Consider the following 69,597-nt stretch of genomic DNA (forward strand, 5'->3'; position numbering starts at 1 on the left):
ACCTCTTCAAACCTCACCAAGCACGGCTGCTCAAGTTTTTCGAACAATACACATGCACATTTACAAATATAGTCCTTTTCTACAGGCACACATTTGCTTCGAAATTCCAGTAGAAACGGGGGAAATTTGTCTGCAGCGAACAGTGACGAAAGCATCTCCACGAGAATATGCAGAGAGGTACTTCCTAGATTCGGGTCATTTTCCCGAGAAGCCGTGCTAGTGGCCAAGGGGTTTTTAACCTAGGCTTCCTAGGCTTTGGCTGTCTGCTATTGTTTTGTTCCCACGGTTCAGGCTTCAGACTGGGTACGGTATCGATCAGAGGCCCCTGCTCCCTGTCCAATACCCATCGCCTTCTTCCGGGTCAGAAACCAAGAAAGATCGTAGCTCTAGGTTTTCGAACGATCTTTTGTGCAAGAGATGACGATGGCCAAACGGACGGAGGCGATTTGTAGGAGTTTATTATCATGTTCTAGCTTCATTTCCATGCCGAAAGTGAAATAGCATGCTTTAGAGCAGCACCAAATGCCAAGTGCTAAAGGTATCTTCGATGATAGTTATTGTCTCTTTGACATTCTTTTCAGTAGTAACACGATAATTTTTCGAATAGCTTGGTTTGCAACCATGATATGCTTGGGAATAGCATGGTGATTAGTTACGGTTTTGTATAATCTATGTGCTATGCCGATGGATTTGGTGAAGAGGGAGAAAAAAATATCAGAATAAAACGGTAAAGCAGAGGTGGAGAAACAAATAAAGTGCCTAATAATTGTTTTATCTTCTATTAAACAATATTCTGTACTGAAACTGAAAAATAGTATATTCTTTGTGCACGGAAAAAAGGCTCTCTAGCATTTACAATTATTTATTTGATTTGCATGCAAAAACCTATGGAAAAACTATGGGTTTAATGCACATTTTGGTTGCAAAAGTATAACTGTGTAACCATAGTACAGGAAATAAAATCACAATATGTGTATATCTCAGTAGAGCAGAACACTTTCTAGTTAAGACAGGAAAACTATAGCAATTTGTGGCAATTGTATGTGGTTTTTGAGACATGCATGGGCTAAAATTACTTATTTCAACAAGTATGTGTTTCAAAATGTAAAACCTACGTGGTACACTTGAATAACATATCCATATGACCTATACTGAGTTAACAATTCAAAGTAGAAGAAAAGAAAAGTCACACCGAATGTCCATCTATTCATGTGGATCTAAAAGTTGACGAATGGTCATGTGTATTTTCCACCGTGCTAACACGACAGTGGTATATTCCAAGATCATCTTACGTGGACCGCATTGTGGACCTACCACGACACGTACTTTTCTCACTGACCAATCTCACTTGACTTGCCCACTTACCAACCCCAACATCAGTGGCCACTTGGGTCTTTCCCCATTCCAACTTCGATCTCTCCCTTGAAAATCCAGACGGCTGCTCCAACGAGTTTCCTTAAAATAATCAAACACACACCCACTGCCACGTGGAATTTCTCACACACACTCGCACGAGAACTCGTGAGAACCACGTGTTCACGAGAAGAGGAACCCAATATCTCGTCAGGTACATCACTGTTTCGACAAGCAAGAACACCCTGTGTTAAAAAGACAGAAGTCAATGTGAGAACAAAACCCAGAGATCTCTCGGCTCAGAGCGTGCCATCTGCCACTTCGAAACGACAGCACAATCACTCGGGAGATCGAGTGATCAGACGAGATAATCTCCGGATCTTCTCATGGAAGCTGCTGTTTTTTTTTTTCCCGTCCTGCTTCTGTTGATAGAGAGAGAAGCTGACAGAGAAGGACCGAGGGCTTTTAAGGCGAGGACAGGGACGCGCAGAGGATCTGGGACATATCCGCTTGGATATTCCACTTCCGGGAAAGAATTATGCCAGGAATCTTCCTTCCATCGCCGCAGCAGGGTGGTCATGCGTGTACTTTCTTGAAGAGGCCGGGAGTAGAATACTTGGAGTGCTGCTTGGATCTTCTGCGCCCTGTCGATTGTGTTCCGCTATGCATATGCTTCTAGCAGGTGGTTTTTTGTTTTCCTCGTTGGCTCGTCCGGCCAACAACGTCGAGCCGCCGCTTCTAAAAAAAAGAATAGGTGACGTTATATTTAATGATGCATTTTAGGAGTATATCGATATCAACGTCATGGTATTCGAATAGGACTGCTGTTGTCGAATATATGGGCATTGAGAATTGTACAATTTTGTTTCTCATTTGGATACTTTTGGAAGAAAGTAATATCGCAGCATTTGTGAAAATGGAATAGATGGGAACAAAATATGCCTAATGATAAGATGGTGACCGCAAAAGAGCACTGTATTAATTCAGGAAAAGAGATCTGTTTTGTCAATTTAATGTTACGCTTCGTTTTAAATGTTTTTAGGGCAGCATTATTGTTTTTAATTATTGCTACTAAAATACATTTATATGGGTAAACTGCAAAACCAATTCAAGAAAGAATTGAAAACCACTAGGTCTTTGATGGGGAAAAAAGGAGAAATAAGTCAGGGCACAGCTCAGTCTTATCATTACACATCACGAGCTTGGTGTGTCAAGGAGGCATGATTATTATTGCTACGAATATTCCTATGGATATCTTACCATACATCATTTGAATAATATTGATGCCCGCAGTTGTTCTCATAATCTTCACCTCACAACTCATATATCCTTCTGCTAAAAATAAGACTGATATATCTTGTTGAATTCAGGTGGTATGGTCCGACCATTTAATAATTAGATAGGACATCTCTCCCTCCCTCCATCCCTCTCCCCAGCTTATAATCATTGCCGTTTCAAACATAGCACCTCTGGGTTAATCCTTTTACACGAAGTGAGGACGAAAGTGTAATAGAAGTGCTATGCGTATGCGGGCTCATTCCACGTGAGGAGTTGGGCCGTAAGTAGATTTTGGAGCTGGGTGTTACACCTCCTCCCCCTCTCCCTCTCCTCATGGTCAGATCGGATAACGCAACTGTAGTTTAGTTTGTTAAGAAATCCTAAAAGTTCAGTAAAGTAGGTGTTTATGCTGAGAAAAATAATATAATGACCAACTATTTCATGTGTTATTTGGAAAAATAATTCAGGCAAATTATTCAAACTTTAATTCCAACATAGAAAGGATATTCTAATGACGACATAAATGTTGGATTTTCAAGATGTCAATAGATGCTAATAACCTTCTCGATGTAGGAAGAGTGGACTTTGGGCATATCAGAACATTATTTGAATCGTGGAGATTATCATGAATGGTCCTTGAAACTACCAATTCTTGCATTCCTAAGCATAGAAATTGTTTGTTGGAAGAGCCATGGAAGAAACGATTATCTATTCTCTCCTCTCTTCTAAGATAGTAGATGCTAGTATTTGTCAATTGCTTGCAACTTTTGTTTTTACCAGTTTGATCAACATCAGATACCCTACTAAAATATAATGCTCCAGAACCAATCGGCTGCTTTTGTTCATCTTCTTTCTTGCTCTTTTTCTCTGGTGCCTGTTTCGGTCTCCAAGTGATGGCATGACATGCTCCACTGTCGATTGCATTGCACCCCATCTTGGGCAGCTCACTTGTCATTGGCCATCATCATTTTTATGTCGCCCACGGTCGCCACCTGTCTCCTTTTCCCTCCCTGAATCCAAAGCAGCTCGCTAGCAGCGATCAAGGTTCGTCACCTAAAATTTTCCGAAATTTCAAAAGCACGTGATTATTCAGGAGGTGTACTCTTTTAAACAAGTTGGGTTTTTTTTATATCCACAAGCAAAACTAAACTTCTCACCACATAAACACAAAACCAAAACACACATTTGTTCTTAAAAACATACAAGTAAATTGCTAACACATGTTTTTATCGGTCCAACAATATTAGACATCCAATTTCAATTTAATAGTCCAGAACCAATCGACTACTTGTATCCTTGTTGGGGAAGCGATTACCATCCCGGACGAGTGCAAGCATCGAGTGCCAGATACCCCTCAGGGTCGCCCCCCTCCCCTCCTCCCTCCCCCTCCAGAGGACCCCTAGCCGTCGGAAGCCCTTCCGGGGAGAAAGATAAGAATCCCGTGTGAGGAAGGGGAAGGGCCAGTGGATAGCACCCCCTCTTCCCACTGGGCGAGACCCGCCACCTTCCCTGGTTTTCCCTTCGAGCCTCTGGCCCATATCCGGAAGGGAGACTAGGCAAGGGAAGGGAGAGTATGGAGGACATGTGGAAAGAAACCGCACCTGTATCAACGATGTGTGAGGGTCCTTAGGAGAAAAGATCAAATTGCCTTTCGAACCCACTATCTCTGTTTGAACCAGGAAAGGGTAACCCAGAAAGGAGTTGAACCCTATGCCTATAAATATGAGGCTACTCGATTCCTACGGACACAGAAAAGTAACCAACTAACCGCTCAATCCCTAGAAGCCACTTGGACATCGTACGGTAGTCGAAAGCAACACCTGTTGATCTTTCCTAACCACCAACAATTCCAATGCCAGCTTGCACCCATCCCCAACAGCTAACCTGATGCTAGCCATCATAGTAATAACTTTTTCTTATCGCTTTGTCGCCACCGGCCATCCTCTGCCACCTATGGACACGCTCCCTCATCCCGCATGCTGGTACCCCATTTGCAGTAGCTCACTTGGCGAACCATTTTATTTTTTGCCGCCTTTATAGTCATCAGCCGTCTTCCGCCACACGTGGACATGCTCCCTCATCCCACCTGCTTGCACCCTGGCTCTAGTAGCTCACCTCACGCTAATAATTGCGATAACGACTTTATTTTTGGTCGCCTTTGTCGCCACCAGCCATCCTCCGCCAGCTATGAACACGCTTCCCACTTCCCGCCTGCTTGCACTCTATCTCCTGCAGCTCACCTGGTGCTAGACATCATAGTAACCACTTTATTTTTGTCGCCTTTGTCATCACCGACCATCCTCTACCACCTGTGGATATACTCCCTTGTCCCACCTGCTTGTACCCTGTCTCCAGTAGCTCACCTAGCGCTAACCATCATATACCTTAACTAGTTTATTTTTTGTCGTCTTTGTCATCGCCGACCAGCCTGGACATGCTCCCTCATCCCTCCTATTTGCACCCCACCTCTAGCAGCCCACCTCACGCTAACAATAGTAGTAACCTCTTTTTTTATTGCTTTATCGCTACCGGCCATCCTCTGCCACCTATGAATAGGCTTCCTCGTCCCGCCTGTTTGCACCCCATCTCCAGCAGCTCACTTGGTGCTAGCCATCATAGTAACACTTTACTTTTGTCACCTTTGTCGTCACTGGCCATCCTCCGCCTCATGTGGATACGCTCCCTTGTCCCGCCTGCTTGCACCCTGTCTCCGGCAGTTCACCTGACGCCAGCCAGTAACCACTTTATTTTTTGTCGCCTTTGTCGTCACTGGCCATCCTCTACCACCTGTGGGTAGCGCGACCCCCCTCCAGCTCTATTTGCTACCGGTCTCCAATCTCCTTCTAAAACCTTCATTCGAAGCCTCCAAAATACAGTTTAACCGTCTCCTCCGAATCTAATGTAACTTCCTTTCTCGAATCCAAATTAGCTCATTGGCGGTGGGTCAAGACCCGTCATCTAAAATTTTCCAAAATTTCAGAAGCAAGTGATTGTTCAAGAGGTGCGCTCTTTTAAACAAGTTGCTTTGTATGTCCACCGGCGAAACTAAATTTCTCGCCGCATAAACACGAAACCAAAAGCATAAAATGTAAATTGCTGACAGCCTAACACCGTGTTAGTAATACGGACTAACACGGATAGATAAGGATGATGACTTGTCACCGATAACATGGAACCGTTACGGCTTGAGACGCGAAAACTCGCGGGTTACCACAACACTCAGCACAAACCACCTACACTAACACTGCCATACGGCAACCCTTCTTCCACGAGACCGCCAGAGTCCACCGTGTTAGCCCACACCCCCGCCCTCTGTTTCGCCGCATAACTCCACGGCGGCACGCCCCCACCGTCACCTCCCACCCCCGTCACCCCGTGTCTTCTCCCGGCCACCTCACCTCGGCGTCTTCCCTCCCATCCACCCTCGAGGTGGCCTTTTCGGCGGCGAGCGAGGGCGAGAGGGAGGAATAAAAAACTCGCGTCGCGCACGCACCGGCACCGCAACAATAATATCCTTCCTCGCGAATATTCGCCGCTTCCCACCTCCCCGCCCCGCATATCCTCCGCCCGCCCCCGTTCCACCCTTTCCCCTCCCTCCCCTTCCCTCTATTTCACCACCCGCATCCGCCCTCCCCCGCGACGATCACCGGGTGCAATCCGTCCACTCTGCCCACCGGAAATCTCCTTTCTTTCCGGCGACTGGGAGGCGGCGGCGATGAAGTTCGGCAAGAGCCTCAGCGGGCAGATCGTGGAGACGCTGCCGGAGTGGCGCGACAAGTTCTTGTCCTACAAGGACCTCAAGAAGCGCCTCAAGCTCATCGGCGCCGGCGCTGGGAGCGGGGCCGAGCGGCAGCCCAAGCGGGCCCGCCGCGAGGACGGCGGGAAGGCCGACGCGTCCTCCGGCGCCCCGGCGGCGGCGGCGGCGGCGGCGGCGATGACGCCCGAGGAGGCGGACTTCATGCAGCTCCTGGAGGCCGAGCTCGACAAGTTCAACTCTTTCTTCGTCGAGAAGGAGGAGGAATACATCATCCGCCAGAAGGTGCCTGCACTATCCGGCCCCGTCCTCCCCTACCTTCCTTCCCCAATGGTTCTGGTGTTCCTTGATCTGATCGGGTTGTTTGGGTTGTCGTTGGCCCCTGCTGGGTGGAACAGGAGCTGCAGGACCGCGTGGCCAGGGCGGCAGGGCAGGACTCCAAGGAGGAGCTCATGCGGGTGCGCAAGGAGATCGTCGACTTCCACGGCGAGATGGTGCTGCTCGAGAACTACAGCGCCCTCAACTACACTGGTGAGTCCTCCGCCGCACGCACCCATCCCGCCGCGTCGCGTTAGGTGTTGCTTTCGTGTCGTCCTGATGCACAATTGATTGAATTTCCAATGATCTGTTGTCTCTGTTGTTGTTTATCTCTTCTTGGAAAGTTTCTTGTCTGTGTATTTTGGGTGGTAGTAAGGAGTAGTAAGTAGCCTGATGAAGCAATTTAGCTCTGAATTGGGGAGGAAGGAAGCCTAGATTCGTGAAGCTAGCTAGCTACTAGTTCTTGTCAACATGGGTCAGTAAAGAGATGACTTGTTGTTTTGCTTGTCAGCAAGGGGGCAATCATGTTGCTGTCGTCTAGTATGGATACCAGTCAGTTGAAACGGCACGCGACGATTTGACGAAACTGTATTTGCTAAAGAAAAGGAGCTACCGCGAGAAATTGTGAGCTGGGATGAATGGATCGATTTCTCGCGAGAAATTAGTTATCTCTGGTTACATGAGTGCAAGTACACTATTTATTTTTGTAACTAGATGTTTTATACCATACAAAAACACATGTTCGACTTGGAGCACGTCGTGGCATAGTAGTTGATACAATATCCAGTTAGTTGATGCTAAATAGTTAGAAAATAAATCAAAGAAAATCAGCTTTTATTTTTGGTAGTCACCATACGTCATGCATCTGACATGTTTTTAAGTTCACATGTGCGGAGCTCTTCGCTCAGATTGGGATTAATTAATGGATGCTTGCCTTGCTCAATTTTTTGTTCGATGTGTAAGGGGGTGTTTGGTTCTTTAGTCTGTACTAAAATTTATGTCACATCGAATATTCGGAAGTTAATTAGGAGGACTAAACATGACCTAATTATAAAACTAATTATATAGATGGAGGCTAATTCACGAGACGAATCTATTAAGGCTAATTAAGCCATCATTAGTACATGCTTACTGTAGCACCATATTATCAAATCATGGACTAATTAGGCTTAATAGATTCGTCTCACAAATTAGTCTCCATCTGTGCAATTGGTTTTATAATTAGTCTATGTTTAATACTCCTAATTAGTATCCAAACATTCGATGTGATAGGAATTTTAGGAGTTCCTAGAGAACCAAACACCCCCTAAGACACAAAGTAGCCCAATGCTATTTTTCTTTATTGTTAAGTACCCTGGTGTCCTCTCTGCCTGTATAATAACTCTATTTAATCTCAGGAAAAACCTTCCTTCTGTAAGTTGACAATGAATTAATGCTTGTGGTTTACTTCAAGATAAAATTTTGTGCACCATCTCAGGTGTCAGTCATAATGGGTTTTGTTTTAGACAGTAAGATCATGCCGTAATTTTCCTTTTCTGTTTGGACTCGTGAAGTCATGCTCCTTTTGTTCATCCTGAACAGTACAAATATACACTCGACAATTTGCATCTTTATGAGATTCTTTCTGCTTGGCTGGGATGCATTGCTACTGTAACATCACCTGCAATGCAATATTGGTTTGCTAGTACTATACTGGTAGGCTACTCAGTACCCACACAAAGTCAAATATTGCGAGCTGTCATGAACTTGAAGGTAGTGAATAGTTGCTCCTGTCATCATGTTCTCGAGCATAATGGCTTCAGTGGATGTGCAGCCACTCACCATAACATCAGCATTTGAGCTTTTGGCTGCTCCTGTTGCCTTTACAGTGGTGCATAGATCTATCGATGTCCAAAAAGTGTGTCACTAACCTCCTTTCCCACTTCCATGCAAATTTTGTCCCTTTCCATTTGCCCGTTTAACTGAAGATTACTTGAATGGAGTGTTCATGCTGTTTCACTGTAAGTGTTCATGCTGTTTCACTGTAGCAAGGAACCATTACCTGGAAAAACAGACTGTGAATCTTAATGTCCGTTCTGACTGCATTCCTATTGTTCTAGTGTCCAAGCGTGCACCCAGAGAGAGTTGCTTGAGTCACTCTATTGTTGGATTTAGTCACTCTATTCTTTATGAGTGACTCATAAAGTTTAATTGACTTTCTGATTGAGTCATTGAGACATGACACTAAAAGCAAACAACTTTTGAAGTTCTTATTGTTGTAAATTAGTTTATTTAATCCTGTAAGCTGTTTAATTTAACCTTATACTTATCAGTTCCTTTCTAATTGTAGGATATCTGAACTGGAGTGCTTTAGTATTTGTGTTCTGTAATTGTGTGACTCATTTCTGTTGCCTTTTTCTTTTACTTGTGTTTTGGTCCATTTGACATGCTTTTGCGAATAGGAATTTGCAAGTGTTTGAGACTTTTGAGCATCAACCCAATATAGTACTGGTCTATTGCATTTGAGTTGACCAATGGTGCCTTTAATGGTATCCTTTACAGAGTGTTATCATGTTTGTCTCCAAGCCATTTCCTGATGAGAATTAAGGTTCGCTAGTGGGGTACATCATTAGGCATCATATGGCTGTGCTGGTTCAGAAGTCATAGCCTGCTAGCCATACGAAGACCATACACCTTTTGGCTGACAAACAGCCAAATAGGAATATTTTCGATGCCATATTCTATAGGTATCAGCCAATAAAAAATAAATTTACTTGCGTTTAGGAGAATTTGTTGTCTGCTGATTTTGTGGTCCATAAGTTTTTTGGCTTCATGAAAGCAGAAACCTGATAATAGTATCTTATTTAAAATTTGAAGCATGGCTGTGTGAGAATTCTGCCTAGATTGATGTTTTTGGAGAGACTGACTACAATCGATTCAGTACAGTAAACATGCTTGTTACATCGTTTTGTTCGAATATATGATCATTGTGTTGGGTTTTTTTCTGTCGGCAACCTTTTAGCTCGTCTGGATCGTTTATGGATTACCGCTTTGATATCTTAGCTAGCTAGACATTCATCACAACAATTCTTATGTCCCATGTTGCCCTTTACAGGACTGGTTAAGATTCTCAAGAAGTATGACAAAAGAACTGGAGCCCTGATCCGTCTGCCCTTCATCCAGAAAGTCCTGCAGCAGCCTTTCTTCACCACTGACCTCCTGTACAAGCTTGTGAAGCAGTGCGAAACCATGCTGGAGCAGCTCCTGCCGACCAGTAAGCCATCTGTATCACGTGAAGATGGAAAAGTAGATAGCAATGACGAAGAAAAGCCAGCAAAGCCCACTTCCTTGGTCAACGGCAGTGGCATTCCGGATTTAGATGAGCTTGAGTACATGGAGGGCATGTACATGAAGAGCACAGTTGCAGCACTTAGGTCGCTGAAGGAGATCCGGAGCAAGAGTTCGACTGTCAGCATGTTCTCGTTGCCACCTCTTCAGGGCAACAATGCGCCTGAAGAGCCGGAGAGGTGGAACAAGATACCTGTGATAGAACAGGCCGCCAAATGACATGGCGAATGTGCGATGTCTATGCCTCAACTGATCACAACTTTAGTCTTGACATTTGCTGGAGACAGGGCCGGGATCCTCCCTGTCGTATATTAAGTAATCTGTATGAGTTCAGGATACCTAACGGCTGTAAAATGGTGGAGATGTCGTTTATATGATGTTAAATCATAGAATCCCAGCATAACCGTCAGACAGAACTGAGCTGATTTTATTCACTATTGTGAATTGATCCGGTAATTTTGCTGATCAACATATTTTGTTTATGGTTTGTTCATTGTTAATTTTGTTCTGGCGACCCCATTGCTCTTCACTGAATCTCACCAAGTCAGCCATGTTCATGGGTTGCCGTTATTCTTGATATATGCTGCATTCCACACGATTGTTTCAAAAACTTTGTGAAGTATGTGGTCAGTGGAAAATAGAAAGAAAAAAAAGACTTCTTATTATTTTTCATGGACAAATAGAGCAATTTTTAGTTTGCTAATTTTTAACAACAATTTAAACGATATAAGGCCTTCGGCTCTCAAAGTTTGGACATGCTAAAATTTGAAACGGCAAGTCTGAACGTATAAATGCTTCCTTCAAAGCATTCGGGTACCAAATTTGAACTTCCCTCCTATACCAAATTTGAACTTCCATCTTACGCTTCTGGTTTTGCCCATATTTTTCATCTTTGGGAGGCTAGGAAGTGAGCTAGCGGAGGGGAGGAGAAGAGAAACTCAAATAGAGAAGGCGACGGCGTGGACTATGCAACGGAGATCGCACGACCTTTTTTTTTTTGTGGGCAGAATGAAAAGTGAAAGCCCTTCACCAATCCAGGGCCCACAGCCACAAACCCCTATTCTATTCCTCCTCCTGAGCTCGCCCACCCCGCGCCGCGTCAGGCCGCCGCCGTCGAATCCGTCACCTGCCTCTCCACCCCCACCTGACGTCGATCCCGGCCTCACCACGGACCCTGAAGCTTATTCCTCCGGCCGCGGCCCCAATCCCGCGCCGCCGACCATCTCGGCCAAGATCCTCTCCCACCTCCAGCCCAGGCAGCGCGAGGTCTACAGGGCCATCTTCGCGGCCGGCAGCAGCGGCATGTCGGTGCAGGACCTCCGTGACGCCACGGGGCTGAGCACCGACACCGGCCACAACCAGGCGCGCTCCCTCGTGAAGCTGCGCGTCCTTAAGGAGGTCCAGGACGTGCACAACCGCAGGAGGAATCTCTACATGGCCATCGAGTTCAGGCCCTCCGACGAGGTGTCCGGCGGGACGTGGTACCACGAAGGTAGGGTCGACGCCGGCGCCATCGCCGCCGCGCGGCGCCGGTGCCTCGCCCTGGTCAAGCGGCTCGGCGCCGCGACCGCGGACATGATCCACGAGGGCGTCAGGAGGGACGATCCCGGGACCGGCGGGGTACACCGTGGAGAAGATCGCGGACATCCTCCGGACCATGGTGCTCGACAAGACGCTGGAGGAGGTCAGCAGCACCGGCGAAGGGGAGTTCGCCGCCGTCAGGAGGGGCGCGATGAGCTACCGGGAGCCTGGGAAGCAGCACCCGGGAGGGATGATGGAGGGGATCCCGTGCGGAGTTTGCCCCATGATCGATGATTGCTCGCCGGAGGGGGTCATCTCGCCGAGCACCTGCGTCTACTACCAGAAGTGGCTGGAGCTGGACTTCTAGCCTGTGAGCTCTCCTGCATTGTGCATTGCGATGGTGTTGATAGGGAAAAAGAAAAATCAGTTTCATGCCGTTGATCAGAAAATTCAGTTTCATGCCGTTGATCAGAAAATTCTGTTTGACAGTTTGGGGCTGTTGGTATACACGATTGGATTGCCAAGAGTTCCATTACCATATCACGATCTTATGATAGGGCAGGGTTAGTGTACCTGATTTTGGTACTTACATAAAAAGTGAATCACATAGTTATTGTTACGTAGGTTTTTTTTATTTTGCTGGCATTTTTATGTACATATTTGCGATTTTGTTTTAAAGTTTGGATAGCTTGATCATCGTACTAATTGATTCCAAATTGTTGGGTTCTTGGCAAACACTACGAATCCTATCATAAGTCAACAAAAGTGTCCCTGGTTGGCAACCATATACTCTGTTCAACTTTGCTGCTGCAACTAAATTCTGTGAAATATAAGAGTTTCTTCTGGTTAAATGTACAGTTGAAAAAACCAATGGCTGCAATGATCAGCAATCACAGTATGCAATATTTCAGTAACTGTGTTGCCTGATTCAGCTTGAAACCATAACTGAGCCAACTTATACTAATCTTCAATGGAGCAATTTAATTGATTGGTAGTTGATCTTGATCATACTGTATTTACAGTTTTTTTTTGTGCTGGTATTTTTTGACCTTTTCTTGTTACTGCCGTGTATCTAGTTTTTCCAACAGTAGTATTTAAAAAGAAAAGTTTTTTCCAACACTGTGTATAGTTGTCCTACTTTGCCCTTTACATGATTTGCTAAAAACTCTGAAGAAGTATGGCAAGAGAACCAAGAATCTTGACCCGTTGCCCATCCAGGAAGTTCTGCAGGCTGGAGCAGAATTTCATCACTGACGTAGTGACGTCATGTACAAGCTTGTGAAGCCCCGATATGCTGAACCATTTTGCTGCCCACTTTCACTTCTTCAGGGCAACAATGCACAAGAAGAACAGGGGAGGTAGCTCCTCGGCCACAGGCCCGCGTGTGCAACTGATTTGCATTTTGCCAAAAAAAAATCTTGACATTTTCTTATCCCGTATATTCAGTATAGTTTGTACGAATTCAGAGTCCTAACAGCTGTAAAACAGGGAAGAACTTCAATATGCGATGCTAATCATAGAATTACATATTCATCAGACAAAAATGAGGCAACTCTATTCACTGTCAATGGATAAAATGCTGCACTTTTATGTTTCCTTTTTTTGCAGATCTACAACTGACATCTATGGATTGCAGAGTTTATTCTGTTCCGGTGAACTCGGCATTGTCTTCTAATGAACGTTGGCATAAACTATGGCTCTTTTATGTGTTCCACCTGAGCTGCTTGTTATGGAAACTGGAGGAGACATTTTGCTCGTTTACTGAAACTGAAATGCATTGGTATAGAAAAATTCGAAATTCAATTCTTCATTGACATACCTGATTTCCAACTCCAATGACAATGCAACATATAATCTGAACTCGAAACTTGGGTTTGTGTTTGGTACAGTAAAATTTACAAAATTAGATTGGCTAAATAACTGCAAAATCATGAGACTTGTCAACTAAAATCTTTTTATCAAGAAATATTTCAACATGTACTTTGCAGAAAAGGTATATCTTTAGATGATTTTGAAATAAAAAAAAACTAGCAAATGCTTTCTATATAGCTTAGGGCCTGTTTGGTTTGAGTTGCTTAAGCAACTTAAAGTTGCTTATTATAAGCAACTTAAACTTGCTTATTTGGAGTTGCTTATTTTTAGTCTAGCTATTTGGATACCCTTGCTTATGAGCATTGAATGAGGTGGACATTGTCATATTTGCCCCTTGTGTTGCTACCCCTCTTTGCCTCCCCGCGCTTCTTCTTTCTCGCACACGCCCGATCCCGGGGGCCGGCGGCGGGTAGGGAGCAGCAGCAGGTGACTGGGGTGGCGGTGGGGCGGGAGCGGCGGGCGGAGGCCGTCCGCCTGCGCGGAGGCCGGCGGCGGCGGCGGGGCGGGAGCGGCGGGCCGGCGCGGAGGAAGGGGATCCGACGACGGGGGAGGGGAGAGAGAGAGGAGTAGAGTGCATTGAATGAGGGCAGGAGGTGTAAAGTGTACCTTTTAGTCCCCATAAGCAACTCTTGTGTTGCTTATGTGCTAAAAATAAGCAGCCCCATAAGCAACCCAATAAGCAAGAGTGATTGGTTTCATAAGCAAATAAGTTGTTTATTTTAAGTTGCTTATGCATAAGCAACTCAAACCAAACAGGGTCTTACTATTCTGCCAATAGATACTTCATCCTTCCCAAATTGTACGTCGTTTTAGCATTTCTAGGTTCATAGTTATTATGCACCTAGATATATATTATGTCTAGATACATAGTAAAAACTATGAATCTAAAAAATGCTAAAACGACATGTAATTTGGAACGGAGGAAGCTTCATCCTTCCCAAATTGTACGTCGTTTTAGCATTTCTAGGTTCATAGTTTTTATTATGCACCTAGATATATATTATGTCTAGATACATAGTAAAAACTATGAATCTAAAAAATGCTAAAACGACATGTAATTTGGAACGGAGGAAGCATACACGAGCAGATCACTAGAAAAAAAAGAGAGGAGGATATCACTATTCACTGGATCAATCAACTCCACACCAAAAGCCCAATGCCCAATAGGCCAGAACCCTCGTCATCTTCCTCGTCCTTCGAAAGTTCTCGTCCTTCCGAACCCCCCTGCGCCGCCGCCTATCCTCATCCCCGCGCCATGCCGCCGCGTAAGCGCCCGGCGCCGCCGCCGGAAGAGCCCCGTCCTTCCTCGAAGCCTGCACCTGATGCCAAGCCCTCCGAACCCACCAAATCTGCCCCCGATTCCGCGACGCCGACCATCTCGGCGGCGGTCCTCACCAAACTCCCGAACATGGAGCGGCAGGTGTACACCTAATCTTCGAGGCGGGAAGCAAGGGCATGTGGATGCTCGACGTGCGCAAGCAGCTGACGATAAGCCCCAACGTCGCCACCAAGGTGGTGCGCACCCTCGTGGGGCATGGGCTCCTCAAGGAGGTCAGCGACGTGCGCCACCGCAGCAGGAAGATCTTCATGGCCACCGATTTCCAGCCCTCTGACGAGATCACCGGCGGCACCTGGTACCACGACGGCCGGCTCGACACCGACGCCGTGTCCGCCGTGCGCCGCCGTTGCCAAGCGCAGGTCGAGAAGCTCGGCGCAGCAACCGTGCAGATGATCCACCACGGCATTTTGAGGGATGACCCCAAGGCCGGGTACACCATCGACGAGGTCAGGGATATCGTGAAGACCATGGTGCTCGACAAGGTGCTCGAGGAGGTCAAGAGCACAGGCGAGGGGGACTTCGCGGCCGTCAGGAGCGGCACGATATGCTACCGTTTGGCTGGGGCTGCTCAGGGAGGGATGATGGAGGGGATCCCGTGCGGGGTTTGCCCAAGAATCGATGAGTGCTCGCCGGATGGGGTCATTTCGCCGAGCACATGCGTCTACTACAAGAAGTGGCTGCAAATGGACTTCTAGGCAGTGACCGGTGAGCCCTCATCTGCTTTGCATCACGGTGGAGTCCATTGGAGAATTCAGTTTCTCATTGTCCAATTGGGGATGTTGGTTCACACTCTGTTATTGGATTGCCACGGTTCCATTCTTTTGGTGGCTTCGGTGTCCAGTATCAGATTTCGGTGCTGATATCAAGAATGAATTCTACAGTTATATCTACTTAGGCCTTTTAGCTTGGTAGTGTTTGATATGTATTTAGTTGCATCAAGTTTGGATCTCTGTTCCATTTTGAAAACCCAAATTCTTTGGGCACGCATTTCAGCTATGATATTCAAGTTATAGGTTGAGAATGCACACCAAAAGTGTCCCTGTATGACAACCAAAAGATCAGCATAGATGCACCCTTTTTTAACGACTAGATGTGCCTTCATTCTATTAATTTTTCTATGACTCTTAAACTTAAATTTACTGAAATTGCAGTATTTAATTAAGTGCTGAAGACCCCCCAATAACTGCAAGGATAAGCAAAAACAATGTTCGGATATAGTATGCGTGCTTCTCAATCGATTAGTTTGATCCTGAAAAATTGGACTGAAATTTAATCGGTCACAACTCATAAGGTTTTCATATATGCTATGATATTCAAGTTATATGTTGAGAATGCACACCCTGTATGATAACCAAAGGATCAATATAGATGCACCCTTTTCTAATGACTAGATGTGCCTTCATTCTATTAAACTTTCCATGACCCTTAAAACTTAAATTAACTGAAATTACAGTATTTAATTGAGCTAAGTGTTGAAGACCCCCTAATAACTGCAAGGATAAGCAACATACAACGTTCGGATATAGTATGCGACTATGCGTGTAACGTGCTTCTCAATCAATTAGTTTGATCCTATAAAAATTGACTGAAATTTAATCTGTTGCAACTCATAAGGTTTCATATATGCCCATGTTATGTGCTATTCCTGTAACCAAGGTGTTGCGTATATGTTAGCAGTTGGCTGCATAATATATATCAGTTTTCTAAACACTACAATGTAGTTCGTGGACCCCACCTAGATTTACCACTTAGATTGGCATTAGACAGGCTTTTGGGTTGTATTTTTTTTTGCCAAATGATCAAGCTGCTGTCGTTTAGTGCCAAATTTGTGGAATTGGGTTGGTCAGGTGCTTATGTGTGTCCTGTAGATATTTATGCTAGTAATGTAAAGGCTTGAGTTTGTAGTGTGACAGCAGGAGTGCTTGGATGGACTGGGGAGGTGAAGTTTCTTGCTTTGGCCAATAATATGGGACCAAGGTATTGATTCCTGAGTAGAATGGCTCCATTACCTCATTTGTATTATACTTGACTTTTGAGACTGTTTATGTGTGCTTACAGGGTTTTAGCTGTTTTATAGTCTGATCTCCTCAGTATTGTACTTGAACTTTAGTTCTGTCTATCACCTCCTGTCTTATGTGCTTCTGCATGATTGCAATGGTATATTTATCTTCAGGCTATAACTTTGAGTTGATACCTGTATCTTATTGTTCCTGTAGGGATGGCTGAGACGCGAGCTTCTGTAGTTTGGACTGTACTATGTTCTGACCATTTCGATTAGTTACAGTTACAGATAATCAGAAATGGAAATACTCCGTTTCACATCACAAATCACTAAAAATTGCTTTTTAACATGTATTATGCAAATTTAAGTATGCCTGTGACTGGTGTCAGCGCAGCACTTTGAAGTAATTCTATCTACAATCACAACTGACAAGGAACGGAGTTACTTACTATGCTATGATGATCTTTTAGTGTGTATCTGTCGTCAGATATGGTATAGCCCATTGTCCTTGCACACAATCTACATGATATCCTGCACATCTGTTCCAATCTGCTGGTAATCTCAGTTTAGTTCCTTTGTGTTTGTTGGTCTGAAATTGACTTGGCTTTTATTTGCTTTGAAGGACCTCAATCTGGTGCCAATGATAATATGGGATGCAGGAATGTGCCAATGATAATATGGGATGCCGGAATCAAACAACCTTAGTTTTCATAATCTAGCTGTGCATGTTCCAATTTATTGTCCTTGTGATTTGTTATATGAGCCTTCACTGTTTCACGGTCTCTTTGGAGAACTGAACAACATTTCTAAGAGGGGGCTGGATACACAAAATGCCTTGCAAAACCTGGATTAATGTGTGCATGTGTTCTGAGAAAAGATAGTCCCATGGGTTTCTAGCCCAAAAGAGTGGTACCTGCATTTTCATTCACATCAAAGCTAATGTAAATTATGATCCATGCTTTCTTTTGCGTATCTCCTCTGCCATAAGGAACTGAAAATGACCGTTCCTCTTATATATTTTATTTGGTGGGGGTGATGGGGACTTCAGGTTAGCCTTGGCCCTTGGTTGAGCTCAAACTCTAAAGATATATGTTTTGAATATATTAAGGCAATTATGCACTATAAAGTCGGTCTGTCCTTCCTTTATATTATATTTTTCTATCATGTTATAGTCAATTTGAGAGAGACAAAGGTGTGTTGGTGCCCGGTGATAAGCCTTATCAACTGCTTTTATAATTTGTTGACTCTTGCTGTTTTTTTGGGTAAATCATAAGGAAATAACTAGCGTTTTTCACACGATTAGACTTTAGGTAATGTTCGGATTGATGTCAACAAATTATATTGTTATATTAATGATGCATATAGTGACATGAGCAATTTCTTATGAAATGCAAGGTGTGGTTGTTTTGTCTGTTGCCTTCATCTCACTAGATTTTTCAATATTTGGTTTGTGCTGTTTGAATATCGTGTGGCAGGTATTAACTACTATGGACTTGTGAGCGAGATGAGCTCCTTTAAAATTAACTATTGACTCCCTCAATCTGCAACTCTGCATCTGTGAAAGAATTATTTTGAGGGCATGGGAGTTGGTCTGGATCTGTGTTTTGTGATTTGTGCCATCCATTTTTCATTTGAGGTGTTTGGTTGCTTTATCCTTTTGTTGCTACAAATGATAAATCTTGAGGACTCTGAGCACTAGAGTTATATGAGGATAAAAACTATAAAGGTTTTCATTTTCAGTGATGAAACTAACACTTTCCATCTTGGTTATACCTTGATTCATTGAAATTAGCTCTGGAATTTCATGGGTCTTGAAAAGTTATTCGCAGTTCCACATTATTATCGATTGCTGGCAATGTAGTGGGTGAAACCTAGCTCAGCTTCCAACCGAGTTCCGTGCTTGATTTCACCTGTAGCTGATGATTGAAACTTGTGATTTAAATACTCAAAACTTTGTAGTGATTTCTTAATATTGTCTTGCTAACTTCTCTCTCGACGCGCAGGATCTTGCGGCCTTTTTTGAAGACCGATTCTTCGGATCGTTGGAGCTTAACTGAAACCGGAAAGGTTGGCACCCCTTGGAAAAGTCTGAATCCCTCCAGAGGGGAGCTGGTATCTTCTCTGAATCCTTCAAGGTGGATTAGAGTAAATTAACACCATGATCCCGCTAACGCCAGCAGCAGCGACCGGGTCTCCCTCCTTCCTCTCGCGATGCACCACGGCGCTTTCCTGCACGGTTCTACGGCGTGCTGGGGGTGGCTGGGCAAGGATTTGAGGGTTGGGTATTCCCAAAAAATCTCCAATGATCCAAAATGCATAAAAGTCTACAGTAGCACATTTTGAAGTACAGATCGTTAAGACTAAAGATGTCTCAATAAAATTATGCTATATCGGGTTCATAGCTTGCTAACCTAGGTGCTGCCATCTTTAAACTCTCATTAGTAGCAAGTCGTAGTGACTCAATATTTCGTGTCTTTTGCAGCTCTCCCTAAAGACTTTCAATCAATCGTTTGCCGCTGCTTCTTCGGTCAAAGATCTATGATGTACAGAAAAATTGAACAAACGCATACGGAGTATGTACTAAATAACATTATGCCAAATAACAACATGATTCGTGCAAGGAAATTAGAATCGGATTTTTGCACAAGACAAGGTGTCACAAACTAGCTCTCGGGGCTAGGCGCGGGTTTAGGCTTGCTACTCGATCACTCCAGCTTTGAGCTCACATCCGGATCCGGCGTGACGTGCATGGCAGTTGGGCACACAAGTGTCGCTTGCTCGCCGATAGTCGGCCGTCGGAGCCATGCTGCATGCCTTTGGGGTAGGTCTAGGGTTAAGTCAATTTTTTGTTCGGAAAAAATGTTGGGTATTCCCGGGAATACCCGGGAATCATGGTAGCTCCGCCCATGTGGCTGGGGCGATCCAACTGCCGAGGAAGAAAAAGAAGCGGTGGTGCTCTGAATCAGGTCGTCACCCATTAGGAAAGCGATGGCGTCTGGGAACGAGGTATCTTCCATCCCACCTGCTGCTGTTGATTAATCAGTAGTTGCAGTAGTGGTGGTAGTATATGATGGGAGAAATGTGCCGGCGGCTGTGCGTGAGGAAGGAAGATGTGCTGTGTTATAGTACTACCTCTGTTCGTGAACTGGAAGCAGGCCTGTCAGAAACGTCATGTAAAGAAAAATGGAGGGAGTACTTTTTTTACCTGCCATCAATGATGTTTCGCAATGAGACTAGTCCGTCCCGGTGGTTAGCGGCAGCGCCCTTTTCTGCTTTGTGTGCTGCGGCGTCGTGTACGTACACATCGAAGCAGGCCGGAACCTGCTGGAAAGCGGCTTTGATAACTTGTTGCTTATCGCGGTAAAGTAAAACCTTTCTGCTCGGTAATGACGCAACGTACGCTACGTTTCAAACCCAACGCAGCAGCGCTTTGCCGCTTTGCCTTGGCAATTCATATTCGAAGACTGCACTGTTGATTAGCTGTGTTGTCGGAGGGGCTCGCGGTTGGGGAGCTGATGCTCAACTCACACATTAATGCGTCAGCGAACGAACGGCGTTTATCAATTGTGATGAGATGGATCCCCCGAGACTACTGTGTGGGAATCCACCGCATGTTTCATGTCGAATTAATGTGAAAATTACCGTGTTCAAAGTTCATGGGTAGAAAATTCGCTTTCAGTCCCAGTTGATAGGTTTCAGTCCTAGTTGATAGGGAGCACGCGCACGTAGCAAGTTACGTGAAATATGCGCGTGTACGGTGCGTGAGATTCGAACCCACTACCTCCAGCCTCACGTGTATCTTCCTTGCCATCCTACCCACATAGCACATCTGACTATATAGGGAATGCAATCCTTTTATACTAACTCGTGGGGGACCATTTTATCCTAGTTGGAAACACCAACTGGGATAAAAGGGTCATTTTATCCCGGTTGGTATTACAAACTGGGATAAAAGGGTTTGAGGGATTTAATCCTCTTTCAGCCACCTCGTGGGAGACCCTTTTATCCTGGTTGGTATTTCAAACCGGGATAAAAGGCCTCTCAGAACTTTTGGTTTCACTAACCTTTGCAACCGGGATAAAAGGTCCCGGTTGATAAGCCCCCCGCCAATGACCACACTTTAGTCCCGATTGGTGAACCTTTTATCCCGAACTAACTTTAAACCGGAATAAAAGGGAACGTATGGAAGGTGAGTTCTGGTCCACGAGCGCAAGTTGTCAAATGTGGCCTCCGGCGCGCGTAACAAACGTGCTAAAAACGCGGGGTCAAGCTCGTAATCGTGCGCTGCCCACCCGCCGTGAATTAATCTGGTCACTCGGTCAGGTCCCGCTCCTCTCTTCGTGGTCAAGGCTCAAGCCGGGGTGCTGCGCGCACAATCCATTGGAGTGTTGTGGTGGTCGGCCCGCGCGTAGTACGACCGCCGGCCGTACGCGCCCGTCCTCGACGAACCCCGGCCCGAACCCCCGTGCCGCGACTTCCGCTCTGATCGCTCGTCCTGTCGTCGGTCCCGCCGGCGGCGCAGGTCACAGGTGGCCCTAAGAAAACGGAGCGGCGGCACGCGCGCGCGTTGATCTATCGCCGGCGATCGAATTGAAGACGCCTCGCGCCAATGCGATAAGCCAGCGCGGCGCAGCGCATCGCGGGGGCTCTCGGCCGCCGTAGTCGCCGCCACGTGGGCACTGACTTCGCGGCGGCCGCGGCCAATGGCGTGAGGTGAGCTAGGCCGTGGCGGCCTCCCCCCGCCTCAGCACGAAGCTGACAGGAAGCATATACAAAAGGCGCGCGAGAGAATGGGTGGCCATTTGCCATTATTCTACTGCTGCTACTAGCTGGGTTTGTGGCGGGGGTTTTCTTGCCAGAGTCTCGCTCTCGTTCGTAGTCGGCCCGATCTTCTTTCTTACCTGCAGCTGCGGGTGGGGCCCCCAAGCGCCGATGTGGTTGGTGTCAAAAAGGGAGGTTGTTGCGTAAGTGTGGCAGGATCCACTGTGGCTGCTCTCAGATGGCACATTAGAATGTAAATTGCAGACTTGCAGTGCTTATACTTGTAGTACTAGGTATCTATGTTGCGAGAACTAACATTACCATGGGGTAAAATGTGAATATTGGGAAATACTCCATGTGTACCAAAAAGAATGCAATTCTAGTTTTGTACTAAGTTAAATTATCACAAGATTTGGTCAAATTTATGAAAATCTGAATCTAGTGATACTTATTTGGTATATGTAAATTTGATCGAATTTAAGATTGTTGGCTTAGCATAAAACTAGAATTGCATTTCTTTTTCAGACGGAGGGAGTATCATCCATTCATAGGGCTATGACCATGTGTATTATTAAGAGAAAAAAAAGGTGTTCTTATAACTTCTCATCTTTGATGCAATGATACGTACCCATTTGCGTATATGCCAGAAAAAATATCTTTGGTATCGTAATATTTAGCCTTTCTTATGAAATTGGAATTGGCAGCAGTCTTGTTGCTCTTAAATTGATATAGGAGGAGAGTACAGTGTTAAACTACGAAAGAATGGCCTAGGCCAAAGAACGCCGCAAAGAAACATATGTCAAAATTACACTTGTTGTATGAGTTGCTTAAATAATTGGTAATTTTTAGCAAATATTGTCCCTACGTGACATTGAATGAAATCGTTAGTGAAGATGTCATTCCTTATGTGAGAAAACCAGCAAACTAGCTATGTACTTGCCTTATATAAAGATGATTCACACACATATCCTTACACTTCGTAATTTTTCTAGGCACATAGTATAGGGAGCAAATTCTATATGTATCAGCCAGTGAATTGTCGATGATGAGAGTGCAGGGGAGAGAATAATGCCGCACATTTGGGGTTACGGACAAATCCGCACATTGGATCGGCTAGGAGGCACGTGCCACTCTCCATTTGCACTGTTGTTACCTTCGATTTTTCCGGGTTGACCAGAGCCTAATAACGCCAAGAGCTAAGACGCCGTCCTTCGCTATATATTCACCGATGGCCCCCCGTACAAAGCCTTAGCTTCTTCCTGTCCGTCAGCCTGTCCCCTTCAAATCTTCCGTGTTCACTTCTACTTGCCTCCATCATCATCCAATAACAATCCGCCCGACCACCGATCGTCGTCGTCTCCTCGATCCCACGCCATGGCCGCCGCGAGCTTCGACGCCGACGTCCCGCGGCACGGCGGGGCGGCGGGGACCGGGCCCCTCGGCGTGCACGCCGCGTCGCGCAAGATCGGCAAGCCGGGCGCCGCCGGGCACGGGCAGCAGGAGCGGAAGCCGGTCATCATCTACATGGTGTCCCCCAAGGTCATCCACGTCGAGGCGCACGAGTTCATGCCGCTCGTGCAGCGGCTCACCGGCCCCGACGCCGGCCGAGGCGACAAGAAGAGCAGGCCGTCGACGTCCGGCGGCGGCGCTGGGTCGGCATCCCCGAGGCGGCAGGAACCGGAGGGCGAGCGCAGCAGGAGCAGGGCGGCGCCGCCGGTGCGCGTGAAGGCGCGCGCCCTGAACCGGCCGGCCGGCCCGGCGGTGTCGGTGTCGGTGACGGCCACGAGGCAGCAGGCCGTCGCCGCCGCTCACTCAGCAGCGGCGTCGTCGGCGGGGCTCATGTTCCACGACCTCAGCCCGCTCCGCGGCGCGGCGCTCAAGGGCGAGCACCACCCCCTGGTGTCCCCCGGATGGCTGCACCACGTTGGCGACCATTTCCTGAGCCCCGGCGCCGCCGCCGCGCTCGGCTCGCCGTCCGCCGGCTTCCTCGACATCTTCGGGCCGCTGTCCTCGTCGCAGCAGCAGTGATCGGATCAACCGGTGAGTGGTGACATGGCATGCATGATGCCAAGATGGCCAGCATGCGCTAGGGTTTCTGGCATGCACCCGTACTTGCATGATGCATGCCCACTACTGACAGGATCGAGGATTATTCGAGGCCAATCTTGCTCGAGCGTTTGATTATTAGGTTGGTTCAGGAACTGTATATAGTGTAGGTTTTTTCAGTTTTCCCTTCGATCCAATCATCCTATCACTTCACAAGATCAAGAGAGACAAGAATTCCAAGCTGCCGCACTTGTCCGATCCAGATATGAAGATTGAAGATAGAATTGGAAGCAATGATCGAGGAGGAGAACAAAAGGGGTAACACTACTACATCATATGTAAATTAATGGAGTTCTTTGATGAGTTCTGTTTGTTGTTTGCCACGGTTAGTAGTTTGTGATGATAGATGTGTGCTTTCTTATACAACGATGACTTGTTTTGATTTTAATTTGGTGCAATGCTAGTTGTAAATTAATAATGTATATATGGTACCATTTGGTACGCTACTCATGGAATTTGATTTATTTATTGATTCGTTTTAGTGGCGTGCAAGTTAATCAGCTGAGAGCTTGCTAGATACTCCCTCCGTTTCAAACTGTAGGTCATTTTGGCATCTTTAGGTGTATAATTTTTACTATGCACCTAGATATAGTCCATGTCTAGATGCATAGTTATATCTATGAACCTAAAAAAAGTTAAAATAACCTATAATTTGGAACGGAGGGAGTAGCTAGCACAATGTATGCAGTGATATCCTGTGAAGGGCCGGCTGCAGCCAGGCGTGAAACCAAAAATATGAGATAGAGGGGGCTGAAACCGAACATTCTAAGCTACCAATAGTCTTCTTCTACCTTGACCTCTTCCTTCCTTCATCTATGGTGTTAAAAATTGGAGTCTTTTGCCGCTGGCTGCATCAGCTGGTTGGTTATGGAATTGGGGAATACTACATGAGAATATCCTGCTGCAGCTGATTTGTGCCTATACCTTGATGCAACTTTTGTTTAATTTACTCCTATAATCTATCTGAAATATGCATCTATCATCATGGCCGGGCACCACTTCTGATCCAAGAGAGATGGCCAGTTTGCAATTATATGGCAGGAGACATATCTCTCTTCATCACTATAGCCTCTGAGCTGGCAACTGATGATATACAGGTAATGTCTTTTAAATCAGGAGGATCGTGCGTGTATGTATGAACTGAGGAGCTGCAAACTGTAAGCGTGTATCTGTTCCTAATATGAAACTGTATAGAATTGAAATTCGAAACCTGCTGAAACATTGCCCATGAAAGCTAGTTACGTTACAGGCTTATTGCCCGTTCAAAGGCAGTATCTTTTTTTTTTTTGCTAGCTCCGGTTTTCCCCTTTGAATTGCAAATTTGCACCGGTGGAACGCTCAAGGGTCTAACATTACTAATTTGGCAGTTTCGATTAGGCTCTCTTAGTTAAGCTCTCAAAAAGAAAAGGCTAGGGCATGTCAGAGAAATTTTGAATTCACAAGAACTTGCGATGTATGTTTGTCTGGAGTAGATCTGAGGATGAACGTATTTCATGAGCTGCCAAGACAATAAAAAAATGTTTTTGCAAGAGCAACATGAGGGGTGAGGCAGCAGTGCCACGCTCAGGCCAGCACAGCTTGCACATATACATGTTAGGCATGCCACACCACATCCACGCACGCCTAGTACGTTCTGTATGCTATCTTACCATCATTAGAGTCGTGCGTGTCACGCACGCACAAGTAACTAGAAAAGGCGAGGGAGAGTACATATTAGCGCGCACTTTAGGTTTGTCTAGAATGTATGAAATCACGTCATCAAATGGGCATTTGGTCTAGTGGTATGATTCTCGCTTAGGGTGCGAGAGGTCCCGAGTTCAATTCTCGGAATGCCCCATATTTTTTAGTTTTATTTTTGTTTTTATTTTGCGCTTATTTAATTTTTAATCAACTTCTGCCAGAACTGCTCTCACCTGCTTAGCAACTAACACCGCCCAGCTGTGACGATATGTATTTAATTTGAAGTTTCAGAACACGGATTGCATTACGTTGACCCGCAGCACATTACGCGAGACGACACAGATCGGACATAGAATGCGGAAGCATTCGATATCTTTCCTTAGAATTATTTTTCACAGGTCAACGGCGTTTTGCTTAACCGGAGAGAAGAGCTCCGCTGCCGCAGCCCGCAGCTGGATCCTCGTCACCGTTGGACTTTGCGAAAAAGAACAAAGGGGGGAAAAAATGCACCACTCAACATTCATGCAATCATGCGGTAATATTCGTCAGTGAAATTTGATGTGAGTATTAGCGTAACCTGAAAACTTTTATTATTACGGCATGCATCTATGGATATTCGTCAGTGAAATTTGATGTGAGTATTCGTTGACAATTCATTAGCAAGTCATCTATGCTTGGAATCAAATGTTCATGGATAGGGTCACGATAGTGCCAGATTTTTTTTTAACCAGAGATAGAGAATGCGAGGCTTTATGGCTACCGGCGCTCCTATCTATATATATTTTGGACGAAGCAAATTAAAGTGATATGTCGCATGGTCTGACCTCGAAAACTGTCGAAAACTATCAAAACTGTCACACGTGCCTGCCGTCATATGGATCATACAAATCTCAACACATCGGCAAATGTAGAAGCATTTTCTTCCGAAAAATGTATAGGAATCTTAGGCTCTATATGTTTTGGTTTGTAGGCAAATAGCCGTTCTTCTCTCTAGCTGGGCTTTTATTAATTGTGATACAAAATATTTACATTCAAAGAAAAGAGGAGGAGAAATAGGGGACTCTTACGTAGCTTGCGGAAGCTGATTAGGCTTCGTAACTTTAAAGTCCATTAGGCTCATATTAGAAGTTTATAACTTTTTAAAGTCCATTAGGCTCATATTAGAAGTTTAAATCAACATTTTCAACGTATTAGATTCAACATTTGTTGAAAGTTGTATCAACATTTAGGGCCTGTTTTCTTCCACCAAGCTAAACTTTAGTTGCTAAAAGTTGCTAAACTTTAGCAAAGCTGTTTGGATACTCTTGCTAAAAGTCATTTAATGAGCTGTAAAAGGACCTATCTACCCTTATTAAAGGTGCGCAGGAGGGGGGAGACAAGCAATAAATGAGGGGTATATATTGTCCAGCCCACCTTTTAGCAAGTTTTAGCAACCAAAAACTTGCTAAAGTGCTAAACTTTAGCAACTCAACTTTAGCAAGTTTTAGCAAGAGTGTTTTGCAGTTTAGCAGCTCAAAGTTGCTAAACTTTAGCATCTAAACTTTAGCATCTGAAATTTAGCAAGATGGAAGAAAACAGACCCAGTCGATTCAATATTTTCTAAAACACAGATCGATCAACATTTTGTAAAAAGAGATACTACATTCAACATTTTTCATACTCTTTTTCAACATTTGAAAATAATGAATTCAACAATTTTATCAACAAAAATCAACATTTCGAAAAATGCATTTTCTGGGTGTTTCTTCGTCGTCTCCGGCAATGGCGCACGCCGGCAGCAGCGGCTCGGGGCCGCCTGGAGGCCGGCGGCGTGCGGGGCCACGGCGCTGAGGAGCGCCTCGCGGGGCCGACAGCGCGCAGGGTCGCAGCAGGAGGCGGCGCGGCCGCTGGGGCCGACCGTGGTCAGCGGGCCGCGGCGCCTCGTGGTTGCCGGTGGCTCGCGGGACTGCGGCGCGCGGGCGACGAGGGTGAGGGAAGCGCGCGGAACCACGAGAACGGCGCGACGGGGCGGCGGCGCGGGGCTGTCGGCGACGGGAGGCGGCGGCGCCCGGGGTCGCGGCGCCTCGCGGTGACCGGTGGCTCGCGGGACTGCGGCGCGCGGGCGACGAGGGCGCGGCGGCGGTGAGGGAAGCGCGCCGGGCCAAGAGAACGGCGCGACGGGGGCGGCGGCGCGGCGGATAGAAGCTAGGTTGGAGGGAGAGGGCGCATCCGACGGATGAGATTTGCTGCACGAATCTCAAATACTGGAAGCCCAATAACAAAGTAGCCACCGGAAGCTACATAGGATCCCCGGGAGAACCAAGCCCAACGTGACGGTGGGCCAAGAGTACAAGCATGATTTGCAAGATTCTCTTATCTCTTCTGGTGCGCTCAGAAGAAGGCCCGCGAGTTTCAGCCCGGGGATTCGAAAAGGCTCAAGTTAGTCAGGCTTAGCCCAAGCAGTGAATTACTGGGCCCATCACACGGACAGCGGCAAGAAGACTTCACGCACCAAGTTGGCCCATTAGAACCAAGGTCCAGAAGGAGAGTACAGATGGGCCGGGGCTAGTCTGGGGTTGTTTGTTGTGATTTTGCCAGAGTGTTTTTTTTGTTTTCTTTTTGTTTTGTAGTTTCTGTTTTTTCTTTGGAAAAATAAATTCCCCATTGAGAACATGTGCTACTCTCGCCAGTTGGAAGGTACATACATAACTCCATTTGACTAAGTAAGGCGTACGTACACGTACGTACGTAACATACGTACATACATACATACGTACGTACGTACCTACGTACCTACGTACATACGCCGCCAATTCAACAGGCTATATAAACAAAATAGCCAACTCAAAAGGCTATATATATAAATAACCATCTCAGCCGGCGATATTTTATAAATAGTTAATTCCAAATGGATATTTCTTTTGGCCACAGTGTCGTCGTCACGTTGGTAGAACCAGGGCCCACAGAAATTGGATCGCCATCGGCCTGGCGAGAAATGGGCTGGTCTCAAAGGATCGCCGCTAGTACGTTTGGGGCCTCAACTGATTCAAATCCAAACTGCTGGGTATAGTCTCAACTGATCATTTTTATAAATAGTCTCACGTTGAAAACAGATGCTCCACCAATCCGAACACGTGCTCTGACCCTCTGTTTTGAGCATGGCTACGTGGGCATGAAAGCTAAAAAGAGAGGTCCACTGTGCAATTTCATTTTATACATGTACTAATTGCACCTGCATATTTTTTATTTTTTAGTAACACCATGTACTCATTGATCGCTTTGTACTTTGTATCGAGCATTTATTTTAAAATTGACTGATTAATTATGTTGGCTCATCTTGAGATTGATAAAATCACAATATATGCTATGACTACGTCGACTACTACTGATAGTAATTACTTGAAAATACGAGCACAAATGCTAAATCAGATACTTGAGCTGAGATGAATAGATTCCACTAAAAGAAACCTACTTAGTTGAGATTGGTTTGTAACTCGGTCTCACTCGTGATCCTTCGGAGAATTTAGGATTCTAGGAATGACTTTTCGCCATGGAAGAACATCCATGTGCAACTTTGTCTAAAATAGCTGAATAGTAGTGATTTTGGCACGCCGCTTTGCAAAGCGACCCTATTGTCGACTTGTGAAGAATTGGTGCGAGCCACATTGTGGTATGCTTGTAACTTGTAAGCCACACATAAGTAACTAATCCCTTCATAAAAGTAGTTAAGTTCTGTCAGTTTTAATTAACAATTAGCTTAATGATATGCAAGCTTAGTGTTAAAAGTTATAATCTGTGTTTCACAGATCTTTTAATAAGATATTGATTTACTTGGTAACAATTAATAATATATTTTGAGATATAATCTAGGCCTTGTTTAGTTGGCCAATTTGGGAGGTGCAAAATTCCTGTTCCAGTACTGTAGCACACTGTAGCATTTCGTTTGTATCTGTAAATTATTGTTCAAATATTGACTAATTAGGCTCAAAAGATTCGTCTCGCAAAGTACAATAAAACTGTGCAATTAGTTTTTAATTTCGTCTACATTTAGTACTACATGCATGTACCGCAAGTTTGATGTGATGGGGAATCTTCTTTTTGCATAGTGTCAAAGTTGGAAGTTGGGAGTAACTAAACATGGCCCTAATAATGGTCAGATTATATCATGAAGACTTTTTGCAATTTTAACACCCTCCGTAAATGACAAGAAACTGACATAAAGTCATCTATTGTAGCTACAAAGCTCGGAAGTGATCAAGAGTCAAGGCTACCTACAGGTAAAATAATTCAGATACATTTTTTAGGGCAAAATAATTCAGATACATTGTAGCTACAAACTAATACTGTTTCTTTTTTTCTTTGGAGGGCAAAAACTAAGACTGTTTCTTACTGTTCTTTAATAGCTTCAGCGCCTCTTTCTGACCGTTACTACTTAATCTTTATTTCTAGAAAGCTGACCATGACCAGTAAATGATAAGCCCATAAGCAACAGCTCCACTGCTTTGAGTGTTTCGTCCTGATGATGTTGCAACAGCTCCACTGCTTTGAGTTTCAGACTAAATCGTTACGCTGGCGTGGTATTAGTTGCAAGTTTGCAACAGCAGGCTGCTATGAGCATATGCTGGATTTTTCTTTTTGGAGGACGGCAAGTGAGTGGATCAGGTCGTGTACTAGTTCAGTTGTATAAGAATCAAACTTGAGAACGTTTGTATAATGTAAAGCAAATTCAGTTGGATTGACGATTGCAGTAAGGTTAGATCTGAATACGAATTGTTCAGTGATGGTATTGCCGCTGACCAGAATCCTTCCATGCGCATTTGTTTGAACGAAGAGCAGCCGTTGCCATTTATCCATATATATTGGAGCAAGTGGAAAAGAATTGTTGTTGAAAAGATATGGAAATAAAGGCCTACTAAGCAGGAAGATAACAAAGATACATCTGTGAATGGTGCTGCACTTCCGTGGCAGTGACAGTGATGACGGGCAATTAGAGAGCGAACTCTCTGAATACTCGAAATAGAGTGAACAACCAAAGGCCAGTGCACAAAAACTGGTAGATACTAGTACGTGAGACGCGCAAAGGATTTTACTTAAGCAGTTAACAGAGCACTTGAAAGAAAACTGACGTACAGTTGTGTTCTGTGGTTTTCAGCCGCATATGTTTCAGTGTTTTGTGCGACTGCTGGTGCGAACCGATGGTCAGATACTCTGATGCCGTTGCTAAGCGGATGTGCCTTCGCAGCCACTCGCGTGAACACTCAAGACATCAAGTTATCCTTAGTTGCTAATTGAGCGTGAATTAGTTGTTTTTTTTTTAAATCTGCTCAGCCAATTTTGAGGTCTCGACTCAATATAGGTGCTTGTAAAAGTATTATTAGACCACATTTATATCAAGAATTAGACATGTGTTGTAACTTTGCTGTTTTTAAGAGCATCTCCAGCAGTCTCCCAATAAATATTTTTCAATAACTAGTTAAAGTATCTCCAACAGTCTCCCAATAAATGTTTTCCAATAACTAGTTAATAGTGATATATCCCAATATGACTTTCATCGTTATTAGTAGAGTTGCTTTTGCAGTCTCCTAATAATTCCATCCCAATCCAACTACCGTATTGGAAGAGTTACAACTCCTTTATTTAGGAAGAGTTGGAAGAGTTGGGATGAATTATTGGGTTGTCCTAATAATTATTAGGAACTATTTTCTTATTAACTCTCCTAATATGGTAGCTGGATTAGGAAACGAAGACCGCTGGAGATGCTCTTGTCGACATTCATAGATATAAGTGAACGCGTTCATTTCTGATTGTTGCACGCGTATCAACTCACTGTTTAAGTGAAAATGCCGGTGCACATTTCGAACTTGGGCTGGCGTCATTCATAGTTACTTTAGTTTCCATTGATAGTAACACACTAAAGAACATACGTAATCATACCCATTACCCAATGGTTAAGAGAAGACGTCTCAGTCACACGCTCTAGTTGGGCTGAATCGTGATGCTCATGTCCGTCCGTACCGAGTACTCTACTAAAGCTTCCTGGAAGAGAGACGAGATCTTGTTTTCCATAGAAAAATGAAGAGAGGACTCTGCTGACATTTAACGTTTTTTTAAATCCAGGGCATCGCCGCAGCGGCAGCTTATGTTCTCACACTGGAGATCCGATGGAGTGGGAAGAAACCCAGTTTCTGACTTTCTGTATGCCCCTGCTGCCTCCGGCCTCAAGTTAAAATTTTCAGTACACATCCAAATGCATACTGTCAACTAGTTGACAAGTTCACCCAATTTGATACATCTGTCAAAAATATCAGCAAGTATTGTTTCGAATATTTGTACGAGTCCGGTTACGAGGGAACTTGAGTTGCATTTAGCAGTATAGGGTAGAGTTCATGTCATAATTTGTAAACCGGACCTCCTCATAAATATGAGAGGGGGCTACTGTTGTAACCATGACGACATAGCGACAGACTCGCAGGGGGAGGTGGCACGATGCTGAGACCCAGAGTGACCAGTGTTGCGGTACTGGGGAGGAGCGCCCGTAGTCATGCTCCGAGGATGTAGGCTTCGACTGAACCTTGTCAACAAAAATCATGTCTCCGTTGTCGTTTGTAATCGTGCAAGTTCATCTCGGTAGATCTGATCGACGCTTCCGCTGGTGGATATTAGCGAGCTGCTCGTCACCGCGAGGGCTAATTTTCTAACAATTGATGGTGGGAGAGATTGTTCGTCCCCGATGTTGTGACGGGGGAGATTGTTTGGTTTAGTCCCACATAAGAAATTGATGGTGGGGGAGCGCAACATATAGGTGGGGGCAGTTCTCACCCATTAGGCTAGTCTTTTGGGTTGAGTTAGACCCAAGGCCTTATTATTGTGGGCTCCGATGGACCTGGGCCTGTTGGGGCACCGGCTCATGGGTATAGCGGGCTGGGCCGGATTCTGCTGCTCACTTTAACAAGTGGTATCAGGCTGATGGTCGGAAAACCTGGAACATCTCCGGAGGGTCACATGGGATTGTTGTGGTTGGAGAGTTGGACTTGGGGGTCTGGGATAACATCTTTCGGGAGATTACATAAGTTGCTTGTGATGGAAGAGTTGGATCCCATACGTGACAGGGGAGATTGTTGGGTGTAGTCCCACATCGAAAATTGATGGTGGGGGAGCACAACATATAAGTGGGGGCAGCTGTCACCCATCAGGCTAGTCTTTTGGGTTGAATTAGGCCCAATAGTTTATTGTTGTGGGCTCCGGTGGACCTAAACCTGGTGAGACGCCGGTTCGTGGGTATAGCAGGCCGCCGAAATCCGCTGCGCACTCTAGCGCACTCTAACAAGTATCATCTCATCACCAGCTTATGTGAGCCTCACGTTGAACGAACAAGCAAAATAAGTTCTTTTGAAGGGGGAAATATGAGGATTTTTTGTTACTATGTTTGACTATTACAAAAATGGGGTTTTGTGTTATAAAAGCCATAAAAGTAGCGCTTTGCGAATTTTGCTGTAGTAATTAAGTTCAAATATACACGGAGTTGAGAAGATTTATCAGTTCCAAGATAAGCGCGCACGTACGTTGCTTGAATCCCAGTCTGGCAAACAATCTAAAGATTGAGGGTCCAACATATTGTACTACATGTAGAACGATCTTCAAAGGAAGCTTTAGGAAAGAATCAAAGAAGATATATAACATGAATGGAGTAATTCTCGTAGAGTTCTTATCTGCCACAAAATAAGTTTATATGCTATCAGTATGTGCTACAAATGTCTTGTATCCGCTTGCTAGAACATCAGAAATGTATAGTAGATGAGTACTCCCTGATCTGTCTTTATGTCCACATGCGTGTAATTTTGAAGGTCTTGTCTCAGACTGTAATTCCAGTATTCTTAGTAGTTTAAGTCAGACTGTAATTTGATCCAATGATGCTGATGACCTGATGCAAATATGACTTGCTGTACGTGCCAAGAAAAGTAAAAGTATTCGTGCCACAGTGCCCGATGAGCGTTTGAGACAGCTCACAGCTCTAAAGCTATGCATGCGTTACACGACCACAAGGGTGTCGCAGTTATTTTGTTGGGCTCCTTGGTTCATGCGCTGCTGATAACACTCCTTGTGCATAGAAAAAAAGAGTAGATCGAAAAGTATAACATGGCTTCATAATTTGCAGCCCTTCAATTAATTTCGCACTGCTAATCTAGTCCTTGCGATATTAAAATGCACAAATTTTAAATACACAACTTAAGGTTCAAATCAATATAATCAGTGCAAACTTAGACCTGTTTGTTTGACCGGTCAAACAAACAGCTAACAAACAACAAATTTTTTATGCACCTTTTGACTTTTTCAAAAACTCAAAAAAGCTGAGTTTATATGAAAAATTGAAAAGCTTAATTTTTTCAACTTTTCGTAACTTTTTGAGTCTACGAAGCTAAACAAATTTTCTAAAAATTAGTATTGGTTTTCTAGAAAGAAAAAAAAGCCAACTACCGCTCATACAATCATTGTATCAGGACCTTAGTCTATCTGACCCATAAACATGGCATCTGATTTGCATAGAGTATATGTATACTTATTGTTGATTATGTTATTTGGATCTTAATTAAGACACGTTTAACAAGTTTATAAACCTGCTAGGTATAATCCCCGTGTTCCCACCTTTTTAGGCCTGGTTTAGTTCTCAATTTAGGAGCGGCAATCCATAAATGCGCAACTGTAGCATTTCGTTTGTATTTGTGAATTATTGTCCAAACATTGACTAATTAAGCTCAAAAGATTCGTCTCGCAAAGTACAATAAAACTGTGCAATTAGTTTTTGATTTCGTCTACATTTAGTATTCCATGCATGTACCGTAAATTTGATGTGATAGGGAATCTTCTTTTTGCATAGTGCTAAAGTTGGAAAATTAGGGTAACTAAACATTGCCTTGATTGATTTGTGGGCTGATCAGTGTTGAGGGCCCCTGTCAATGTAACCACCTCCACCTCCTCGCTCGTCGGTCGCTCCCCTCCTTCCTCCGGCCCTAGATCCAACACGGTTTCCCGCGCCTCCGTTCCCATCCATCTTCTCATCCCGGATTCCAGGCCTCCTCATCTCCCGCGCAGCTGCCGCGCCATCACCTCGCTCCAAGAACACCGCCCACCGGCCGGCACCTCCTCTCCCCAGGCCCATCGCTATAAGAACACCCAGCCCTCACCACCCCATGCCACCCGAAAGCTCTCAGCTCTCTGCTCCCCCGGCCCGCGCCTGAACAAGTGAATAGCTAGCTAGCCTGTGCCTGTCCGATTCGTTCCCTATGGCGCCCGCATGGCTCTCCGTTCCCCATGGCGCCCTCTCCCTCGATCGCGCCCCCTCGATCCACTTCCGCCCTGACCAGCCTGCCAGCCGCGGGGTTCCCGCCGTGCTCCGGCGGCCAGGGACCGTCGCCGTCTCCGTCGCGGCGCTGAGGAGGCCGCTGGTCGCCACCGTGGCCGCGGCCACGAACACGGCCGCCGCCGCAAGCGTGGAGGAGCGGGAGAGGACGTTCATCGAGGAGATGCGGGCGGTGGCCATGCGGCTGCACAGCAGGGACCAGTCGAAGTATGGCGAGAAGGAGGCGCCCATGGAGCCGCCCGTCGCCAAGTGGCGGCCCACCGTCGAGGGGTACCTCCGCTTCCTCGTCGACAGCAAGCTCGTCTTCGAGACGCTCGAGGCCATCGTCGACAGCGCCGCCATCCCCTGGTGTGAGTTACTCTTTTCCTCTGTGGTTTTTTACGTAGTAATAGAGTAATAGTACTAACACATCATCGCAAGATCCTGCATGATGCTTGTTTTTTTTTTTGAAACGAGCTGGCAGGAGAGCTGCCGCTATATTAATAAAGGGGAGTGCCCGAAGGCGAAACAATTTAGAAAAATTACATACTGCGCACTGCGAGCTTAGCTCACTGGCAGAAGGTAAACTGAAAAAACGCCCTTATATACACTCAACTGCGCCTTGCGGCGTCCAAAAACCGGTCGAGGTGCACAGCACCGGCCGACACCCACGTAGTTGCCTCGTCCCTTATGCGAGCTACTAAACGGGGAAAGGATTGCTCCTGTCGATGGAAAACTCGCGCGTTGCGCTCTTTCCAAACTTCCCACAAAACTAAGATGATGAGAGATCTGAATCCTCTTTTGTCAGCGACCTGCGTGCCTGCTAAAGCCGTCCACCAGTCATGCAGAGTGTCATGTGGAGCCCATGATGCTTGTTGACACTGACACTGTAGTTATTGTCTGATTCTTTCAGATGCCGAGTTCCGGAGCACAGGGTTGGAGAGATCAGAGCCTCTGAAGAAGGATTTGGAATGGTTCAGGCAACAAGGTCACAAGATTCCTGAACCATGTGCTCCTGGCATTACATATGCTTCCTTGCTGGAAGAGCTGTCTGTGAAGGAGCCCTATGCATTTGTCTGCCATTTCTACAACGTGTACTTTGCTCATAGCGCTGGGGGCCGAATCATTGGCAAAGAGGTGGCCAGAATACCAGATAGGAATATTTGAATCATTTTTCCCTTTTAACAATCAGGGCAGTTTGTAAATCAGAAATAATTCGGTTGCTGCATTTGATGTTCTTAACAAAGAAACTATGTGCTCTGGTCGTCGATAGGTTGCTGAGAAGATTCATCTCCAGAAAGAGCTGGAGTTCTACGAGTGGGAGGGTGATCTGTCGCAGCTGCAGCAGAATATCCGCGGCAAGCTTAATCAAGTCGCTTCCGTAAGGCCCTGCCTGACACCTGACTTTGTGCTGCCTTTCTTCTTCGGTTCATCAGCTAGCTGCTGAAAATGCATAGGTTCTTAACACAATGACAATTCTCTTTGATCCACTTTCTCTGCAGGGTTGGTCTCGGGCGGAGAAGGACCGTTGCCTAGACGAGATGGAGAAGGCGTTCGCCTGTTCAATAGACCTCCGACGCCATATGTTCTAAGACCGTCTATAAACAAACAAATGACCGCTAAACCCTAATTGTTGGGTATTTCACGAATAAACAATATTGTTAGGGTGATATACAAAATAAAGATTTAGTTATTGTGTTTCCCACAATGTGTAATAGAAGTGACATGAATAGGACATGTGTTTTACAGTGCTTGCAAACTACCATAGTGGGCTTTCATTAGCAGCAATCCAAAACCTTTCACATATAGTTACAAGTACTAGTCGAAAAGGTACTTAATTTGCGAAAAAGGTACAAAGGTACCAACAAAGGAAAACGTTAGATGGGTAATTTCTATATGCCTAGTTTGAGCTTACATCAGCTCTCGTGTTGTTCCCGCAACATCGCATGTAGCCACATGCATATCTTTGTTGTCCTTTTGGTGTAGCTTCTGAATTCACGTTGAGTGAGTACTCAATCAACTCTTTGGGCATCCCCGGCATGTCTGCTGGTTTCCACGTGAAGATGTCTTGGTCGCCCCGAAGGAAGCTGATGAGCGTTCTTTCCTATTTAGGATCCAACCCTGTGCCAATCAGGATTGTCTTCGACTTATCACCAGTCTCAAGGTCACTGGCTTTGACGTCTACTTCACTTGCCGGCTTGACCTTGGTTGCCCCCGATTTCTTTTCTAGGATTTCAAGTTCTAACAGGGACAACTTATTGGATGCAGTGAAAAATTGCATCATCAAATTTGGTACTTATGTAGTTGCCACTAGCTCCACAACTTTTGTGTCGCAGTCATACGACCTCTTCAAGTCTCCGCGCAGGGAGAGTACTCCCTTGGGTCCCGGCATCTTGAGTACTAAGTACATGTAGTGCGGGATGGCCATAAATTTGGTCAAAGCTGGTCTTCCGAAAATGGCATGGTACGATGTTTTGAAGTCCGCTACCTCGAACCGGATTTATTCTATCCAGTAGTGTTCTTTGGTCCCAAAGGTAACTGGCAAAACCACCCGTCCGAGGGGTACAGCCGCGTTGCCCGGGATGATCCCATAGAACAGAATGTTCGTTGGGGGTGAGCATATCGGTGATGTCGAGAACATCTTTTTCAGTGTCTTGGCGAATAGTACGCTGAGACCGCTACCGCCGTCGATGAGTACTTTAGTAAGTCTGGAGCCAATGACAATTGGGTCTAGGACAAGGGGATACCATCATGGGTCTGAGAAACTAGTCCATTGGTCCTTCTTGGAGAAGATAACTGGCACCTCGGACCATTTGAGGAACGTTGGCGTCGCAGATTTAATGGACTTTATCTCTCGAAGGGCGAGCTTCTAGGACCGCTTAGTAGCAGTAACTGGTGTTCCACCGAAGATGACATTGATGGTGTTGGATGGATTCTAGAACTTGCCATTATCACCATCATCTTCGTCTTCCTTGGTATTGCCCTTGTTTTTGGTGCCAGATGGTTCTGGCAGGTCCTTCATGACTCTGCGTTAACTGAAACAGTCTATTGCAGAGTGCTTGTGGTATGGGTGCCAAAGGCACTGTTTCTTCAGGAGCTCGTTGAACGAGGGCCTGTCTTGATTCTTGCCACCACCTTTCTTGGACGACTATGACATTGTCGCGACAGTATTGTCTGGCTTTCGCTTGTGGTTGTGACCTCCCGAGTAGTTATTTTGGTTGTCATTGTTAGGGCGATCGTTGCGGTTCTTCTCATTGCGTTGGCCATTGTTATGATTATTGTTGTTCTGGCCCTTGTTGCGATTGGACTTGAACCTTTCGATCTCCCTATCTTCTTCATCTGCCCACACCTGTACTATAATCTTGAGATATTTGACATCAGCGAGGTATCTTCTGTCAAAGTCCAGGAACATCCGGCGGTCGTGGAGGCCGTTCTGGAAGCAGTCTATAATGTTGCGCTTCATGATGTCCACGATTGTGGCCTTCTTGTTGAAGAAGCGATGTAAGTAGCTCCGTAGGGTCTCGCCTTCTTGTTTTTAACTTGGGATAAGTCGATCCTGTTGCTAGGATGTTGCATTGCCCTGCGTAGTTGTTGGTGAACGCTACCTTGAGGTCCTTCAACGAGTCGATGGAGTTCTTATCCAATGATTTGATCCATATGAGTGGCGCTACTTCCATGCAGATGGGGAAGTAGATGACATTGGTGTTGTCGTCTGCCAGCTGCTTGTACTGATAGTGAGTAGCACCGCAGCCATTGGACTGGATCCTGCTTGCCATCGTACTTGGTGATACCCGGAGGTTTGGATTTTTTTGGGTAGAATTATCCTTCTCACATGTCTTGAGAAGGTGGGAAACCTGTTAGAATCATCTCTCGGGTGTTCGACTTCTTGCTCGTGCTCGTGGTGCCATCCATCGATGATGGTACGGGCCTTGCGGCTGGCGTTGATCTTGTTGCGGCGGTCTTCTGCTGGGTGCTCGGGTTCTGGGTTAGCCTCACCGTGACCACGGCCTCCCGAGGGTCCTGCCCGACTACCCTCTACTCCAGCTTGGCTTGGTCTGGCGCCTCCAAGTTGGCTTGATCTGAACGGAGGGCCTTTATGGCTACTGCCATGTTGACTACGGTGGGATCGGGAACGTTAAACTGACTGTATTAGATTCTGCTGATTGAGTTGTTCGTAAGCGAGTTCCGCCAGTTGAGCCAACTGTCTTGTGTACTTGTTCTGAGGCATCGCGCGAGTGATAAGATCAATAGACGCGACGATAGCTAGAGGAGTATGATGATGATGCGTTTGAATCGCTTCAAAGGCATTATCCAGGTTCTGGATTGGTAAGTTTGCTGCAAGGCGGCGGCAACACTCTGCTCTTGCGGCGTTTCTTGCTCGTCGTCGAATTCTTTTTGTTTCAGTTTCTTCTCCGACAATGTTGGTAGTGAGCTCATCCTGCGAGACGTCATCAGGATGACGCTCATGTCGTGGGTTTCTATCCTGTTGCTCTTCTTCCTCGTTCTCTTATCCAGTAATGAGGGTGAAGAGTTCTCACTCTGAAGAGTAGCTTCCCGAGCTTGAAGTGATGACCTCCACAGTGCCGCCTTCTTCATAGATGGGCGACAGAGGTGTTTCCTCTTGGTATGGGAGGGTGTCGAGGTAGGCGATGAGGCGTGAATCGTCATCCTTGACGAGAGCAGGTGGCTTCATGTTGGGCCAGTAGATGAATCTGCTTTGGAGGGTTGATGTGATTACCAGGCCCTACTGCGGACCTGATAAAGGAGTCTCCTCGTCCGAGTCCAAGTAATAGTCGAGGTTCTAGATTGTATCCATATCGGTTTGTAATCTGGACAGGGTAGCCTGATAATTAGTGGCTGCTTTGCGGAGTCCAAACGGGAATCAACTTAGGTGGTAGTCCGACTCACATGATGGCTTATGCACCAGCTCGTGAAAGTCAATCCGACTAGTGGGAGAAGTCGAGTTGTACTCGAACTCGTCCTTCAGCCCCTGATTAAGTTCGAAATTGAGAATTTGCCGAATTTCTTGACAAGATCCTCCAGAGCTTGGCGCTAGAGCTTCATGGTTTGCTGCTTCTTCTCGAGGGTCAACGCAACGTGGCATTGGAAATTTCCAGCGCCATCTGCGATGCAAACCCAGGAGCCAAAGATGAACATCGTGCCTGCTTCAAACGTGATGATTGGCTTGATGATGACTCATGCCATCGAGTTCGCTAATGGATTCTTGGCGAGCTCCCCTACCTAGTGCGTCAGCTATCGATGTTTTGACCCGGCAACCTACCAAGAGAGGTGCCTGAGGTAGTGTTTTGGTTAGTGAGACTCGTCGAAATCAGGAATTTGAAGGTAAATGTAGACACATGATTTAGACAGGTTCGGGCTGCTGAATAGCATAATACCCTACGTCCTGTGTGTTGGTTAGATTGAATTGCTTTGGAGGGGATCCCTGCCTCACCTTATATTGCTGGGGTAGGGTTACAGGTCAATTGTTTATAAGAATACTAGTCGGATTCGACTAGATGAGTTCTACTCTTATTGCTACGAGTACTTTTCCTAATCCTCGACTAGTTTTGCCATGTAGACTATGCCATCCTGCGCTATAGTCTTCATGTCAGATACATCTTGATGTCCAACCTTGTATTTAAGACTGTCCAAACCTTCTGGTGGATCCGTAGATGTATGTCCAACAGGACCTACCACGGCCAGCCAAGGGGAGGCGCCCGACTGCGTAGTAGACCGGCAACGATTGACGATGTAACCCTCCCCATAAACCGTGTATATAAGGGCATGGGGGGAACGGTAAGGGGATTGACCCAAGTAGAACACACGCATACACACACATACACACCGTTTGTAACCTCCTACTACAGACTTGAGCTCCCAAGCACAGGAATAAAGAATCTGCATCACAAACTGGACGTAGGGCGAGTTGCCTGAACCAATATAAAACCTCCTGTGTCTCGTAAGCTAACCCATCCGAGGATTCATGCGGCAAATCTTCACTAATAAAACGTCGACAAGCAATCCTTGTACAAAGAAAAGAAGGGAAGATACATGCAATTTACTATGCTAGCAAGACTTTAAATGAGACTCAAATAAATTATGCAACTACAGAGAAGGAATTGTTTGCCGTAGGATTCACTTTTGAAAAATTCAGATCCTATATTGTGAATTCTAAAGTGATTGTGTACACCGACCATGCTTCAATTAAATATCTTTTGTCAAGAAAGATGCTAAACCATGACTAATTTGTTGGATATTGCTATTACAAGAGTTTGATGTGAAAATCAGAAATAAAAAGGGATAAGAAAATGTGGTAGCCAACCACTTGTCAAGTATGTATCAACAAGATGATGGAAAAGAGCCTATTGAAGATTGAATGAGATATGGCCATTTATACAGAATACTTGAGAAGGATGATTGGATGCATGATATTATCAAAGTAATAAAAAGAGCACCTTTACATCACTTGGATAGGAATTAAAGAAGAAAACTAATTGCTGAAAGTAAGAAATACTTTTGGTCTACACCTTTTCTATATAGATATGGGGCAGATGGGGTACTGAGAAGATGCATTCCAAGGGAAGAAAGAGAAACGGTGCTTAGAAAATGCCATTCATCAGAATATGGAGAACATTATAAACTCTTCAGAACTCAAGAAAAAGTTTGGGCAAGCAGATTTTATTGGCTAGAAATGCATGAAGACGCAAAAAGGTTTGTTGCTACTTGCCTAGAATGCTAGAGAACAGGAAATATTTCATTCAGAAACTCTATGTCTTTGAACTATAATTTGCAAGTGGATCTATTTGATGTTTGGGGTATAGATTTCATGGGACCATTCTTAAATTCATATGGTTATGAACATATCCTGGTTATGGTTGATTATGTGTCTAAATGAGTAGAAACTATCCCATGTTGGAAGGCATCAACAGAAGAATCAATACATATGGTCAAGACAATAATATTTCCTAGGTATGGAGTGCCCAGAATATTGATAGGTGACAGAGGATCGCACTTCACCGGGAAGGATTTTGGCAAATGTTTGAAGAAATTGGGAATTGACCACAGAGTGTCTACAGCTTATCATCCTCAAACAAATGGCCAGGCAGAAACTTCAAATAAACAGCTTAAGGATATGTTGAAGAAGATGGTAGTCAAAGGAGGGAAGGATTGGTCAAACAAACTAGAGGGAGCACTGTGGGCATACAGAACAGCTCATAAAATACCTATATGTATGACTCCATATCAATTCATCTATGGAAAAATATGTCATCTTCCCATCGAACTAGAACATAAAACTTATTGGGCTATAAAAGAAATGAATCTTGATGTCGATGCCGCAAGAGTAAAGAGAAGAATTCAAATAAGTGAATTGGAAGAGATGAGGCTGAAAGCTTACCATAGTGCAAGCATTTACAAGGAGTGAATCAAGAGATGGTTTGATAAGAGGTTTCACAAGAAAGAATTCAAAGAAGGAGACAAAGTGCTATTATTCAATTCGAGATTTAAAATTTTTGGTAAAAGAAAATTGATGAGCAAATAGGACGGACCATATGTAGTTCATTCCGTGTCACCTACCGGAGCGGTAACAAGCAAGGACGTCAAAGGAGTTCAATATGTTGTGAATGGGTGGTGACTAAAAGTATTTTTGGGTGTGAATGGGTGGTGACTAAAAGTATTTTTGGAACCCAATGTCGTGCCTATCAATTATGTTGACGTCTACATCAGGGAGGAAGAACGACTTTGTCAAGCCTGACGATGATAAAACAGGTACCTTGTACATACTTTATTTCATCATATTATTTTCTTTCAAATTTTTGTGTGGGACTAAAAAAAATAGATTTATTTTTGGACGTACGCGCTGCCACGAAAAAGAGGAGGTTAGAGGGGCTAGAAACCCCATAGGCCGATCGGCCTAGATACCCCTAGGCCGATCGTCCTAGGGTATTCTTGGCTCCGATTCGGTCCCCCCTTCCCTATTTTTGGTAATGACAGTTTATGGAAGTGAATTTTTGTGGGAAGGGGCGAAGAGGTTTTTGGAAATATGTGGATCCTTGGTCAAGACTTCAAAAGTATATAATGGAGGCCAATTGGAGGTCGAATTTCACATCTACCCAAGCATTCGGATCCACCAAAACTAGAAAAAAAAGTGCAATGGAGGCGACCAAGAGCTCGGGAGACGAGAGGGGGGTGCTGGCGGCCAAGGGAGAGGCCACGCCGATCGTCCTGACCTCCCCAGGTAGATCGACCCAGCCCCCACTGGTGGCCATCGGCGTTTCCCTTTGAGTCGAGGTCAAGGGGTGCGACTTTGATCCCAAAACTCCACCAAGAACCTCTCGCAATGCTCGCATCAATGTTGGAGGGAAGGCACCATCTGGAAATCTCGCGAATCGCTATGTGATCATCCTCTTGAGTGAAGACGAAGCACCCAAGAAGAAGAATGAGGTCGTCGTCACTCCCACAAGGCGTTCAACAAGGCTTCTTGGGATCAAGCGCAAGAGCTACATGGAGAAGACACCCAAGTACACGCCGGCTGACTATGGAGGTGATAGCAATTGGGATGATGATAGGAGCCTAGGGTCATGGGGTGCTATAGGTTGTGATGACAGAGAAGATGATGGTACGTACTGGGATTGGGCTGGAGAAAAGCAGGAGAGCAAGGAGCAAGATGGCCACCGTTAAGACATGCCAAAGAAGAAGATCCAGAAGACGATGGCCTGGAACTTGAAGAACATCTACAATCTTGTTGCATCGCTTGCCGTAAGAACATTCAGTACCTCTTCAACGTCGTCGATGACATCATGCAAGCCATGTAGGAGCTGGATCACAAGGTGGACGAGAATGATCGCCACTAGGAGGACGACTTCACATTCTTTGTAGAGGAACATGATGAAGCTCTTCGCAATGTGCGGCAACATGAGGAAGAACAAGCCCCATGGTGAAGGAAGCAGCAGCCGCCCTATGTGCAACCAGTGCGGGCAGCGTCACTAGTGCATTTACAAGCATCTCACCTCTTTGTACTTCATGTGGTTACAATGAGGACGTCGTAAATTTCAAGCTGGAGGGGAGGGGGGCGATCGCCGCTCGTATGGAGTTTTTGGATCTAGTTTGGTCTGAGTCTAGTCGTGTGAGAGTCTTAATTAGTGTTTTTATTTCAATCAAAAGTAGATAAAGTAGTAGTCTTCTTAAGCTTCTGGGAAGACTTAGGCCTAGATCGCTACTTTAGCGTCTTTGTGAGAACAAGTATGAATAAAATTCGAGGATCGTGCGAGTGTTTTTAGTGTCTACCTTGGCTTGCTTGTCTTTTGCTTTAGCTTCACAACTTTGGACCATGAGCCATATCTTGAATTTAAAATCTTTGTTGTGGAGTTTAGTAATTGATTTATCTTTGCAATACCCATGCTTCATGATGATCTAGTACTTTGGCTTTGATTATACTCTATGAGTAAGGTTTAATTTGGAGGTGATTTAATTTTTTTTTATTATCAAAATCCTTTGCAAAAATAAGATTGATCAAGTTCTCTAACCAGGTTGAGAGTTATTGTTTATCCTATCCAAAGCCTAAAAATATTTATTCGTACCACCATAAGCAAAGTTGATCCTTTGAATTGAGTTAGGATCGCTCTCTCTTGGATTGGTTTAATTTTGAGCATTGATCATATCCTTCTATTATCTCTTTTTGCTAGCCTCATCAATATTTAGTAATGAGAGTTTTTCATTGGAAAAATCATATTTTCTACTGAATTTCTAAATCCGAACTAAATATTTTTCAATTTTATTACCTATTCCTTGAACACAACCCATTATTCAAAGATCTATTCCGTTTCTAGTCATGGGATCTTAAAAATTATGAAAGATACTGAATATGGAAGCAACACCAGAAAAACGAGGAAGAGGAGAGGCGAGAGAAGGCCAGGCCGATCGGCCTGGGGCCCCACTACCTCGGTTTGTGAGCGAAAAATTCCTAGAAGGTCTTTGGAATATTCTAAAGCTAATTTTTGTAGTGTGTTGTTCAGAGGAAGTTCGGAGAAAAGAAGAAAAATAAAAAAAAGTAGAAAGAAAGAAGGAAAGAAAGAGAAAAAGAGAAGTGACAGGAAAGAAAGAAATAAAGGAGGAGTTTTTACTGTCATGAAGATCAAGAAAGTGCAAAGAAGAATGACCTTGTTTACAGAACGGATTTTTCATTCCAACCATGTGCAATCCGACGACAAGGACATTACTTGGGCCTCAGAGTCATTATTTTATTTGCCTTTGCACATGTCCACTATTTTGTATCTTCTCATCCTTGAAAACCTCACATTATATGGTTATTCTTATGATCATTGGCTCGGAAGGTAAGCAACCGTTAGAGAGTTTTTTTTAATTCGATAATATAAATATTAATTCTTGCTAAGCCTTGTCCAAGCTCCACCACATAATGAGTGATTTTTTGAGAGATGAGAGCTTGTAAACTAAATAGGATAGCCACATCTAATTTGAGCGACATGATAGTACCTAGAAGAGAATCTTGGTTTTAATTCTTGTTGCAGGGATAATACTTTATGACGAAAGAAAAACCCTCCAAGGCGAACCAGAAAGTAAGCATGATTAACTCTTGAAGTAACTTAGTTCTAATAAAAGCTGTGGAGTACTTCTTATTTTGATAAGTCTTCGAACACCCACACTTTCATTATCTTTGCTGCTCCGCTGATCTTTTGTTTCAAAGGCTAAGTGTTTGACTCGTTTGCTCAAGTTTGGTTCAAGATCTTTGTTCAACCCGTTGGAGGAGTTTATAGTCGCCTGACTTGCTCAAGGATGAGCAAGAGCTAAGCGTGGGGGGATTGTTGATGCTCATTATTTACACACTTTTAGTGTTATTTAACCAGTGTTTTCATTCATATTCTTATACTAACCCGCCACTTGGCACTTAAAATAACTCAACTATTGCATATGTGTTGTATTTTGGAGCATATTATATTTTGGTAGGAAATACGATATAATCAAGGGGGTTTGCATAAAGGGCTTAATGGAAATTTGGACATAGGTCATCAAGGGAAGTCAGCACGAGGAAGGAGAGGATTGGAAGGGTCAGAAAGGGCCTAGGCCGATCGGCTTGGGACCCTCTGGGCCGATCGGCCTAGCCTATTCTTAGGCCCGGTCGACTTCCCGTTTCTTCAACGTGAAGTCTATGACGTTGTCTAGGGTTTTTTCACCGACATCGACCCAGAGTCGTCACCTATGAAGGACTATAAATATCCCCTCATGAACATCGAGAAAGGGGAGTTGGAGAAGAGAGAAAACACCACAAGAACACCATCCACCGCCGCCACAAGAAGGAAAAATGGAGAGAAGATTGGATCTACAGGCGGCCACGCGAAGAGGAGCACCAAGGGAGGTAAAAACTCCCCAAGTCGATCGGCTTGGAGGTGCCTAGGCCGATCATCTTGGGGCTTTCCTATCCCCATTCGTCGCCGTCTTCAGTCCAGTTGATCTATAGGGCATCCTTTACCTCCTTTTACGTCAATATGTGTATGATTATGGGGTAATACCTTTGTTTGTCCTCGGGGTTGATGGAGATCTTGATTTGTAATCACTGAACCTCTGTTTAAGATCTGTTTTATTATCATTCATATCTTGATGATGCTCTTTCATGCAAAGGCTGGCCAGCGCTACTTTGGGTTGCTTTGTTGCTTACCTAGAACGATCATCATGCAGTGTTTTTGTTCCGATAGTTGAGTACCCGTATGTAGTGACAATATTGCGGGAGGGAAAGTATATAGTTCACATCCACTCATGATAACATTTAGATCTAGTTCTTTCATGCATGGTGGTTGCATCTACAAGTGATCCTAGATCCCTAGGACAATCGTTTAATCTATCTTGTTTACACCCTCTATTCTCTGTCTGCTTGATATCGACTACTTAATTCTTTTGTTAGTATAAACATATCTTATACAAAGAGCTTTCAATTACATTGATTAGTACTTAGTTAAGCGTACAAATTCCAAATCCCTTGTTCCGTGGATTGATAAACCTTAAGGAATCTCAAAGGGAAAAACTACAACTGATCCGTGCATTTGCGGTTCACAAATTGACATGCTAATTGCCGTCAACACATGTTCGGCATAAGCCCATAATCCTAATTCAAGGGATATCTTAATAATTAACCCTGCCTATTTGGTGAAAGCACCACAAGTGTATTCAACATTTTGCAAATTTATCAAAATGAATACCTAAAAATTTTGGAAATGCCAGATATATAGAAGTTAGAGAAAACATTTGACGAAATTAATCCACTAATCAAGAGACCCATGGTTTATTTACATTTTGAAAGTGGCATTAGTTAGTCCCAAAATAAATGGTAAACCTGCAATCATGAGGCCGGCCGTCGTTATGGCTCCCAACGCACAATGTTTATTCAGGCTAACTATAATTGTATCATTTCTATTGTGCTATAAAATATACGATGAGAATGTGAGATGCTACCGATCAAAATGAAGTTCCGCTGCTTTGTCCTATGTAAGGGTAAGACACTTCCATACCCGTCAAGACCTGTTTGGATTAAGAAAGTGCATGAGCATATTGGTTCACACTTCGTACGAAAGCGCGAAGAACAAAATCAGTTTAAACCTTTTTTTTGCGAAAAAAATCTGTTTAAACTATAAAACTAAATATATCATTATGAATAAGTACATCGTATCCTACATAATCTCTCGCTCTCGGCGATACCATTGGTTGCCATGACAACGACGTAGCTTTTCTATGATTCTATCACACTCACTGCTGCTGCAGCTTTGCAACGAAGAAGAGCGTTTCGGAGAGAGAGGACGGGCAGTCCTTTTCAACAACGCTTTTCCTATAGATCGAAGAGGATCAGGACGACAATGTTTCATCAGGTTAGCACGCACTGCAACTGCATCCTCCTTTATATGCCCCGGTCACTAGATTGGGCAAACAGTTGCCTTCGCCCCTATCCCCAAGACCCCAACTCATCCCCATGCGCGTCACGATCATCTCTACAGAACATTTTCCACATTTGCACGCAATGATCGAAGCAAACTGATGTGAGTTTAACAAATCGGCACGCACGCCAACCGTGAAAAGAAAAACTCTTTCGCCGGTGCCGTGATCCCACTGCCAAACGTCGCTTTGCTCAAACTGGCTATGGGAATAAAAACTGCTACAGCAGGTACCCTTACGCGAATAAATTAGCACGAATATACTTGGAAGGAATCGGCGAGACTTTGGGATAATCGAGTCGTCTCCGTATGGCGTAGTCAAGGAAATCAGGTAGCATTAGTAAAAAAATAATCCTCCCTCCCAAATTATATATCGTTTTAGCATTCTAAATTCCAAAATTTACTCGCAAACAATTTGCAAAGTACACGCTTCATTCAGCAGCAACTAGTGAAGCACATGGCTGTAACGTGTACGCCGGCCACCGGCCTGATGGACTGACCGCGGGTCAGGGACGCTGGGCGTGTCGGCACCGAAAGCTTGACCCCCTCACACAACCTTCTCCAGTGGAGTGGAAAAAAAAAAGGTCCCAGAGGATGGACTAAACGAGATAACTAAATCAAATCGCACTAGAGAATACGTTTGTCCGGTCGTCCTAGAGGAGCACTCTCATGCGAGAACAGTGGAAAATTTTCCCTTGTTTCCTTGTGGAAGAACGTACTTATCAAATTGATTCGGTTTCTCAAATAATCTCAACAGAGGTTTCGATAGCCAAGTATTTCTCCATTTTAAGTGCAGGTCGTTTTGATTTTTTAAGTTTATAGATATATCATACATATAGATATATACTATATATTTATAAATAAAAAAGTTAAAATGATCTATAATTTATAACGGAGGGAGTACTCCTACCAAATAGTGCGGGGATATGGTACGGAGCCGAGTTACAACCTACAAAATGGTGTGCGCGGGGATACCTATGATTTACGAGGTTCAAAACCAAGTTTTCATGGATACACAGTTACACTCGTGAGTGCTAAGCATATAGTCGGACATGTGTGACTGAGAGAGTTGATGTATATGCATAGTTTGGAGAGTTATTCGGATTTTTCGAGAGAAATAATTGAACTCATTTCATGAATTTTGGAGAATTAAATTATCTCAAGTTTGACCAAATTTATATGATAATATGATAATATAATAATATTTATGATGTCATCTAAGTATCATTAGATTCTTCATCAATTATATTTTCACCTATTTGATGTCATAAATCTTTATAATTTTCTCTATAATTTTGGTCAAACTTGAGATGTTTTGACTCTCCAAAATTCTTGAAATGATTTATAATTTGGGATGGATTTTTGACTCTTCAAAATTCTTGAAATGACTTATAATTGAGGGATGGAGGAAGTATTTCCAAACAGAAGCGAGGGCCTCCAGAAAATTGTGTTTATTGTGTCATGGGCTAGGGGTCCAGCTAAATAAAATACTGCTGAACTTAAACAAAGGATATGGGTGGGGTAGGGTAGCATGGATGTGCGAGCGAGACTGTCCCCCGGCTGTCCAGCCCGGTCGCCGTCACGTGAAGACCCATTGGCCCTCCATAGGCCACGGGGCCCAAAGTCAGACCCCTCCCATGTCCCTCTTCTAACCCACTGACATCCGGACCCACCTCCATCCCGGTCCCACATGTCAACGAAACCGTCGCCTCCCCCTCCCCGCCATCGTCTTCCCCAGCCGGCCGTTCCAATCCGTTCCCCCGGGTTATTCTATTCCCACCCCCCGCCTCCTCGCCGCCTCCCATCGTCGCGCTCACGCTCCCACACCCCCGGCCCCCGCTGCCGCGCCACACCAACACCGCACTCCACCGCCACCATCCCCATCGCTGTCGTTCGTCATCGGCGCCTTTCCTTTCCCCGCACGGAACCCTAGCAGCTCTCCGCGCGCGCTATAAGCCTATAAGGCACCGCCGCGGCCATGGCGCCCGCACCGGCATCGCTCACCGCTTCCCGCGCCCTCTCCCCCCTCCTCGCGCCCGCCAGAGTCTCCTCCGGGAGGTGGAGCAGCCTGTCGGTCTCCGTCGGTGCCCGGCCCGCGACCGTGACGGTGTCCGTCGCGGCGTTGACCGCGCAGAGGAGGCTGGTTGCGGCGGCGGCGGCGACGGAGATGGCGCCCGCGGCGAGCGGGGAGGAGGGGAGCAAGCCTTTCATCGAGGAGATGCGAGCGGTCGCCATGAAGCTGCACACCAAGGACCAGGCCCGGGAGGGGGAGAAGGAGCCCCAGGCGCCGCCCGTCGCCAAGTGGGAGCCGTCCGTCGAGGGTTACCTACGGTTCCTCGTCGACAGCAGGCTCGTCTTCCAGACGCTCGAGGACATCGTCGACCGCGCCACCGTCCCGTGGTGTGAGTGATCCGCTTTGCTTTCTCTTCCTCTGTTTTTTTTTGGTCTTGATCGGTGAAAAAGGTGCGGCTCCTGTGCGATGCTATGCTGGTATGTGGATGGCGTTCATTGCGCTTCGTGTGCCTCTATTGAATCGGTGAAATCTGATTGGCTCCTGGCCACAAAAATGTCTCTAGTACTTTTAATATCGTAGTAAATCAGATTTGCTATGAATGGATCAAGTAAAAAAATTAGAAATGGTTTGTAGATGTGCACAAAAGTGCCTAGAATAATTGGTGAAATTTTAGAATTTTATTGAACTGAAGGTTGAGTGTCTTGTGGGGTACTAGTGGCCGAGGTTGACTCAGGAGAGGATGGAGCTGGATTGTATACGTTACGTGGGTTTATTTCTCCTTTTGGCTGTGAGTTTAGGTTTTATAAAAGGAGTTTGGTTCATCCGTCCAACTATAGGTTGCGTATTCTTGCAAGTAAGAAGTTAGTTATGCTTCAAGTGAACTTTCAGCCTTCTACTTTACCAAAAGTTACTTTCCCATTTTTGTGAAGTTTGTTGCTTCACATAAAAAACTAGCTCTTATATAGCTTACTCAGAAATTGTAATGTTTCTCTTGAATTTCAGTTAGCTCTTCAGTACAAATTTCACACTATCATTGTAACATTAGTAATTCTTGCTAACCTGTGTGGCTCTTTGAGTCATCAAATTGGGTCAATTTATAGATCAAATCACTCAAAAGCATAATGGTCAGATCTGTCCTATTTTTATGGCTTTTAGTATTGTTATAATATTTATGTCTGGACAGCTATCCCTTCTCTTTTGCAGTAACATCAGCAGCGCAACTGTTAGTCATTTTGAAAAATCGTCACTTCAACAGCCTTCTTGTTTGTATATAGAAACTTGAAGTTTTAATATAACCTCTTGAAATTGAAATGTCTGATGTCAAATCACAAGGGCAGGCATCTGCAGATATCTTCTCCCCAGGGCATGCAGAAAAGACCATTTCCTCATATTATTGTCTTAGCATTCAACTCATGATTTAGTTGCATACTGTTACACATTGCCTCAGATATTGGGCTCATGTATAGGATCAACATGGTTAGAAACTCATATAGGAAAACGATTTCTAGCCTGAGGTGTGCCTATAACTTCCTTTCTTCTTATATGTTTTATCTTAAAGTAAGTAAGAGATAATGGTAGTGTGATACAAGTATTCTGGTCCAATTTCACACTGCCCTACCCACCTTCCCTTGTTAGATCCAGAAAACGTAAAAATTTCTATGGGGGATGTCTGTGGAAAATGGCCTACTTTTTTTAAACGGTGAAAAATTCTATATCCATACTTTGTATTTTCAGAAAAAAAATAAATTTGGCACATGATAAGTAATTTGTCATTTTTGTATGAATTAATCTAGAACGAATTTGAAGATCAACTTCTGCGACAAAGTACATCACAAGATGAGCCATGGATGTTCCCAGGTTCAAATCTTTTTGAAACATTAAAGTGCACTTTTGGATGAATTTCCACCATTTTAAAAAAAGTATTCCATTTTCACTGGATATGTCCCCCATTTCTATATGACTGTTCTATTTGCTTGTGTTCTTGTGCTAGCTCTTCTTATAGATTGGCTTGTCAGACACAGCAAATCTCTTTGTTGTTGATTGGTGTTGTATTTAGAAAATAGCAATCTTTACTGAAAGAAGCACAGGTAAAGGGCGCAATCAAATTTTATGCACCTTTAACTGATGCGAATATTGCATTAGTCTATGAATACTTTAATCAACTTTGACCAACAAAGTGGGACTAGAAACCTTTTTCCCCCTACTGAACACGACTTTGACAAACAGAAAATCTCTTTGTTGTTGATTGCTGTTGCATTTATAAAAGAACAATGTTTACTGAAAGAAGCACAGGTAAAGGGCGCAATCAAATGATATGCACCTTTAACTGATGCGAATATTGCATTAGTCTATGAACACTTTAATCAACTTTGACAAACAAAGTGGGACTAGAAACTTTTCCCCCTATTGAACACGACTATTGTAATCTCATACTTAGTACTTAGTAGGCTATTGCTTCCATCAAGATTTGCAAGATGCTGGTTGATAACATTCTAGTGGTGTATGTGTTTCAGATGCGGAGTTCCGGAATACTGGGTTGGAAAGATCAGAGGCACTCAAGAAGGATCTGGAGTGGTTCAAGGAACAGGGCCACACAATTCCAGAACCATCGGATCCTGGCACTACATACTCTTCCCTTCTGGAAGAGTTGTCCGAGAAGGACCCCCAGGCATTTATCTGCCATTTCTATAATGTGTACTTTGCTCATACTGCTGGAGGCCGAATGATTGGCAAAAAGGTGACCCCCTTCATCTTAGAAAATGACAATACCTGACATCATATTTTGGCACATTTAGGATGTTTTCCTTATGACCGATGTCAAAATCCCAAGGCATTTTTCTGTGTTTTATTATGAAATTTGGAATATTAGTTTGGACAATACTACCATGTCAATTTAGGAATATGAATTGTTGTGTTTTTTCTTGCTATTAAGGGTGCTTAAGAAGTGTTATCTACTTTTTACGCCATTAGCTTGTGTGTATATCATTTTAACCGGGTATCATGTGTTCCTGCCTTCCTGGCATATTAGGTTTCGGAGAAGATTCTGAACAAGAAGGAGCTGGAGTTCTACAAGTGGGAGGGCAATCTCACCCAGCTGCTGCAGAACGTCCGTGACAAGCTTAACCAAGTCGCTTCTGTAAGTCCTAGGAACCAAACTTTGCATCTTTTGTCTTCTGCTCTCAAGGCCGATCAAATAGCTTCTAACGAAATGGTAATTTCGGTTCCGTATACATCTTCTGCAGAGCTGGTCCCGGGAGGAGAAGGACCACTGCCTGGAGGAGACGGAGAAGTCATTCACTTACTCCGGACAGCTCCTCCGCCACATATTCACCTGATCTGACATTGCCCTCTGGTCTAAACACAAACGCTGTAAATACATAATCAATGACTTTCAAGACCTTGTTAGTTTTTACTGGGGAGGGGGCATCTCCTCCACCAGGAACGATTTACCTTCAGGTCAAGTTGCCAAGTGTTACTGTTAAATAAACCATGGCCCCATTCTCCCTCCCTATGTGTACAAACTGCAATTCTCAACACTGGCATGAGATAAGTGTACTGGGTATTTGGGTGGCTGGTGACTGGGATGAGATAAGGAATCTGCGTGCGATGTCTCAATGCTCAAGAAAGTGTTTGTTTGGATTCTGGAACGGCGTCGTGTATTCGCTTGCGGTGCCGTCCGCGCATGTAATGCCCAGCCCGTTCGGACGGGCACTGCTTCGGCATATTTATGCGTGGTTCGTTGGAGGGCTCAGAGCAGTGGCAAGGCTAAGCTTTTGAGTTAGTTCCTATTTGTTTTGTTGCAGGTTGTTTGTTGGATTGTGGCAAGCAATCTGGCCTGGTGAATTAATGCAATTACAATTTAGCACTTGTTTGCTTGCTTCGGTTTGCGGATGGTAACAGCGTGCAAGTTATAATCTAACAATCTGCAAGCTAGAACACCAATGTTGAGGCCGAGTGGCGCACTGGTACTCTGGTAGATCATGCGCTTACTCGGTCGTCATCAGAGGAACATACCTCGCTCATCATCATGTGAGACATGGGGTATAAAATTGTCACGATCTACGGCGCGTCCCGCCTCGCTCGGCAGCGCCACATCGTCGCGCAGAGTGCCAAAGTTCCAGGTACCCGTTGAGCACGGGGCAAACCCTCCTGAACAGTGATACCCTTGGGCGCCGCTGTCCAAATTTGCTACACAGGAGAAAGGAGATCACTGGACCGGTAGCGCACACCCCAGACGTCGTCTTCAGAGGAGATTTGCTGATTTTCCACAGACCTCCTTGTTCTTCAGTACCAAAAAATGTAGTGTACTCCGTTTCAGTCTTTCAGGTCAGTACCGTACGAGACAAAGGTGGCACTTGCTCCCATCCCAATTCCCAAATACTATCATCGAAAGTTCAGAAAAACTCCAAGTACTGTATGGCATCGCGCATTAGTTTGGCTCTTGCTATCGTCCTGACACCTAACGATGCATCATCACATTAAACATGACTGTATACGACGTGACAAAACTGGCGGGAGCCGCATCTCCGCCGGACCCCATCCCTCGGCATCTAAGCTCGCCGGCGTCCGTCTTGTCCTGCTCTGCTCTCATTGGATTCAACGCACGCACGGCCCCGTATTTTAGGGGACCCAAACCCAACTCGTCTCGTCTCGTGTTCCACTTGTTCTTGGCTCTTCGGTCTTGCCGAGTATTGCCGTCGCCGTCTATGGAGGTGAGGAACAGGTACGTGGCCATCCGGCGCCACATCGAGGGCGCCCCGGCGGAGGTCGACTTCGAGGTGAGGGAGGAGACGGCGAGGTGGTCCCCGGACTCCGGCGAGGTGCTCGTCAGGAACCTCTACCTCTCCATCGACCCCTACCAGCTCAACCGCATGAAGCGGAGCAGCGCCTCCCACCTCGCCGTCGACGGCATCCTCCCCGGCCAGGTAAGCCGGCCCTCTCAGCCCGCTCTACTCATTACTCAACCATGCACCACCATCACCTGAGACTGATAGAGAGGCTCCTCTATCTCCCCGGCCCAATGTTTGAACGAAGAGGATCGCGGCGTACGCTGCCGGCGAGGTGGTGGCGTCGGCGAGCCCGGAGTACGCGGCGGGGGACGTGGTCGCCGGCGTGCTCGGGTGGGAGGACTACACGCTGTTCACGCCGTCCCCCGCCGTGCTCATGTCCAAGGTCGACGCCTCCGCCTCCGCCTCCGCCGCCGCGGGCGGCTTCCCGCTGTCCCACCACATCAGCGCGCTGGGCACCAGCGGCATGACGGCGTACGGCGGCCTCTTCGAGGTGTGCAGGCCGGCAAAGGGGGACAAGGTGTTCGTGTCGGCGGCGTCGGGCTCCGTCGGCAGCCTCGTCGGCCAGTTCGCCAAGCTCGCCGGATGCTACGTCGTCGGCTGCGCCGGGACCAAAGCCAAGGTGCGCATGGACACGTCGCGTCACGCTTCTTGTTCTCTTTCAGCTACCCGCACGAGTGGCCCTTTGTCGTGACTCGTGACAGCGGCTGATCGACTGACTAAGTGCTGGCAGTTAGCTATGAATTTAACGGCTATGTTTTTGTGGTGCCTTCTGCTACACATTTGGGCCAGTCTGACATGCAAATGGACCAGATTTTATATAAGACCATTTTCTGAAGCACGAATCAGTAGTCCAGTTTTTCATGAGACGCTGAAATTTCTCATGAATCGGTAGTTCAATTTATCATGAAACTCTGAATCGATTCCCAGGTTGATCTGCTCAAAGACAAGCTGGGATTCGACGACGCTTTCAACTACAAAGAAGAGCCCGACCTGAACGCGGCTCTCAAGAGGTCAGTGCTACTGCATCTCGTGCTCTTCACCTGAACCTGAACAATCTGCTCAGTCCGACAGAACATTTTTCATTTTGGTAGGTACTTCCCCGACGGCATCGACATCTACTTCGAGAACGTGGGTGGGGAGATGCTGGAGGCGGCGCTGGCCAACATGAACACGCACGGCCGGGTCGCCGTCTCCGGCGTCATCTCCGAGTACACGGGCGCCGGGCGGCGCGCGGCGCCGGACCTGATGGAGGTGATCTACAAGCGCATCACCATCCGGGGCTTCTTGGCCTGGGACTTCCTGCCCAGGTTCGCCGAGTTCAACGCCATCATCGGCGAGTGGATCCGGGAGGGGAAGGTGCAGGTTGTCGAGGACGTCTCCGACGGGCTCGAGAGCGTCCCGTCCGCCTTCGCCGCGCTGTTCCAAGGCCAGAACGTCGGCAAGAAGCTCGTGAAGCTGGCGTAGAATTGTAGAAACTAGAAGCAGGGAGGGAGGCAGCTAGCAGTGCCGGTAATTCAGCATCCGGAAAAGTTACAGTACATGAAATTTACCAGGGAGTTACAAGTGGTGCAGTTTTGGTCAGCAAACGGATAGTAAACATAAACAGCAGTGCATCCTGGCATCGTTGCGACTAGTTTTAATTACTAAACATAAACAGAAAGGAAATGCCCTTTACTGTGCTGGTCAAGAGAATAATTATCCTTTCGTACCGGTCTCAAACCCCCTTTAGTGCCCGATTGTTCAATCGATACTGCTACGTCGGTACTAAAGGGTAATATGTGCAATTTTCACGCGTTATATGTGCGGTCCGTGCAATTCGAACCCACGATCTAAACTTTGTGTGAACCTTTCTTACCATTCCACCTACACAATACATGTGACGAAGATAGATATGCTTTACTTTTGAAGTAATCCGTAGAGAAATCTTTAGTACCGGATAATGACACCACCCGGTACCAACCCCCGGTACTAAAAGACCTATTAATACCGGGTCATAACACCACCCAATACTAAAGGATACCTTTTAAGTATTATGATCCGGTACTAAAAGATCTCCGCTCATATTTCTAGGTATTTTTTATATACTTTTGGCAATATGACTCGGTACTAAAAGGTTTCCGCTCATATTTCTAGGCATTTTTTATTGTACCTTTGGCAATAGGAAGTCGAAAGCCAAAAACCATGCGTTCAAAGTGGAAAAGAAAGAAGACGTCTAGGCATACTAAACTAAAACAAGTATGTGAAGTGGCGTCGCTGCTACTGAATGAAGCTCACACATTTGGTGCACATGCAAATTAACACGTACTCACTGGAAAAATCGGCGCACATGAATGCATAGCCGAGCAGAAAGAATCTCACCTGATGGCTACTACCATTGTTGACTGAAAGCAGCAACTCAGTTTAAACGATCCAAACTCCAAACAACAATACAAAAACAGGTAATCAAATCTCAACAGCATTTCTAATCCTCTCCCAACCAAAACCGCAAGGGATAAACAGAGACGCACGCGCTTACGAAATGCAGGCAAGACAACAGCACAACCAATTTGCTATACTCATCAAAAAGGAGAAGAAATAAAAGAATACATGTATGCAATCAAATGTATCAGTTTGCCCAGAAATATCTGCTGGTCAATACAACAAAGTCTCACGCGCTACCAGTTGATAAATACCCGGTGCCATGGCTTCCGGACAAGCAATGGACCACCTTGCACAACACGCAGCGCAGAGATGTCAAAATTTCCAAGATTATTGATGGTTGGGGTCTGATATAATCCTCTACCATAACCTAATAAGCTACTAGTTCTGTATATTCTCCGCCTGCTACATCCATGATCTCCTGCTGTACCGTAACTCAACTCAAGCGGTTGTCTATAAGAGCACCTATCTTATCGTTGCATCCACGCGGACATGAGTTATGTGCTGCTTGTTCGCTAGTAGACATTACTAGCAATTGGCTCAATGCCCTCAAACTTGACCGTGTAAATCTACTGCCCTGGAATCATCTTACTGGGAGTTTCACAAGCAATGCTTGTCATCAAAACCTTCTTGGGTGAGCAAGCCTGTGACGAGTTTCTTTAATCTGTCAACACCAGGCCCTGGGCGGAGATCTTGGACATGTTCAACAGTGAAGGGTCCTCCTTTCTCAGTTGTATTCAACAAATCTGTCCATCCACCAGGCACAAATCCATCAGGTTGGCGGCCCAATAGTTCCTGATCAATCTTGTCCAGCACGGGATCTTCTCTTCCAAACTTCCGTGCAAAGGGAGCATTACTGTTAACCATACCATCAAAATCATCGAGTGTGAGATAATGAGGATGTTGCTTTGGTGGGTTGTCCCAAGAAATGAAATGTAGATCATGGTTGACTGTGGTGTTGCGGAACTCCGGGACATTGCAGATGACTGTGTGGAAGTAACCCTCTGGTGAAGAAAGAAAATTGGCATAATACATCAGGACTGTCCTTGGTAGATTGTCCCATCCCCATATGCAGTATTCAATAAACTGATGAGTAAGCATCATCCATGCTGAGCCTGAAATTGCAGACAGCAAGCATTTATATTCCCTAGGTGCAAAGTAAAGAAACAAAGATATGAACAAAATGCCAAACCATATAGTACATTTCCAAGAACATTTCAGAAGTAACCGAACATGTAGCTATTTTCTTGTTTTTAGAGAGCATGAAGTTCTTGGTTGTGCTGTCAGAACAATATCAAAGTGACAGAATTTTCTATAATGTCTGAGGTTTCCAATTAGGTTGCTTATAGGGTAACCAAATGAGAAAGAGGAATGTTTCCAACATCAATGGAAATAAATACTATAACATGGTTCATTCATACAGAGCAACTTCTTCAATATAATGCCTAACACAATGTAACATGATTGACTTCTTTCACTAAGCATAAAATAGAGTCATTTGCTTTGTATTGAATAAATTATGAAATTGGAGGGGATGGAGATTATGATTTTAGATGAAGAAAACAAGAAAAGCTAGAATGTCACTTTCACCAATGCAAGATGGGTGGTTGCCGAGGTGGTAACTGAATGCTATATATAAGCAGCCAATCCAATGTTCCCTCTGCATGATGCCGGTGGCTTAACATGCCAATATGCATCAATAACCTAAACGATTTTCTCTCAAACATTAATGAGACTCTCACTCCCTCTCCATTAAAAGGTTGTGATAGTCAGCCATCCAAAATTCAACGGAATTCAACCTCTTTTAGAGGAAACAATTAAGCTTAGGTGGAGGCATAACTGCCTTGACAATATTAAACGTATAAAAGCAAACAGAACGAGAAGGGTGTGTAACTTCTATTCACAAAGACATATGCATAATCATTTGATTAAAAAATATAAGAGTAAAGGATCTGAAATTTGGTACTTTTAGAATAAGGAGAGGATGAAGAATGGTCAGTTATATTGCACAGCCCCAATGGAGCATATATAATACGAGAGACCTCAAAGGCTCAAACCCTATACTAGAGTACAATAACCATTTTAACCTAAGTAGATACTACCTTTTTCCCTAAATGTTTTGAACTAACCAGCGTCGAACGTTTAGGGACGGAGGTAGTAGCTGGTTGCTGGTCCTTGCTAATACAGAATGAAAAGGCTACATCTGAGCCATATTTGTATCAAAGTTAATCTTTTTTCTTTCATTCAGAAAACTAGAACCAAAAATAACAGAAGATTATGGGCTTCATAGTGTTAAAACAATACTCTTTGTAGCTATAAAGCAAATTTAGTGTCTCATACAAATTGGTGACTAAATTATTTTGTCCATGGAGAGCTAAACTGAAGATATCTAGTGACATCTTAACAATCTGCTTTTAGTTCCTTTCCTTTCTGTGAGATATGGTACTGGAAATGATGTATCACCCATTTTCTAACAACCATTTTATCGAAACAAGAAATTCTGGTAGTGCAGCAATCCATAAATTTCAATCAAGTGACAGTAATTGATGGACCATGACCTGATTCTACTAATTCTTCAACCTGGCACTAAGTCAGCACTGCCAGGCAAACTAGGCAAACACTATCTGCTGACAGAAGTACCAACATCATAGATGATACTCGACAAAAACTAACACACCACGGTCAGCAAGTGAAATATAGTGAACATCTGAGATGATGCGGAACAAGAGAAGAGAGAACTCAAGGTGAGACAGCTCATCTCAGAACATCAGGAAAGAGTGTGTATTTACCAGTAAAGAGCTTGAATGCAGTTGGGACACTCCTTTTCTCTGTAATCCAGAAAACGTCAGACTTCTGCAGGCTGTATAGCCCAGGGTCGATGATCACTGGTTTTGCCCTCTGGTACCTATACAGACAAATTTAGCGACAGCACAGCTCGCTGAAACAGATAACAGAATTTTAAGAGAAACTGCATGCTTACTCCTTCCATCCGATGTCACTTGTGTGCTCGATGAAGTTAAGCTGCCTTGGCAACTCAGAGAGCACATGTAACAGATCTGCCAAAAGGATAGACAAATCAGATAAACAAAGACGCGTGTTGATCACAAGTTCACAACAACATTCCATGAACAGGGCCAGTACAGTGAAACGAAGAAAGAGGCTTCACATGAACCAGGACGCTCCTGAATCGAGTACATCAAATAGTAGAGGCAAAACAAGACTACAATCAAGTGGGGCGGAGCAGAGAAGGTCTCTATTTAAGGAAAAAATACGCCCCAAGATTTGACTTTCCCCAGATACTACCTGGAAGGGGCAAAAGTATTCAAATCTTACCAAATTCCCAGACCAATTGGGAAAAAAAACATGACATAAATTAATCAATCGAAACATCACCCCATTCCCCAACTGGCAACCCGAAGCGTATAAAATCGCATCTTTGCCAAACACTTGCAGGAAGGCACTGTACGGTGAAAAGCCGATTTTCAAATCCCCATTCCCACAGCCACAGGTATTCTCCAGTGAGTGATCCCCCAACTTGGAATCCATTTCGCCCAATCGGCACGCAAAGATCGCGCCTTTGGGGGCACCAGAAAATTCGGATCAAAGGTCGCGTCTTCGCGCGATCGATCGATCGATCCAATCGCGGAACTGGGGCGGAGAGAGACAGATCGCATCTGCGCTTACCGTCCTGGGTGACGAGCGGGTAGTCGGATGCGGAGAGGTTGATGAACCAGTCCCAATCGCCCCCCTCCCGCAGCAAAATGGCCGCCGCGTGCAGCGTGTTGGCCACCATGGTCGGGCCCCGGTAGGTGACGAGGTTCGCGCGTGTGACGACCTTGACGTTGCGGAACCTGGCGTAGACGGGGTCGGACCGGATGGCTGCGGCGAGCTCGGCGCGCTCGGCGGCGGGGGCCTCTAGGTCGAGGTGCACGACGTAGGTGTTGGCCGGGTGGTAGAGCGCCCTGAGCGTCCTTCGCAGCGCGGCGCCGTCCCCGGCGGAGCCGGAGACGAGGTAGGCGATCCTGGGCACGGCTCCCCGCGGCGGGCGGTCCTCGGCCCGCATCTGCTGGCGGAGCTTGGCCTCGACGAAGAGCGGCTCGGCGGAGGCCGCGGAGGGGAGCGGCGAGAAGGAGAGGAGCAGCGCGCGGGATGAGGAGAAGAAGAGCGACGCGGAGATGAGGAGCGAGGAGAGCAGGACCGACGCGAGCAGCGGCGCCGCCCACCGCCGGTGGCCGTGGATGTGCGCCGCCGCCCCGGCCGCGCCGGAGCCCGGCGACGGCGGCTTCGCCTCTAGCATCCCCCCCTGCGCTCCCCCCTTCCTCCTCGGCTCCGGCGGGGCGGCAGCGGACCAGGCGGTGGCCACCGGATCGCTCCGCGGGGGCGGCTTAATTTGGGGCGGGCCGGCGACGGTTGGGGCTCGCACCACGCGATGCGGCGTGGCGTGGTGAGGTTACCGCGGGCGCTGCGGAGGTGGAGGAGGGAGGTGGGGGCGCGGGCAGGAGCGCGTCGCGGCGGGCGAGCGAGCGGGCTTGTGAGTGGGTGGGTGGGTTAACCTTCGCTTTGCGTTGGTGCGCCGCTGCCTGCCTGCCGGTCGCGTCGGGTTGGGCTGGGGTTGGCGTGCGCGCAGCCGTGGCCTCGTGCCACGGACGGGGAAAGGGTGTGGACGTGTGGCTGGTGCCGTGGAGATGGAGCGGATCGGCGAGAGTGAGGTGTTGGTTTTAATTTTTGGCTGCCCGTGGATTTCAAATCGCTTCTTTGATTCGCCAAAGATTAAATTCAAATTGAGTTTAACAGTTTTCCTCTCTTTAAGCGAACTACTTGAATGACAGGTTAGCCAACTGCTACCTAGCTAGCCGGCTTAGCTTGTATTTAGTGATTCCCAACCAACCTAATTTGACGTAGTGGATTGGTCAAGTGAGTTGGGTTAGCAATAGCAAAATTGCTGTTTAGAATAATCCCATACCGAAGGAATAATATACTTTAGCAAGAATACTATGACTCGAACAAGCTATCTTAACAAATAAAACTCACGGTCCTATTTTGTGTGACAAGATTGACAAATCATTGAGCTATACTGGCTGGTTGTAGAGCCTCTACCTACATATTCTTCATGTTTCTCGAAGCATGAGTCGGAGCATATAACCATCAATTCGTACTATAAGTTTATTGCAGGTTTAGATCTTAAAGCCATAACAATTTAACTATTCTTCCTTTGCTAGTTCCAAAAATGTTTATTCTTTGCTAAATACATATTGTTGATGCGGGTTTTCTTGCATGAAAGAGCATGTGCATTTTGCTGAAGCTATATGTGTGCCGGAAGTAATGTTTTGCATAAGAATCTTTCTCGTCATGATCCTTAATTCAACAATGCTATGAGGCTATGAATCATTATCACCATGAGAACAACAAGTCTTTTTTTTGGAACAACAATGTTTTGATGCCATCATGGGACTAAAATGAGCAAAAACACGGAGAGTGAAATGCGTAGAAAATTTATCCTGTACAAAAGGGAAAAAATACAGAAACACAACCTGTTGGACACCAACACGGTGACTTTTAAAATTTTTTTATAAGCTATTGTACTCAAATCTCACTTTACTTGAGTGCCACTAAAAATTGCCATCCCTGGTATGGATGAGGTACACGTGTCCAAGAGTGCGAAAGTGCATCTTCAGCCATCAGAAAAATGTATTTTACGAATAATCTAGCAGCACTATTACCATTCTTTTGCATTACGCAAAAGGTCCCTGAAAGTACTGCTAGTCCCGTTGAAAATCAGGCCCTTGTTTTGTTTGTTTTCTGACGGAACAATTCCTTGTTTCTCTTTCTGCGTTCAGTTGTAGATTATGATAAAATATTCATATTTTTTTAGATACTATTTTCTTGATGGCTTAATAGTTCATTTTAACTGCTCCATCCATCCCAAAATACTATTCGTTTTGATTTTTCTACGTACATGGACCTTGCTATATATTTAGATATATTACATATCTAGATGCATATTAAAAGTCATATTTTTAGGAAAACGTTTGGGGCAGAATGGAAGTAATATACATGTTCACAAAATGTAATGAATAAAGTTTTAGTCGGTGGGATCAGACAAGGCTAGATATTTTTTAAGTTCTGTCATCGCTTACTTTGCAGTGTCAGGATGGGACATTTTGAGAGCAGTGCGGGTATAGTTTTTTTTTCCCTCAAAGGTATTACTATATTGTACACTATAAATTTCTATGGTCAATTAGAATACATATTTGTATACCGGAGTTTTTACACTGTATCATCCAACAGTGAAGAGCAACCTCTTTTGGATTCTTAAGACCAACACATATGGCCTACTTGGATCTCTTAAAATAGCAATTGTGACCAGCTGTTCTCGCTTAGCTTTTGCAGTGCCATGTTATTTTTAGGCAAAACAAACGAATATAACACAAAACCATACAAAATGAATAGTGGCGCATCCATGAAAAAACTAAGAAAATTTCTTATAATTCAAAACCAGAGTACACTGCAATTTGACATGTCGCAAATCTTTTTTCCAGGTTATTTAAGAAATGACCCCACCACTAACCATGACACATCAACCAGTGAGACCTCTGACTATGGAGTGGCTTGGCAGGCCAATGGCTCATTATATTTCTGCCAACGAAGGTTAGGTGAGTTTATTCTTCTAAATATTATTGTAAAAGGGATTAGATCCATGCAGTTTTTCTTGTATATATAAATTTTTGAAAGAAGTATTCTCGTATATACGAGCCTGCACATGATAAAGAGTTGTTAGCATCTACCATCTGGAGTGGAATATAGTGATCAACAGCAACACTACTGAAAAACTAAGCATTTGTCCCGAGGCTCAGTACTGGTTGCATTTTGATCTGGTACTAACGTAAGCATTAGTATCGAGCCTAACGGCTAGTCCCGACGAGGCCTCATGAACCCCTTTAGTACTGGGTGGAGGCTTCACCCGATACTAAAGGTTGCCCATTAGTACCGGGTGAAGCCTCCACCCACCCGGTACTAATTGGTGGGTGGGGATCCGAAATTTGGACTTCACTGGATTGAAATCCACCGCACGCATCCGCTCCTCACCGTCTTATCCGCTCGTGACTCTCCCTCTCTCTCCCGAACGGCCCTCCTCTCTCTCTTCTCCCCCCACGGCGGCCAGCAGTGCCCGGTCGCTTTGCTTCCTCCCATTCCAGGCGCGCCCCTTCCCTCCCCTCTCCCTTCCGCGCGCCCCTCACTGCGACGCCAGTGAGGAGCGGTGGCGGGGCGAGGTGAGGCGATAGCACGACGGTGGGGGAGCGTAGAGTCGGAGTGGCGGTCGACGGCATGGGGAGCTGCAGCGGGCGACGACGCGTGGAGCAACGAGATCTACAGCGTGGCGCGGATCTGCACCGCCGCGGTGGGAGAGCGTGGAGGTGCAGCAGGGGCAGCGGGATCTAAGGGGCGGCGGCATGGCAGGACGAGATGCGTGGCCTCACCTCTCTCTCTCTCTCTCTCTGGGTGAGGGTGGCCGACGGCACGAGGGGGCTAGCGGAGCACGTCGCGAGGGCGGTCGGGCGAGCGAGGGGGTCACGGGGAGGCAAGGCAGCGGGGACAAGGGTCGGGACCAGGCTCGGTCGACAAGGAGGAAGGTTGGCCGATGGTGACGAGGAGGAAGGGCAGCCAGCCGAGCGAGGGGGGCGGCAGGGGGTCGCGGGGGAGGTGAGGCAGCAAGGATGAGGGCAGGGACTAGGCTCGACCGATGAGGAGGAAGAGCGGCCGGCGGTGATGAGGAGGAATGGCGATCAGGTGGGGTCCCTAAATTAGTACCGGTTGTTTGTATAACCGGTACTAAAAGCCCCTTTAGTATCGGCTATTTGACATGGTACTAAAGGTCCCTTTTAGTACCGAAATAGTAATACCGGTTGCACAACCAGTATTGAGGGGTTTGGACCCGGTATTGAATGCCCATTCTCCTCATCAGTGCAACCGGACAGTATGCGTATTTCTGCTTCGAAAGAGCTTGGACTTAGCGGAGCTCTCAACCTGCCCCTAACAGTTGACAAATGGTGGTCTCCGCTTTACTCCAAGCTTTACAAAATTATTCCTAGAATCTTGTGACATTTGCAGTAACGTATGCAGGGACTCCCTGATCGTTTGAGATTGCTTGCCATGTGGTACCTGTTGGTCCACTCTATACCGCTAATACGTACTAGTGTGGTTCCAGTGCGGTTGTTGATTAGTAAAGATGGGAAAGAAAAGTAATGAGCTCGCAATGATGGGCTCTGAATATAAGATAGAGAAATTTTCAGCCAATATAGATGTGTGAATTAGCATGTGCCATGACACCCTGCAGCTACACCTAACAACATCCATGAACAACTATGTGATTTGGGCTTGAGAAACAATTTGTGTGGATTACAACTTACACAGTTAAGGTCCTCTTTCATAAGTCTGAGTTTTACACTGTATCATCCAACAGTGATACACATATGGCCTACTTGGATCTCTTAAAATAGCAATTGTGACCAGCTGTTCTCGCATAGCTTTTGCAGTGCCATGTTATTTTTAGGCAAAACAAACGAATATAACACAAAACCATACAAAATGAACAGTGGCGCATCCATGAAAAAACCAAGAAAATTTCTTATAATTCAAAACCAGAGTACACTGCAATTTGACATGTCGCAAATCTTTTTTCCAGGTTATTTAAGAAATGACCCCTCCACTAACCATGACATATCAACCAGTGAGACCTCTGACTATGGAGTGGCTTGGCAGGTCAATGGCTCATTATATTTCTGCCAACGAAGGTTAGGTGAGTTTATTCTTCTAAATATTATTGTAAAAGGGATTAGATCCATGCAGATTTTCTTGTATATATAATTTTTTGAAAGAAGCATTCTTGTATATACGAGCCTCCACGTGATAAGAGTTGTTGCTTAGCATCTGCCATCTGGACTGGATATAGTGCTCAACAGCAACATTCGTCCTGAGGCTTAGTACCGATTGTATTTTGGTTGGGTACTAATGTGAGCATTAGTACCGGGTCTAACGGCTAGTACTCGACGAGGCCCCCGTGAACCCCTTTAGTATCGGGTGAAGCCTCCACCCACCCGGTACCTGGTGCAGCCTCCACCCACCCAGTACCGGGTGAAGCCTCCACCCACCGGTACTAATTGGTGGGTAGGGATCCGAAATTTGAACTTCACTGGATTGAAGTCCACCGCACGTGCTTGCTCCTCACCGTCTTATCTGCTTCTGACTTTCCCTCTCTCTCCCGAACGGCTCTCCTCTCTCCCTTCTGCCCCCACGGCAGCCAGTAGTGCACGGTTGCTTTGCTTCCTCCCATTCTAGACGCACCCCTCTCCTTCCCTCTTCCTGCTATGCGCCGCTCACTGCGACGCCGGTGAGGAGCAGCGGCGAGTGAGGTGAGGCGATAGCACGGCGGTGGGGGAGCGCAGATGCGGAGTGGCGGGCGACGGCGCGGTGAGCTGCATCAGGCGACGGCGTGTGGAGTAGCGGGATCTGCAGCGCGGCACAGATATACAGGCCGCCGTGGTAGGAGAGCGTGGAGGCGCGGTGGGGGCAGCGGGTTCTAAGAGGTGGCAACGCGACGGGACGAGTGTGTGGATTATTATTTTTATAGCAAAACGACATGACATTGCACATACTCCGTTCTCGTGTAAGCAAACTTAAGAAAAATAGAAATACGAACGGTATACGTCCGCTAACGCGAAGATCGCACGGTTTCCAATATGAAACGAACGGCTCCGATAGAATCTGTCCCAACACGCGCGAGTAAAACGTCCGTTCCGTCTCGTTCCCCCCTTGTATCAGCAGCATTCATCTCGACGATTTGTACTCTGCTACTCGCCTACTCCCCCCTGATCGTGTCTTGCTCTCCTAGTATCTGGTGGAGTTTGGTTTGTCCGATCCTGCCGGTGCCGGGCCGGGGACGGGACGAAGGCGTGGCCCCCACTGACACGACGGCGGCGCACGGTAATGTTCTGTACGGTGTGCTGCGTAGAGTGCAGAGAGGGTCCGACGTCCATCATTGAGCTTCTGCCGGATTCGAATTTCAAACTGGATCAGGTGGTGTAGCTGTACTACATCGCACGCAGACGCATCCACGAGTCCAGGTCCCTACCGGGCTACATGGTTGCCAATTGGCATCAAACTCTCACGAAACACTCGTGTTAATTAGAATCCACTAGAGATCAATCCATCAAGAGGTATCTGTTGTTGCAGCAGGTCGAGAGGAGATGTTTGGTTCCTTTGCTTATTTTTAGCACATGTCACATCGAATATTTAGATACTAATTAGGAGTATTAAACGTAGATTATTTATAAAATTTATTACACAGATGGAGACTAAACGGCGAGACGAATCTATTAAACCTAATTAGTCCATGATTTAACAATGTGCTGCTATAGTAATCATTTGCTAATGATGGATTAATTAGGCTTAATAGATTCGTCTCGCCGTTTAGCCTGCATCTGTGTGTAAATAGTCTACGTTTAATACTCCTAATTAGCATCTAAATATTGTGACAGGTGCTAAAAATAAGAAAAAAACGCCCCCTAACACGCTGACTGGCTGGCCAGTATACACGTTTCAGCAGGCTCTCCCTGCGGATTCAGAATCGCTGCCGGTGTCGACACGTCCGGTGCACCGTACACTCGTGGCGCGTGGATTTAACATTTGAGCGCTAATGAGTAATGACGCAGCACCTTTTCGTTTTGGTGGCAATGGCATGCAGTCGCTTGCAACAACGCACGGCCGGGTCCGGGCCTGGCGGTGCCTAATCTAGCTAATTAATCGGCAACAGGGCAACCACTGGTCGCGTTTCTTGTTGCCATCGATCGATCAGATTCCAATTCGTTCCCTTGGTGTGTTTCTTTGATTTTTCTGCTTTTGAAGGCCAAGCCATAGATAAAACGCCGCTGAAATGTAATCAATCTTGTCTAACACACCTTTTGTAGAGTACTACAGGTTATTCGTACTGGTAATGGGTAAACGGTAACTGCACGCAAGGAATGGCTTCCGGGCGGCCATCCTTGAACTAGACGCATCCACCTTGTATTCTTGTTCAACACCCTGCCCCGTGCCCCCGTCCTTCAGGCTTCAGCAGCAGCAAAAGTCTGCGGCCTCGTGTAAAAAAAGTTGAGCACACCGACCAGGAGACGACACGACAGGGTGGGTCTTTGTTCTCTCCGCACCACGACCTACGAGACACAATCTCTGACCGCAGCTGGCGCATATCGTATCCGTTCAGTTTCAATGGGGGGGGTTATCACGTACGGTGCTTGACCTCCGGAGTCTCGGTGCCGCGTCCTTCTCCACAGGCCACGCTATAAAAACGTGTCCTCCATCCCAAGCCAAGTCAGGCGACGTGTAGTCTTCGACGACGACGACGACGTAGACTTTGAAGGTTCTACACATCGTTATCGTCGAAAGTACTCATACATATCCTTGAACGCGACCAGGAGGTTCACAATCTATAATGGTTTGCATACCAATCGAATCTACTCATGGATGAAAGTGGTTATCTTTTCAGCCATAAAAGGGATTTGGGGGAGAAAATCCTCCTCATCACATCCTCTTTCCTTTCTCCTTTCCCTCTCTTTTTTTTCTCAATCCCCTTTTCCTCCCTGAGCTCAACTTGTCGGGGCGTCATCCCGGGCATGTGCGACCGTGCAGTAGGAGGGCGCCACTATCCTAGCCCGATGCCACTAGTCAAGCACTGGTGGAGGAGAATGGAGAGAGAAGAGAGAGGGGTAGAGAGGAAGAAGAAAGTGTTTTTTAATCATTCAGCTGAGAAGAAAGGGTAGCACATCCCCTGAACATCTGAAATTTTGAAAATGGATTCCTGTATAGAGTGATAAGGAGAAGGGAGAAGATCAATCTGCTCGAGTAGGAGTGGAATAGAACCTTGATGCCAAGGCTCTGAGCCGAGTTTAACCAATTTTATGCAAAAGTGACGTGACAATCGTTGACGTCAATCTTAACGACCCAGAAGGTGTGTCTGGCAGAGTTTTACCAGAGTATCTTCTAGGTTCTGCCAAACAGTTTCCTCCATAGAAGGATTTCGTGCTGATTCTGTGAAGTAATTTCATGAAATGAACCAAAGAGTTGGGAGCGGAAAAAAAATAGATTCTCCTGATTCACTTTTCGCACAGAAAATTATTTATCCATAAAATTTGTTATGGAGAATCATTAAGATTTATTTTCAGCCACTTAATCATTTTTTAAGTAAATCAACTTCTATATAGAATCAGAATTACGTAGAATCCTACCAAATAGGCTCTTGCATTGCATGTGTTTATAAAGAGCCCGTAAAGATCCTATCTTATCCTGCTTATTTCTTTAGGGAGCCCGTAAAGAGCCCTTCCCAGCCCGCCCGTGTGTACTGGCCGGCCCGTGAGGCCCTTGAGTTGTTATGGCCCATTACCAGGTCTAGTCACGCTACTGGCCGACAGTGCCGGAAACCCGTCCACGCGACGCCACCCACGCCGGCAACAGCGCCGCCCTTCCCACGCCGGCGCTGATGGCGCCGCCGCCTCCACCTTCTGGGACGGTCCTCTTCCTGTACCTCCTCCTCCTCTTCCTCCTTTCGACTGCCGCAGCGGCATCGGCAGCGGCGCCTGAGGAGGAGTTCACGGAGGAGCTGCTCCTGCGGCCGCTCCCTGACCGCAAGGCGCTGGCCCACTTCTACTTCCGCTCCTCTGCGCCCCCAGCTGCCACCGTCGGCCGGCACCACCACCTCTTCCCCAAGGCCATCTCCCAGCTGGTGCGTGCCCCGTGCGCCCCCTTCCACTCAGGAGCAGATCT

The 69,597-nt window shown here is 45.7% G+C and overlaps 8 protein-coding genes, 1 non-coding gene and 1 pseudogene across 9 annotated transcripts in view; 9 read left to right on the forward strand and 1 right to left on the reverse strand.

Annotated features, from left to right (window-relative positions):
- The first annotated feature begins 6,187 nt into the window (after positions 1–6,187).
- On the forward strand, positions 6,188–10,528 carry LOC101762844 (SPX domain-containing protein 1). Its single transcript, XM_004965888.3, has 3 exons — positions 6,188–6,670; positions 6,784–6,916; positions 9,798–10,528. Exons 1-3 carry the CDS (start codon positions 6,347–6,349, stop codon positions 10,247–10,249), a joined length of 909 nt encoding a protein of 302 aa, XP_004965945.1. The 5' UTR covers positions 6,188–6,346; the 3' UTR covers positions 10,250–10,528.
- Positions 10,529–11,038: 510 nt separating this feature from the next.
- LOC101759740 lies at positions 11,039–12,185 on the forward strand (annotated as a pseudogene).
- A 2,427-nt stretch (positions 12,186–14,612) lies between these two features.
- LOC101763257 (DNA-directed RNA polymerase III subunit RPC6-like) lies at positions 14,613–16,801 on the forward strand. The gene is given in 3 exon segments (XM_012845424.2): positions 14,613–14,847; positions 14,850–15,467; positions 16,668–16,801. Coding segments are annotated over 2 exon segments (777 nt in total). The 5' UTR covers positions 14,613–14,678; the 3' UTR covers positions 15,458–15,467; positions 16,668–16,801.
- A 5,995-nt stretch (positions 16,802–22,796) lies between these two features.
- On the forward strand, positions 22,797–24,112 carry LOC101763663 (protein MKS1). Its single transcript, XM_004965889.2, has one exon. It carries the CDS (start codon positions 22,900–22,902, stop codon positions 23,551–23,553), a length of 654 nt encoding a protein of 217 aa, XP_004965946.1. The 5' UTR covers positions 22,797–22,899; the 3' UTR covers positions 23,554–24,112.
- A 1,283-nt stretch (positions 24,113–25,395) lies between these two features.
- On the forward strand, positions 25,396–25,467 carry TRNAP-AGG. The gene has a single exon. It is a non-coding gene; the product is annotated as a tRNA-Pro (tRNA).
- A 9,104-nt stretch (positions 25,468–34,571) lies between these two features.
- Positions 34,572–36,407, forward strand: LOC101760150 (heme oxygenase 1, chloroplastic). Its single transcript, XM_012845308.3, has 4 exons — positions 34,572–34,998; positions 35,541–35,764; positions 35,901–36,008; positions 36,130–36,407. The coding sequence occupies exons 1-4, from the start codon at positions 34,572–34,574 to the stop codon at positions 36,217–36,219; spliced, it is 849 nt and encodes a 282-aa protein (XP_012700762.1). The 3' UTR covers positions 36,220–36,407.
- Positions 36,408–49,331: 12,924 nt separating this feature from the next.
- On the forward strand, positions 49,332–53,218 carry LOC101764063 (heme oxygenase 1, chloroplastic). The gene is made up of 4 exons (XM_004965891.2): positions 49,332–49,964; positions 52,090–52,313; positions 52,605–52,712; positions 52,819–53,218. The coding sequence occupies exons 1-4, from the start codon at positions 49,541–49,543 to the stop codon at positions 52,909–52,911; spliced, it is 849 nt and encodes a 282-aa protein (XP_004965948.1). The 5' UTR covers positions 49,332–49,540; the 3' UTR covers positions 52,912–53,218.
- An 816-nt stretch (positions 53,219–54,034) lies between these two features.
- Positions 54,035–56,085, forward strand: LOC101764737 (NADP-dependent alkenal double bond reductase P2). The gene is made up of 4 exons (XM_004965892.2): positions 54,035–54,501; positions 54,611–54,985; positions 55,294–55,376; positions 55,458–56,085. The coding sequence occupies exons 1-4, from the start codon at positions 54,061–54,063 to the stop codon at positions 55,828–55,830; spliced, it is 1,272 nt and encodes a 423-aa protein (XP_004965949.2). The 5' UTR covers positions 54,035–54,060; the 3' UTR covers positions 55,831–56,085.
- Positions 56,086–56,885: 800 nt separating this feature from the next.
- Positions 56,886–61,379, reverse strand: LOC101765146 (beta-glucuronosyltransferase GlcAT14A). The gene is made up of 4 exons (XM_004965893.4): positions 60,469–61,379; positions 59,765–59,840; positions 59,574–59,689; positions 56,886–57,899 (listed from the first exon to the last, which is right to left on the reverse strand). The coding sequence occupies exons 1-4, from the start codon at positions 61,079–61,081 to the stop codon at positions 57,385–57,387; spliced, it is 1,320 nt and encodes a 439-aa protein (XP_004965950.1). The 5' UTR covers positions 61,082–61,379; the 3' UTR covers positions 56,886–57,384.
- Positions 61,380–69,175: 7,796 nt separating this feature from the next.
- Positions 69,176–69,597, forward strand: part of LOC101765547 (GPI transamidase component PIG-T) — a 5,076-nt gene continuing 4,654 nt past the window's right edge. The window contains exon 1 of the mRNA XM_004965894.3: positions 69,176–69,556. Coding sequence (XP_004965951.1) covers positions 69,314–69,556 — 243 coding nt within the window. The 5' untranslated portion in view covers positions 69,176–69,313. The remainder of the gene's footprint in view (positions 69,557–69,597) is intronic.

Source organism: Setaria italica, chromosome IV, assembly GCF_000263155.2.
Source record: "Setaria italica strain Yugu1 chromosome IV, Setaria_italica_v2.0, whole genome shotgun sequence".
NCBI classification, from domain to species: domain Eukaryota; kingdom Viridiplantae; phylum Streptophyta; class Magnoliopsida; order Poales; family Poaceae; genus Setaria; species Setaria italica.

Bases quoted from the DNA above. Each gene is read 5' to 3' on its own strand.
- LOC101764063 (XM_004965891.2), top strand. From the start codon at position 49,541: ATGGCGCCCGCACCGGCATCGCTCACCGCTTCCCGCGCCCTCTCCCCC. The intron at 49,965-52,089 runs GTGAGTGATCCG...TATGTGTTTCAG, and splicing joins CCGCGCCACCGTCCCGTGGT to ATGCGGAGTTCCGGAATACT. The intron at 52,314-52,604 runs GTGACCCCCTTC...CTGGCATATTAG, and splicing joins GCCGAATGATTGGCAAAAAG to GTTTCGGAGAAGATTCTGAA.
- LOC101760150 (XM_012845308.3), top strand. From the start codon at position 34,572: ATGGCGCCCGCATGGCTCTCCGTTCCCCATGGCGCCCTCTCCCTCGAT. The intron at 35,765-35,900 runs GTGGCCAGAATA...GGTCGTCGATAG, and splicing joins GCCGAATCATTGGCAAAGAG to GTTGCTGAGAAGATTCATCT. The intron at 36,009-36,129 runs GTAAGGCCCTGC...CTTTCTCTGCAG, and splicing joins AGCTTAATCAAGTCGCTTCC to GGTTGGTCTCGGGCGGAGAA.
- LOC101765146 (XM_004965893.4), bottom strand. From the start codon at position 61,081: ATGCTAGAGGCGAAGCCGCCGTCGCCGGGCTCCGGCGCGGCCGGGGCG. The intron at 59,690-59,764 runs GTAAGCATGCAG...TTGTCTGTATAG, and splicing joins AGTGACATCGGATGGAAGGA to GTACCAGAGGGCAAAACCAG. The intron at 57,900-59,573 runs GTAAATACACAC...CTGCAATTTCAG, and splicing joins TGCATTCAAGCTCTTTACTG to GCTCAGCATGGATGATGCTT.
- LOC101763663 (XM_004965889.2), top strand. From the start codon at position 22,900: ATGGCCGCCGCGAGCTTCGACGCCGACGTCCCGCGGCACGGCGGGGCG.
- LOC101762844 (XM_004965888.3), top strand. From the start codon at position 6,347: ATGAAGTTCGGCAAGAGCCTCAGCGGGCAGATCGTGGAGACGCTGCCG. The intron at 6,671-6,783 runs GTGCCTGCACTA...TGGGTGGAACAG, and splicing joins AATACATCATCCGCCAGAAG to GAGCTGCAGGACCGCGTGGC. The intron at 6,917-9,797 runs GTGAGTCCTCCG...TGCCCTTTACAG, and splicing joins CAGCGCCCTCAACTACACTG to GACTGGTTAAGATTCTCAAG.
- LOC101764737 (XM_004965892.2), top strand. From the start codon at position 54,061: ATGACTGTATACGACGTGACAAAACTGGCGGGAGCCGCATCTCCGCCG. The intron at 54,502-54,610 runs GTAAGCCGGCCC...GTTTGAACGAAG, and splicing joins ACGGCATCCTCCCCGGCCAG to AGGATCGCGGCGTACGCTGC. The intron at 55,377-55,457 runs GTCAGTGCTACT...TCATTTTGGTAG, and splicing joins CTGAACGCGGCTCTCAAGAG to GTACTTCCCCGACGGCATCG.